We start from the raw sequence: 72,089 nt of genomic DNA, 5'->3' as shown, positions 1-72,089 counted from the left end.
GTATAATGGAAATTCCTGTCCTCAGGCGCATCTGGTGATGTATGTAAGGAAGATGTCCACTCACACTAATGATCAACGTCTGTTGATCCATTATTTCCAAGACAGTTTGACTGGAGCTGCTTCTAAGTGGTATATGGGCCTTGGTAGCACCCATATTCGCACTTTTAATGATTTAGCTGAGGCGTTTGTGAAGCAATACAAGTATAATATGGACATGGCTCCTGATCGAGATCAGCTGCGAGCTATGATGCAGAAAGAGAAGGAATCCTTCAAGGAATATGCTAAGAGATGGCGTGAGGTTGCCGCCCAAGTGATTCCTCCGATGGAAGAAAAAGAGATGACTAAGATCTTCCTGAAGACTCTTGGCCCATTTTACTAGGAAACGATGATTGCAAGCGCTCCCGTAGACTTCACTAAAATGGTGGGTATCGGTGTTAGACTTGAAGAGGCTGTGCAAGAAGGTCGTCTGGTTCAGAATGACAATCCGTCTGGTGTTGCGAATAAGTATGGTTCTTCTTTTCACAAGAAGAAAGAATCAGATGCTAATGCTGTTTCTCATGGGAGGAATAGTTGATCCAGAAATCAACCTCAACAAGTGGCGTCAGTGACTCCTGTTGTGAATTCAGTGCCTTTAGCTCCTGTTAATCAACAAACAGCGAGACAGAATCCGTATCCTCGAATTAATTTTGATCCTATCCCCATGACATATACAGAATTGTATCCTGCTCTAATTCATAAGAAGTTGGTTCAACCAAGGTCACCACCTCCTGTTCCAGAGAAACTCCCTTGGTGGTACAAAGCTGATGCCACTTGTGCTTTTTGTCATACCCCAAAATTTACCCATCATATTTCAGTCCATATGACTATCAAATGATCAAAGATCTCCAATCGCTCAAAACTACCTATCTCCTAAACAAGTGCCTCTGAACTAGGGTTTTGCTTTTCTCAAAGGAGACTCAGGTTCTGAAACCTCAAAAGGATCCCATGGCCTCTCATATTCTTCAAAGGGTCCTCTTGCCATTTTTCACGCTCTGACTCATAAGATTGCTCACTCAATGGCCCAAACGATCAATAATCGACTGGTTGACCTAAAAGTCAAACTATGGTCAAAGTACAGTCAAAACTCTTGATTTTTTCTAAACAACCTTATTTTGAAATATCATTCATCATTTGATCAAGGATTGATCATGATTCATCAAGGAAAGATCAGAAATCAACAAAACCTAAAGTTTCCAAATTAGGGTTTTCTAGAAGAAAGTCAACTGAACTTTGACCAGCCATAACTTCCACATGGAACATCAGGAATTTCCCATCCAAAGCTCATTTAGAAGGAAATTGAATTCTCTACAAATTTGTCTCTCACAAGCCAAGTCTAAAAATGCTTCATTTAAGAGATATGGTCCAAAACATTACATGTCCTTCTAGAAGCTCGCAAAAAAGCTGTTTTGTGTCAGGAGCTATATCATCAAGATAAAATCCTCAAATGGAAAATTCATGAAACAAATAAGATTCAAAGTCATATAACTCCTCCATACATTAAAAATTGAAGTAGAAATGCCTTTTCAAAGTTGGACAAATTTGGGTGAAATTCATGAAACAAATAAGATTCAAAGTGGATTTTGTTGCAAAGAGGCCCAACTTTTTATGACCTAATCTTGTTCCCCAAGTCATCAAAGATACTCAATCTCAAAGCCACGAATTTTTTATGAATATTTGATTTTATTTGAATTTTTATTCATTTAAAAGGTGATTTAAATCAAATAAATGATGAAAAATACAAGGAGATTTGATTTTCTTTGATTTCCAATCAAACTTAATCAATTAAACATCATATATTTCGTGCACAATAACCTTGGTGAGATTGGATTGAGATGGATCAAAAATAGAAAGATTATGTGCAAGATTTGAATCAAATATTTTTCTAATGAAAGCAAGATATTTCTCCATGCTATTAGACCTAATTCCCTCTTATATATATAGCCAGCACATTCAGCCATGAGGGAACGAAAAAATTGGAGAAAAGATTAGGGTTACAAGTCTCTAAAATATTGAAGAAACTAGGGCACGAGTGAAATTTGAATCAAACGACTTTCAGAGCATACCATCACTTCCATTCTACTCCTGAAGTGTTATAGAGTAAGTCCAGGTAATGTATGATCTGTAATGATATCCAAAACCTATGCATCGCAATCACCATGTTTGTTCATAGTTTCAAAATCTGTTTTTTGCGTGTCTTGAGGTTTTAATGTGATTTGTTGATATCAACAAGTTCCTGGCGCTATTTAGCGATGGTTTGAATCATTAACCCGAAGTCTTGAAGCCCGGAGCGTGTTACACCATTGTTAGGTTTTTTAAAGCCAAGCTTTCGGTTTCCTTCATTTAGGACGTTTCAATATCAAACAAGAATACCACGGTGTTCATGAAGACATGTAGACTCGATCTGGGCTATTTGTTTTTGCGTTTATGACTGTTTTTGCAAGTTTAAAGATCGTGATCTATTTGCTACGAAATATATGCAGAATTCGCAGCTAAAGTCGAAACAAAATCGTAGCAAATTCTGGGGCTGGATTGATGGAGAAGATGAATAGTTGCTTTGACTCGTGGACCCGGCGTGGGAGCTGCTGAGTGGTTGGTCAATAAGTCTTCCACTACTCTCCTAACCTCATTGGTCCGTAAGTATGCACGTGGGGCCAAGCTGAATTACTTTTGACTTTTCCCATGTAACTGAATATTCGTTATTTCATTTATTTGTTGAGATTAAATATCAGCCAATTAACGTAGCAGGGATGGAAAAGCCACATGAGTCATCATCTCATAGACCTGGGTTCGAGCCAGGCATGAGACATTAGTTTTTTTGTCTAATAAATCCATTGCAGATCCTACACACGCAACCAGCGCTAGTTCACCATACAACTTCACATCTCAGCCGTACGATCCTATCAAGGCCGGATCCAACATCCAGCAATCTTGCAAGTCCACCATGGTCCTCTTCAGCCAACCACACCGAATCAAAGATAAGCTTTTCTAATTTTTTTGCATAAATTCCCTTTAGTTTGTTTATTTATTTCTTTTAGTTTAATATTTGTTTATAATTTTTTTTATAATTGCAAAAAATGTTTTTTATAATTATTTATATTTAATCGAAAACTCGATTTTTCTCATAACCTTAAAAATAATTATTTTCTATATACAGTTGTCTTTCATATTTGCTTTTAATTAATTAATTAGAGTTAATCCCGTAAATTATTTGATTTTTTTAATTTAATCGAACTTTTGATTTTCTTAATTCTTAACAATGTTAAATTGTCTTTTTGTATATAAACTAATTATTTTAAACCCTGATTTTATTTTAACTATTTTTCATCATGACCACCAATCAATGTTCTCCCTTAACCCTAAAAATTCCATTACTGGTAGGTGTTTTCCATTAACCCTATTACTTGTTTCTTCTATTAACCCTGGTTAACTTTTGGCACATTCAGGGTTTGCCTTTTGCCTTGCCTTTTATTTGTTTGCCTAAATTATTACCATTTTAATTTTTGATCTGCCACGTTATAATTGTTGAGGTCTTTAATGCACTAACATCTTTCTTCTTCGTGGCTAATTTTCAGGATTAACCAAGATTCTTCAGCCACGCGCCATACCAATCGAAAAGCTAAGTTTCTAACTATCTTTTGTTTAAATATCATTTTAATTTTTTATTTTTTTTTTATTTTTCCCTTTTGATTAAAATAGGGTTTGTTCCAATCGCCAATGAATTTGTAATGCACTCACCCTCATTTATTTCCCTTTTAACTTTCAGGATTGATCAAGATTCGAGAAAATCAAGGCATTCAAAGATGTTTATACTAATTATTGTTCCCTCTTATTTTCTGTCTTTTATTTCCCCTTCCCCGCAGGTGTTTATTGTAATAGCGTAGGACTATAAAACTGTTTTACTTTTGTGTTGTGGTTAGTAACCCTAGGGAGTGCAACCCTGAATTGAACATAGAATCACTAATTATAAGATAAATATTCGAATTGAATCACATGATTGTGCCACACACACACCTTTAGGATAATTCCTCTTGTTGCCTTGTTGCCTTATTACCGTTGCCAGTTGCCTCTAATTATACTAAATAATAGTCAAGTCCCTCGATTCCGAGGATGCCTAAAGCAAGGTTTTCTAAAGAGATTGAAAATCATCTAGTCCCTCGAAGTTGCCTCGGTAAAATATTATTGTCCCAATTGCTAAGGTATCCTCGCATGATGCCTAAAAAGATCAATGCCTATTATATCCTTCCCTTAGACTACCTTCCCTCTTTATGGCAAGGGACAGTCTTATGGCAAACGATACTTTTCTCGATGACCCTTAACATCCAATTGAAAGACTTCCTGCCCTCTCATGGTATGGATATACCCTTTCACCCTGAAAAGCTAAAAGAACAAATTTCAAAACTTAGGGTAGTTGCTACTAATTGCTTGCTCTAAATTCAAAAGCTTTTTCCCACTCTTTTCAAAATCAAATTCAAAAAGACTACGCTTATTCACAAGTTAAAGTTCTTCTTCGAAATCTTTTCTTATTCACACACGACACTTCAAACATTTCAAACAATTTAAAAGTGAGCTGAGCAATTAAGAGCCCATGGATAACCATGGATACAAAGGGTGCCTTACACCTTCCCTTTGTATAAATTACCCCCCGAACTCAAAGTCTTTTCGAAAAAGGTTTTTTCTGTTATTTTAGCCTTTCTATAAATTGGATAAAATAAAAGTCGGTGGCGACTCTTGCTATCTGTAACATTTTCTTTAAAAGTCAGTTCACCGTATTACAGAACTGGTGACTCTAATGGGGATGCTTCCGAATAAAAGAGGGGTTACCTTAGAGCTAGGATCACTTTAAATTTGTTTGACTTGTTTGCTTTATCTTTAAAGGCTATTTTGGGTATTCATATGTGTGAAAGATCCTACACCCGGATCTAGTGTACCTTAGGTATGTGGCAAGAGACCAGGGAGGCTGTACGACATGTATCATTATGGTTGAAGTGGTGGCCACCGTTAGTGCGACGCTTTGGTTTGTCCTGATGGCCCTTGAATATGATTGAGGAGATGTTTGGCTACTGCGTGGTGTCATAAGCACTAATTCTCCCTTAGAACCTTAGTTGAATTTGACTTTGGCTTATAGGAAGTAGCGAGATAGCTGGCTTTGGATTCCTGACTAAAGTCGGTTGATACTCGATGCTACACTCATTGAGATTGGGCTCTAGGGATGCTTTTGGCTGGCCGATCGAGTGCCAGGTTGAGACAATGCCCGCAAGAAAGATCAGGGATATGAGCACCATAGAACCCGTTTACTATTCTAGGACAGGTTGAACCAACTAAACTTCAGTGGAGAGGGTACTTACCTATGGACTCCATACAAGCCTTTAAACCTAAGGACTCTTGTGTGACTTGTTTGTGTTTGCTACTAACACTTTGGTTTTCTTGCAGGTTTTCTTGTGGGACTCACTCGTCCTTACTATCTTACGCTTTACCTATTGTGTTGCATTCGCATAACATCATGACATCATAATATAGCATGTCAACTAACCCTTTCAAGGATCTTAGGGATTTAGGGCGCACAATTTCAGGTGCTCTTATCAAGGACTAAATTCCTATCAAAGGGCAGGAGGATTTATTTTCCTCTCGCCATATACTTTCAAACTCAGAAACGAGTATCCAGAATCAGAGGCAGTGACCCACTCGATATGGTGAGCTTGATCCCCGTAGAAGAACATCCAAGAATCAGAGTTCTTCGAACAAAGATGCGACCAAATCATTCTCTAATGTCGCAAACTAAATTCTTTAAAGATCCTTGAAAACATGGTATTTGCATTCATAACATTTGCATAGCAGGTTCCCGCCATAGGTCTCTCTTCCTCTCTCTCTGTTTATACATGAGGTCTCTCACCCTCTCTCGCTGTTTATACATGCACAAATGGATCTCGAGCAATTAGTCAAAAATATTCAGGCTCAGAACAACCAGTTCCAATAGATGATCCTTTACTTGGCCAAGGGGCAAGAAGAATTGAAGACACTTCTGATCAAGAAGGAGAAGAATCAACATAGGAATCAAGGTAGTCAAGATAATCGGAAATCCAAACCTAGGCGATCATTTACTACGTTGCACATGCCGCTGTCTCAAGTTCTACAACAATTGCTCAATCAGAACTTGATAACCCTATTGCCTCCATATTCGGTTCCTGCCAACCCTGCTCCTGGGTACAAGTATCATGCGAGATGTGCTTATCATCCGAATAGTCCTGGTTATGATACATAGGATTGTGGACCATTGAAGCATAAGATCCAAGACTTAATCGATGACAAGATCATTGATTTCAATTCACCTGAGGAACCTCATATGGCTAATGATGTGCACAATCAGAAGGGTCGTAATGAACGCAACCAATCTGTTGGGGCAGTTCTGATCTCTACACCAGTTCCACAACAACGACGCAAGCCAGAGACACATAAGCGTCAATTCACCAAAATTAACATGTCATTAGATCAAGCATTACGACATATGTTGAAGATCAAATTGATTACTCTGAGGGACCCTCCTAATACCCACATGGTGATCACTGCCCCCTGCCTAATCATGACAAGTCTGACTAATGTCTAGAAGGATGGATTGTTGGGTCATTAGCTTTGCTTTCATTTGCAATTTAAATCCTATTTGTTTAAACAATCGACTTATGATAGACATTATTTGTTTTAATAATCATCATCAGTGCATTGCATATGTTTGTCTTGAATAAATTATTTTGCTATCACTCATTTTAAATTGTGTCTTTACTTTGCATATGTTTTGTGTTTATTCAACTCCTGCTAAGCTGTAAGCTTTTTGAGGGAGGATGACGAAAATGATACTGCAACCTCATACAGTATGCTTTTGAACGGACTATGCTAACGATGTACAAGCATTGTTTCAATTCCTAAACAGTGGAGATATAAGGATGTTAATCCCTTGTCAACCCCTTTGAGCCTAAGGTGTAGAAGTCTTCTTTCTCATACAGATTAAAACCCTTAATCATAACCTGGGGCAGGGTAGCTGCTCAGTCAACTCAATTATACTAGCTGCTGTTTACACAAATAATGATGGTTTCCCGTAATCATTAAGTCAGGCAATCAACATCTATCAAAAGAAAAAAGCTATTAAGTCAAAACCTATGAAGGGGACTTATCAAAAATTGAAACATCCCGCTGACTGTAATCTCAAAATAAACAGTTCAGGCAAAAGTTAGGGATAACAAAGTCAAAAAGGAGGTTGCTAAAAATCCTCGACAAAAGAAAACATTACAAGAAAGATGGCTGTCTGTCCAAATAAACTGTCGGTTACTTTAACCATCATCAAAATGTTACAACTTCAAGCTTTGCTAAAGCTTAAACGCAAAAGTTAACTGAGCATAGGATCGAAGAACATCACGAAGATTGGGAAGGGTACAAATAAACTTTGAGCCTTTATCCTTTGTTTCTTAAACCATGAACCAAGCCACATTACAACCCTTGAAAGTCCTAACTGAAGCATGGTTAGTTCGAAAGCATAGTGTCACAAAAAAGGTATCCTGACTCCTTAAGGTTTACCATAAATGCTGAGTTGATATTTCGTCTTTTACAAACATCATGTTTTTACGCTTTTACATCTCCTGTTTTAATGTTTTTCAAAAAAAAAATCAAGACAGACATACGCACTGCATCTCGTGAATTCATTATTAAACATATTTTGCTACATAATTTCGAATGTTAGCATCAGGAAGAATTTGCACATGGTACAACTAATGACTAAAATTTATCCTGACAGACAAAACCACTTCAGAAGCAATGTCTCTTATGTATACAAGGGGCATGACATGGTTTACCCAATCAACCTGGGGCAGTCAGGTCAAGATTCCGAGAATCTCTCAAGATTCCAAGAATCTCTCAAGATTCCAAGAATCTCTCAAGATTCCAAACAACCAGGGGCATACACCCAAGTGGATCTGCAGCTACTTCCTAATCAGCATGGGGTATCATCCTAAGTCTATGATTACTAGGGGCATGTCACCCATAGTACACACCTCATAAAGTCCTCGCAAGGCGAATCTCTTCAAATTCCCTAATAGCAGGGGCAAAGTTATGCAAAGCCTATTTGACACTTCAACCAACACTCATTGGTGTGTCCCAATCAATACAAATCCAGGAATGACAGTTAATATAATACTGGGGGCAACGTTTAAGACGTCCATGCTTTCCCACAAAGCCGGTTTCATAGGATCATATCCCCACAGAGTAATCATTAAGAAGATATCTTCAAATGTCCTCGTCCCAACAAAGACTTAGTTCCTCAACTGAGTTTACATCTTCGACACTGCCGATTCAACGATACTTCTCTCCAAACAAGATTATCCATATCTTTTATCCCCGGCCAGGGCACATCAAAATCAGGCATTCAAACTGCTTTCATCCCCAAGCAGAAATCATAAATCCCCAGCTGAGCATCTTCAAGACAAGATCAGACATCAAAATCACATGATATAGAGATTTATTTTCTCAGTCAAGAAAATCACTCAAGATAGCATAAATCATATTCATGCACCATATATCATATACATATCCATGCATTGCATATAGCGTCTCACACAAGTCTCTCATTCATTTTGAGAGACTCATCACATAATATATGCATCATGACAATCCATAAAGACTAACTTTACCTTTTTCAGGATACAGTAACAAGTAGATGAACAATATCTCTGATCTAATTCAGTTACTGCGAACGGTACTGACACGATCAACATTCAAAAGATATAATTATATCATCACGAATGGTGTAGACACGATCATCTTCTAAGATCTAATTCAGTTGCTACGAACGGTACTGACACGGTCAACATTCAAAAGATCTAATTCTATCATCACAAACGGTATAGACACGATCATCTTTCCAAGGTCTAATTCAGTTACTACGAACGATACTGACACGATCAACATTCAAAGGAAGAGACAGACTTAATCATGACACTCAACTCAAAAAATAACGCGACAATGGAGTCACAACAATGGAGTCACGACAATGGAGTCACGATAATGGAATCACGACAACTGAATCACGATAATGGAATCACGACAACTGAGTCACGATAATGGAATCACGACAACTGAGTCTCGATAATGGAATCACGACAACTGAGTCACAACAACGAAGTCACGACAACTGAGTCACGATAATGGAATCAAGACAACTGAGTCACGATAATGGAATCACGACAACTGAGTCACAATAATGGAATCACGACAACTGAGCCACGATAATGAAGTCACGACAACTGAGTCACGATAATGGAATCACGACAATAGAGTCACGAAAATGAAGTCACGACAATTGAGTCACGATAATGGAATCACGACAACTGAGTCACGATAATGGAATCACGACAACTGAGTCACGACAATGAAGTCACGACAACTGAGTCACGATAATGGAATCACGACAACTGAGTCACGATAATGGAATCACGACAACTAAGTCACGATAATGGAATCACGACAACTGAGTCACGACAATGGAGTCACAACAATGGAGTCACGACAATTGAGTCACGACAATGGAGTCACGATAATTGAGTCACGACAGTTAAGTCACATATCTAATCCCGGTATTCAGTTCAGAAACGATCATGACAATATGGTCATGACGACGGAGTCACGACAATGGAGTCACGACAATACGACAATGGAGTCATGCCAATAGAGTCACTACAATCAATTCACTTCATACTCTTCCTGGATGGCATCTCTAAGCCCATCTCCAACAAACACTTCTCAATACCCTGAGCTCGGATATAGTCTAATAGACGAGTCATTCTGATTCTCATATTATCAAAACCAAGTGGCATCTTTAAAGCCCATTTCAGTCTCAATATCATGAAGGCGTCTTTAAGCCCATCTCCGAACAAGTCCCTTCACCATCAGCAAGGGCAAATTTCTTGGTATTCTAGTGTTCAATCCTCTTCCACCTTCGGATTTCGACAGACACACAAGCCAATCTACACCCTCAAGTGTAAGAAGATTGAACAAGGCAGCTGTCATACCCCAAAATTTGCACATCATATTTCAGTCCATATGACTATCAAATGATCAAAGATCTCCAATCGCTCAAAACTACCTATCTCCTAAACAACTGCCTCTGAACTAGGGTTTTGCTTTTCTCAAAGGAGACTCAGGTTCTGAAACCTCAAATGGATCCCATGGCCTCTCATATGCTTCAAAGGGTCCTCTTTCCATTTTTCACGCTCTGATTCATAAGATTGCTCACTCAATGGCCCAAACGATCAATAATCGACTAGTTGACCAAAAAGTCAAACTATGGTCAAAGTACAGTCAAAACTCCTGATTTTTTGTCAACAACCTTATTTTGAAGTATCATTCATCATTTGATCAAGGATTGATCATGATTCATCAAGGAAAGATCAAAAATCAATAAAACCTAAAGTTTCCAAATTAGGGTTTTCTAGAAGAAAGTCAACTGAACTTTGACCAGCCATAACTTCCACATGGAACATCAGGAATTTCCCATCCAAATCTAATTATCAAGGAAATTGAATTCTCTACAAATTTGTCTATCACAAGCCAAGTCTAAAAATGCTTCATTTAAGAGATATGGTCCAAAACATTACAGGTCCTTCTAGAAGCTCGCATAAAAGCTGTTTTGTGTCAGGAGCTATATCATCAAGATAAAATCCTCAAATGGAAAAAAACTTCCAAAGTGTCTTGTAGAGGACATCTTGAGGTTTCCAAAAAGTCCTAGAACTCCTCCATACATTAAAAATTGAAGGAGAAATGCCTTTTCAAAGTTGGACAAATTTGGGTGAAATTCATGAAACAAATAAGATTCAAAGTGGATTTTGTTGCAAAGAGGCCCAACTTTTTATGACCCAATCTTGTTCCCCAAGTCATCAATGATACTCAATCTCAAAGCCACGAATTTTTGATGAATATTTGATTTTATTTGAATTTTTATTCATTTAAAAGGTGATTTAAATCAAATAAATGATGAAAAATACAAGGAGATTTGATTTTCTTTGATTTCCAATCAAACTTAATCAATTAAACATCTTATATTTCGTGCATAATAACCTTGGTGAGATTGGATTGAGATGGAGCAAAAATAGAAAGATTATGTGCAAGATTTGAATCAAATATTTTTCTAATGAAAGCAAGATATTTCTCCATGCTATTAGACCTAATTCCCTCTTATATATATAGCCAGCACATTCAGCCATGAGGGAACGAAAAAATTGGAGAAAATATTAGGGTTACAAGTTTCTAAAATATTGAAGAAACTAGGGCACGAGTGAAATTTGACTCAAACGACTTTCAGAGCATACCATCACTTCCATTCTACTCCTGAAGTGTTATAGAGTAAGTCCAGGTAATGTATGATCTGTAATGATATCCAAAACCTATGCATCGCAATCACCATGTTTGTTCATAGTTTCAAAATCTGTTTTTTGCGTGTCTTGAGGTTTTAATGTGATTTGTTGATATCAACAAGTTCCTGGTGCTATTTAGTGATGGTTTGAATCATTAACCCAAAGTCTTGAAGCCCGGAGCGTGTTACACCATTGTTAGGGTTTTTAAAGCCAAGCTTTCGGTTTCCTTCATTGAGGACGTTTCAATATCAAACAAGAATACCATGGTGTTCATGAAGACATGTAGACTCGATCTGGGCTATTTGTTTTTGCGTTTATGACTGTTTTTGTAGGTTTGAAGATCGTGATCTATTTGCTACGAAATATATGCAGAATTCGCAGCTAAAGTCGAAACAAAATCATAGCAAATTCTGGGGCTGGATTGATGGAGAAGATGGTTAGTTGCTTTGACTCGTGGACCAGGCGTAGGAGATGCTGAGTGGTTGGTCAATAAGTCTTCCACTTCTCTCATAACCTCATTGGTCCGTAAGTATGCACGTGGGGCCAAGCTGAGTTACTTTTTACTTTTCCCATGTAACTGAATATTCGTTATTTCATTTATTTGTTGAGATTAAATATTAGCCAATTAACGTAGCAGGGATGGAAAAGCCACAGGAGTCATCATCTCATAGACCTGGGTTCGAGCCAGGCATGAGACATTAGTTTTTTTGTCTAATAAATCCATTGCAAATCCTACACACGCAACCAGCGCTAGTTCACCATACAACTTCACATCTCAGCCGTACGATCCTATCAAGGCCAGATCCAACATCCAGCAATCTTGCAAGTCCACCATGGTCCTCTTCAGCCAACCACACCGAATCAAAGCTAAGCTTTTCTAATTTTTTTGCATAAATTCCCTTTAGTTTGTTTATTTATTTCTTTTAGTTTAATATTTGTTTATAATTTTTTTTATAATTGCAAAAAATGTTTTTTATAATTATTTATATTTAATCGAAAACTCGATTTTTCTCATAACCTTAAAAATAATTATTTTATATATACAGTTGTCTTTCATATTTGCTTTTAATTAATTAATTAGAGTTAATCCCGTAAATTATTTGATTTTTTTAATTTAATCGAACTTTTGATTTTCTTAATTCTTAACAATGTTAAATTGTCTTTTTGTATATAAACTAATTGTTTTAAACCCTAATTTTATCTACTTAATATAAATGTAAAGTTGTCATGATGACAACTTTTGACAAAAACCCTAATATTTGCTTATGTGTCATGTTATCATAGCCTCGTGCTTATGTGTCATCATCACAAAATTCTACCATAAAAAATATATCAATTAAATATAATAATAATAATAAGAATTATATTTAATTTTTACATTAACTCAAATTCTTCCAAATTACTCATGTAATGATAATAACAATATTTTATTATTTAATATTTTGTAACTCTTAAATATATTTCAATTATAAAGTATAAAAATATTAAATAATTATATTTATTATTATTAATTTTATGTATCATAACTAAGTAATGAATTGTGACTAATAATAATAATAATCATAAAACTATGAATAATAATAATAATAATAATATAATAATAATAATAATAATGATAATAATAATAATCATATTTCTATTCCAATTCTAACTATAATTTAGAAAAATATAACTTATAAAAATTTGCATTCCTATACCAATTTTAATGGTATCTAATAAAATAGAAATAAAAATTATAAAATCTAAATTTAATATATAAGTTTGGGATATATTTATTTCTTATTTATAAATTTATAGTAGACTAATTTTAAGTTTTTCACAATAAAATTAATGAACTTTTAAATAATATTTTATTATTTAATATTTTGTAACTCTCAAATATATTCCAGTTATAAAGTATACAAATATTAGATAATTTTTTTATATGTATGTATTTTTAAATTTATATTTTTAATATTATTTTATTATTTAATAATTTTTAAATCTCAAGTATATTCTAATTATAAAGTATAAAAATACTAGATAAAAAAACTTTTATATTTATATATTTTTAACCTTTATTTGTAATATACCATTTTTTTTATTTTTTTCTATAATTCTAATTATATAGCATTACATTACGATTAATTTTAAATAAAAAATAAAATTAATTTAATATATATTTTATATATATTTACATAAACCACAAATAATAATAAAAAATAAAAAAGAATAAAAAATAAATAATAATAAAAAATAGTAATAAATATGTTTATTATTAATAATTTTATGTATCATAACTAAGTAATGAATTATGACTAATAATAATAATAATCATAAAACTATGAATAATAATTATAATATTAATTAAAACAACAATGATAATAATAATAATCATATTTCTATTCCAATTCTAACTTTAATTTAGAAAAATATAACTTATAAAAATATTTGCATGCCTATTCCAATTTTAACGGTATCTAATAAAATAGAAATAAAAATCATAAAATTTAAATTTAATATATAAGTTTGGGATATATTTGTTTCTTATTTATATATTTATAGTAGACTAATTTTAAGATTTTCACAATAAAATTAATGAACTTTTAAATTACATTATATAGTTACATAATTCATTTATCAACATTAATAAATTATTATTCTTTAAACGTTACTTTTTTAAAATATTTTCTCTTAATTATCTATTAAATGGTCCGTTTTAAAAAATCAATCATTATATAACTTTAATCCCCACCGTTTTTATTCTCCTTTCTTTAATTTTTACCGTTTTTTATTATAAAATTATTATTATTCTTTAAACGTTACTCTTTTTAAAGTTTTTTCTTAACAATCTATTAAATGGTCCGATTTATTAGATAACCACTCATTTATAACTTTAATTCCCAACATTTTTTATTCTATTTTCATTAATTCTCACCAATTTTTATTTTACTGTCTATAATTCTCATTTTAATGGTTATTGAAATTGTAATTAATATATAGTAATAATGGACATAAATTAAAAAATTAGTATTAAATATGTTAATAATTATTATATAAAAAAATTAAAAACAAATAGAATGAAGTAAAAGTGAAATGATTTTCTATTTTGTAGAATTTCTTAATTAATAAAATATATTTTTAGTAGAGTTTTATTTTGAGAATATATAATACTCAATTTTATTTATTCATATCTTTTATAATTATAAATTGTTCAATTTTTTAAATTTTCATTAAAAAATTATTTTTTTAATATTATTTTATAAATGGAAAATGTTAGATTATATAGCATTACATTACAATTAATTTTAAATAAAAAATAACATTTATTTAATATATATTTTATTTATATAAACAACTTTTTAAATTTCTCTCCAATTTTATATACTTTTTTTTTAAATAATCTATTTTTCAATTGAATTAAAATTTTATAATACATAATAATACTCAATTTAATTTATCATATTTTATATAGAAAATGATAGGTCATAACTATAATAACGTTACACCTAAAATACCAATAAATTTTATGTTCCTTTGCATTCTCCCACACCTATAAAATTCTACATAAACTCACATTATTATTTACTCAATATCTTTGATATACATTTTACAAATTCATAATTTTCTATGATTTTCACCATGATAACTTCAATATGTTTTTAGTTTCTTTTTCTTTCTATGGTTTTTTAGATAAGTTTATTTTATTATTAAATCTCATATTCAATTATTCGATTTTCATGTATAATATATTGTATATTTTTTGTTGATCAGATATGATTGAGTTCATAGTTGAAGTGAATCTAATTGAGAAGGTTACAATCAGGTATGTAAATATTGATATGATGTTTCGTTTAAGGAACGAAAGATGAATATTAAAGATCATCATTAGTCTATTTTTTTTCTTCAGATAACACTCTTCATCCAACAAAGTTATATTGGAGACCAAAACATGATTAAAGGAGCTTGAGATGACCTTGAATAAAGAAATTTCTATTATAATTTTATTTATTTTTAATGTTCTACATGTTTATGCTCATTGTGAGTTTTAAATATGTGACTTTAGTTTTATATTTTCACTTTTTTTTAGTACTCTTCGAGATTGTAGAATAGTTTTTCTTCTATTTCTTACTTTATACACATGTCTTATTTTTTTTAGCGACGTAAAAGACTATTAATTTATTATCTATGTCGATATAGGAAGCTCAAGTCACTATTACCTCGATCAATCAAATATTTAACCTCTATTTTTTTAATGATATTAATATGTATATTACAATTTTTAAATTGAGACATAAGATAGAATATTTTTATTTTATTTAGTTTATTTTAATGGAAGGATTTTAAGGGATCAATGCCATGGTGTAAAAAGTAGATATTTTTATGTGCAAATATATTAAAGATACATACCATATTCTTTAAAAAATATGTTATAGGTAAAGAAATTATTGATTAATGTTTTAAAACATGTTTATTGTATATATTTATCTTATTTTATTTTTCTTTTTTCTTGATTTATTTTGGGTATGGTAGTTTTTCAGTAATTAAAAAAACTTAGTTTTAAAAATACTAAATTCTAAAATTTTACACAAAAGAGGATAATTTTAATGTAAAAAATAAAAAATTATTTAAGAAGTTAAAAGACTTAAATGTTTAAGAAACACTTAAATTAATATGGTAAGATATAATATGATTTTAAAATAAAATATCTAGAAAATGTATGATTTTTTTTTTTTTTTTAGATTTGACATTGAATAAAAAATTTATTCGATTTTGTAAATTATAGAGTAAACACTAAATGAATAATTAAAATTTAGATTGATATACTCTTATATTATGAATTTAATTTAATGATTAATCATAAATAATCTAAATAAATAATTTAATATAATATTTTTTTTATAATATTGCATTGTTCACGTAAATATGATATATCTTTTAAATTTAAAAACATAACTGAAATTTTTTTTTACATATATTATTAAAGATTCTCATACCATTAAATAATATTTTTTATATTTAATATGATTAAAACATATTTAATTATATTATTATAATTTTTATACATAAATTATTTAATTAAAAATTATAATCAAACCCGTGCAACGCACGGGCCATATATCTAGTTTTAACTATTTTTCATCATGACCACCAATCACTGTTCTCCCTTAACCCTAAAAATTCCATTACTGGTAGGTGTTGTCCATTAACCCTATTACTTGTTTCTTCTATTAACCCTGGTTAACTTTTGGCACATTCAGGGTTTGCCTTTTAATTGCCTTGCCTTTTATTTGTTTGCCTAAATTATTACCATTTTAATTTTTGATCTGCCACGTTATAATTGTTGAGGTCTTTAATGCACTAACATCTTTCTTCTTCGTGGCTAATTTTCAGGAATAACCAAGATTCTTCAGCCACGCGCCATACCAATCGAAAAGCTAAGTTTCTAACTATCTTTTGTTTAAATATCATTTTAATTTTAATTTTATTTTTATTTTTTCCTTTTGATTAAAATAAGGTTAGTTCCAATCGCCAATGAATTTGTAATGCACTCACCCTCATTTATTTCCCTTTTAACTTTCAGGATTGATCAAGATTCGAGAAAATCAAGGCATTCAAAGATGTTTATACTAATTATTGTTCCCTCTTATTTTCTGTCTTTTATTTCCCCTTCCCCGCAGGTTTTTATTGTAATAGCGTAGGACTATAAAACTGTTTTACTTTTGTGCTGTGGTTAGTAACCCTAGGGAGTACAACCCTGAATTGAACATAGAATCACTAATTATAAGATAAATATTCGAATTGAATCAAATGATTGTGCCACACACACCTTTAGGGTAATTCCTCTTGTTGCCTTATTACCGTTGCCTGTTGCCTCTAATTATACTAAATAATAGTCAAGTCCCTCAATTCCGAGGATGCCTAAAGCAAGGTTACCTAAAGAGATTGAAAATCATCTAGTCCCTCGAAGTTGCCTCGGTAAAAGATGATTGTCCCAATTGCTAAGGTATCCTCCCATGATGCCTAAAAAGATTAATGACTATTATATCCTTCCCTTAGACTACCTACCCTCTTTATGGCAAGGGACAGTCTTATGGCGAACGATACTTTTCTCGATGACCCTTAACATCCAATTGAAAGACTTCCTGCCCTCTCATGGTATGGATAGACCCTTTCACCCTGAAAAGCTAAAAGAACAAATTTCAAAACTTAGGGTAGTTGCTACTAATTGCTTGCGCTAAATTCAAAAGCTTTTTCCCACTCTTTTCAAAATCAAATTCAAAAGACTACGCTTATTCACAAGCTAAAGTTCTTCTTCGAAATCTTTTCTTATTCACACACGACACTTCAAACATTTCAAACAATTTAAATGTGAGCTGAGCAATTAAGAGCCCATGGATAACCATGGATACAAAGAGTACCTTACACCTTCCCTTTGTATAAATTACCCCCCGAACTCAAAGTCTTTTCGAAAAATGTTTTTTCTGTTCTTTTAGCCTTTCTATAATTTGGATAAAATAAAAGTCGGTGGCGACTCTTGCTATCCGCAACATTTTCTTTAAAAGTCAGTTCACCGTATTACACTTTTCATCATAATGCTCCTGGGCATGACTTAGAGAATTGCTGGCCACTAAAGAATGAAGTTCAGAGATTGGTCCGTTCTGGTATGCTTTCCTTCCGTGATATTGGTCCTAATATGCAGAACAATCCATTGCCAACTCATGAAGCGTCTGTTGTGAACATGGTGCATGGATGCCCTGGAAAGTATAAGATTTTTCGTGTGGAACACATCAGAGGATCATTGGTAGAGATGCATGATACTCTTAGTGAATATAGTCATTATGAGCATAATCATGCTGCTTGTAGGATTTGTTCAGTCAATACTCGAGGATGTTATATTGTGAGGAGAGACTTACAAGAGATGATAGATCAAAGGCTCATTGAGATTCTGAGAGACAGAGATGAAGATGATGTCAATGTGATTGAGTCGTGCTTTGAAATTCCGGAATATGTAGAGATTGGTTATTATGGAAAAGCTGTTGTAGAGCCTCTTGTGATATGTTTGCCCGGATCTGTACCTTATAGCTCTGACAAAGCTGTGCCTTATAGATACAATGCCACCATGCTGGAAGCTGGAAAGGAAGTCGAGATTAAGCCTCTGTCTTTTGTTGAGAATATAGCAGATGTCAGTAGAGTGACTAGAAGTGGACGAATTTTTACTCATCCCTAAACAGTTGTGGATGTCCAGAAGAATCCTACTCAAGTGCCTGTGAATATTAATGATGCGACAAAAGTGAATGATGGGTCGTCTTCAGGAAAAGAGATGGATCAAATTTTGAAGCTTATCAAGATGAGTGATTATAAGATTGTGGATCAGTTACATCGTACTCCGTACAAGATCTATATAATGGAGTTGCTGACGAGTTCTCCTGCTCATAGGGATTCTTTGATGAAGATACTTGATCAAGCCTTTGTGGATCATGATGTAACGTTGGATCAGTTCAATGGGGTTGTGAGTAATATTATTGCATGTAACAATTTGAGCTTCAGTGATGAAGATTTGCCTGAGGAAGGAAGAAATCATAATTTGGCTTTGCACATCTCTGTCAGTTGCAAAGAAGACTCAATGTCTAATGTGTTGATCGATACTGGCTCTTCGCTGAATGTCATGCTAAAATCCACTCTTGCCAAGCTGTCTTATGGTGGTACACCAATGAGATTTAGCAATGTTATTGTGAAGGCTTTTGATGGGTCAAAGAAATCAGTGGTCGGAGAGGTTGATTTACCTATTTGTGTCGGACCATTTGTCTTCAAGATTACTTTTCAAGTGATGGATATTTTTCCTGCATACAGTTGTTTATTGGGACGCCCATGGATCCACAAAGTTGGGGCAGTTACTTCTACTCTTTACCAGAAGTTAAAATTTGTGAAAGATGGAAAGATGGTTGTCGTGAATGGAGAACAAGCTTTGTTGATTAGTCATCTCTCTTCATTCCATGCTATAGAAGTTGATGAAGTAGTCATTGGAACTGCATTCCAAGCTCTGTCTGTTAATGATGAATTCAAAAAGGATGAAGCTTCCACTGCCTCTTTCAAAGATGCTCAGCTGGTGTTTCAGAATGGACATTTAGGAGTATGGGGACAAGTGGTGAGTCTGCAAGAGAACAAGAATAGAGCTGGTTTGGGATTTTCTGCCTCAGGCAAGTCTGTGATGAAGCCAGAATCTGCTTTTCGTCCTTATCAGGAGATATTCCATAGTGTTGGGTTCCTACATCCGACTCCTCCAGAGGTGGACGCTATTATTGAAGATGAACCAGAGCCAGAGATGCCAAGCTTTGTGACCCGTGGAAAGATGATCAAGAACTAGATCACCATTGATGTTCCTGATTGTACTCATGTTTCAAAGTAATTTGCTTTTATGTTTCTCAAAATCCTTTCATTCTGCCCAAGATGAAAGTGAAATTGTTGGGGCTTTTTCCTATTTGTTTCAAACATTAAAATCATCAATAAAAGTCATTTTGTTTTTGCATATATATGTTTTTTTATCTTTTTTTCTTTTTCTGGAAAGTGGTAACACAAAAAACCTTTAAAAAAATGTTTTCATTCGCCATAATCTGCACGATTACATGTTTGCATATATCTTTCCTTTCCCTGAAATAATAATCACTTGTGCAGATTAATCAATAAAACCGTTGAAAGTAATGACCCTGCACCCTCTCCTAACTTTGAGTGTCATGTGTATGAGGCGGAAGAAGAAAGTGATGAATGTATTCCTGATGAGATTTCCCGACTGCTTGAGCACGAGGAAGATACCATTCAGCCATATAAAGAGCCGTTAGAAGTCATCAACTTGGGTTCTGAAGAGGATAAAAAGGAACTCAAGATTGGGGCACTGCTTGGTCAAGATGTTAAGAAGAGGATTGTAGAGCTTCTTAAAGAGTATGTTGACATTTTTGCGTGGTCCTACCAAGACATGCCTGGGTTGGACACAGATATTGTGGAGCATCGTTTGCCGTTGAAACCAGAATGTCCTCCTGTCAAGCAAAAGTTAAGAAGAAGTCATCCTGATATGGCGGAGAAGATTAAGAATGAGGTTTTGAAACAGATAGATGCAGGTTTCCTTGTCACTTCTGTATATCCTCAATGGATTGCCAATATTGTGCCTGTTCCGAAGAAAGACGGAAAAGTTAGCATGTGTGTTGATTATAGAGATTTGAATAAAGCCAGTCCGAAAGATGATTTTTCTCTACCTCACATTGACATGTTGGTAGATAGCACGGCAAAGTTTGAGGTTTTCTCCTTCATGGATGGTTTTTCAGGATACAACCAAATTAAGATGGCACCTGAAGACATGGAAAAGACAACCTTTATCACGCCATGGGGAACATTCTGCTACAAAGTAATGCCTTTTGGGTTGAGAATGCAGGCGCAACATATCAGAGGGCCATGACCACTCTTTTCCATGATATGATGCACAAAGAGATTGAGGTTTATGTGGATGACATGATTGCCAAGTCCCAGTCAGAGGGGGGCACATGGAGGATCTTTTAAAGTTGTTTCAGCGTTTGAGAAAGTATCGTCTCCTCCTGAATCCAAACAAATGCACTTTTGGTGTCCGTTCTAGAAAATTATTGGGTTTCGTTGTCTGTCAGAAAGGAATTGAAGTAGATCCTGATAAAGTCAAAGCAATTCAGGAAATGCCAACACCAAAGACTGAGAAACAAGTGAGAGGTTTCCTCGGACGTTTGAATTATATCTCCAAGTTCATTTCCAATATGACTGTTACCTGTGAGCCAATTTTCAAGTTGTTAAAGAAAAATCAGGGATGTGTGTGGAATGAAGATTGTCAGAAAGCTTTTGACAATATCAAAGAATATCTACTTGAACCCCCTATTTTACTTCCTCCAGCTGAAGGAAGACCTCTGATTATGTACCTCACAGTGCTTGAGAATTCAATGGGATGTGTGTTGGGTCAGCATGACGAGTCTAGTCGAAAAGAGTATGCAATATACTACCTTAGCAAAAAGTTTACCGAGTGCGAAACAAGATACTCGCTGCTTGAGAAAACTTGTTGCGCTTTGGTATGGGCTGCTCGCCGACTGAGACAGTATATGTTGAATCATACCACCTTATTGATTTCCAAAATGGATCCAATTAAGTACATATTTGAAAAACCTGCATTAACTGGAAGGATTGCTCGCTGGCAAATGTTGCTATCAGAATATGATATTGAATACCAAGCTCAAAAAGCTGTAAAAGGAAGTGTGTTGGCAGAGTACCTCGCTCACCAACCAATTGATGATCATCAATCTATCAAGATAGACTTCCCGGATGAAGATATAATGTATTTGAGAGCTCAAGATTGGGATGAGCCGTTGCCAAAAGAAGGGCCAAATCCTGCATCCAAATGGGGTTTAATTTTTTATGGAGATTCTAATGTTCATGGCCATGGTATTGGTGCCATTATTATCACTCCGCAAGGTTCACATGTTCCTTTCACTACAAGGATATGTTTTGATTGTACAAATAATATTGCTGAGTATGAAGCTTGCATCATGGGACTTGAAGAAGCCATTAATCTAAGAATTAAGATTCTTGATGTTTATGGAGATTCTGCGCTTGTGATTAATCATATTAAAGGAGAATGGGAAACGCGTCATCCTGGCTTGATCCATTACAAAGATTACGCCAGAAGACTATTGACATTCTTTAATAAAGTTGAATTCCACCACATCCCTCAAGATAAGAATCAGATGGCTGATGCTTTAGCCACATTGTCCTCCATGTATAAAGTGAATTTCCATAATGAGGAGCCTCAGATTACAATCAGGCATTTTGATAGACCTGCTCATGTATTTGCAGTTGAGGAATTAGCAGATGAGAAGCCTTGGTATTATGATATTAAGCATTTCCTTCAGACCCAAGAGTACCCACTTGGGGCATCAAATAAGGATAAGAAAACTTTGAGGAGATTGGCTGGCATTTTCTTCATCAATGCGGATGTTTTGTATAAAAGAAATTATGACATGGTTTTGCTCAGATGCGTGGATAGACACGAAGTAGACATGATGATGCATGAAATTCATGAGGGTTCTTTTGGTACTCATGCCAATGGATATTCGATGGCTAAAAAGATGCTTAGAGCAGGTTACTATTGGCTGACAATGGAATCTGATTGCTACAAGTTTGTAAAGAAGTGTCACAAGTGTCAAGTGTATACTGACAAAATTCATGTGCCTCCGACACTTCTCAATGTCATTTCCTCTCCATGGCCTTTCTCTATGTGGGGTATTGATATAATTGGCATGATTAAACCCAAGGCTTCGAATGGACATCGATTCATCCTGGTAGCAATCGATTATTTTACCAAATGGGTATAAGCTGCTTCTTATGCTAATGTAATAAAGCAAGTTGTGGTCAGATTTATCAAGAACAACATTATCTGCCGATATGGTGTACCGACCAAGATCATTACTGATAACGGCTCGAATATGAATAACAGTATGATGAGAGAACTGTGTGAAAGCTTCAAAATTAAACATCACAACTCTTCGCCTTATAGGCCAAAGATGAATGGAGCTGTGGAAGCAGCAAATAAGAATATTAAAAAGATTGTGCAAAAGATGGTTGTTACGTACAAGGACTGGCATGAGATGCTCCCTTTTGCTTTGCATGGGTACCGTACATTTGTTCGTACTTCAACTGGGGAAACTCCCTTTTCTCTGGTTTATGGCATGGAAGCAGTGCTCCCCGTCGAGGTTGAGATTCCATCATTGAGAGTTTTAATGGAAACCAAGTTATCTGAGGCTGAATGGTTTCAGAGCATGTTTGATCAATTGAATTTAATAGAAGAAAAGAGAATGACAGCTTTATGTTGTAAGTTATTAATAAAATAAACCCCTTTCTTATGCTTAAGTAAATTATCTTTAAATTGATTGTTAAATTATTCATCCAAAATTATATTATTACTTATCGATTATCCAAACTAAATATTAAGTATAGATTAGAAATAAAATCGGTTGATATTGATTAACGATTAATAAGTAAAAAAGAAATATAGTTATAGAGTACAAAGTGACATTAATAATCATTATACTTTTACTATAAATTTATTAACAAGAACAAAATAATATATTATGAAAAACTAAATAATATTAATAATAGTTATATTATTTATTTAGTAAAAAAAGAAAATTTTATTAAAAATCGAGTGGGGTGCATTTTTGTATTCACTGGTAATTTACAGAGGTGTTAATAGTTACAGGGCCAGCCCAACATGATTCAAGACCCGTTGGACATGGTGTGGAGGGTTTCACGATGCTACGGTGGATTGCAGGATTCTGATCATTGATCCAGATCCAATGGTCCACAGAATCATGATCTGGGACGTCGATCTGGAATATATTAATCAAACGGTCTGTCTGTGTTTTTTTCATCTTAATTTCGGATTTCATCCCATTGTAAATTTTGATTTGATTCTATTTAAGGTATGTTAATAATTTGTGTTAAAGAAATATTTGATTTTTTTTATTTAAAGCTTGCATTCCGATTTTGATTCACTGATAAATGGAATTAATTGTTTATGCCCATATTCGATTTGTTTCCGGATTCATTTTATTTGATTTTGGTTAAGAATTGGATTTGGGTGTGAAAATAAGAATTAGGATTTGTGGTGCTAAAGGGATGGCCGCGGCGGCCGTTTGGAGGTTGAAGAAGAAAGGGTTCAGAATACTAGTTTGACTAAGTCCAAATAATAGTAATAATTTTTTTTTATAAACATTTTAATATTTATTTAATGTACTGCTTAGACAAATGAAAGACATTTATTTTATAACTAATAGTACTACTATTAACAAGTTGTATTATACTAACTAATATATAAATAATAACAACGTTATGAGAACTAAATATTTTCATATAATTATTAAAATATAATTTTTTATATAATACTAATATTGATATTTAATAAGTTAATTTTAACAACTAATATCATTGACCATTAATAACAATAATATAATAATTAATATTATAATTGGTCAAATATAACTAAAATTGCTCAAGTCCTTTTTCTCGAGAAATATATATACAATTATTTAGATATCCTCATATTTTTAGTTTTTTACGTTGATTTATTATTATTATATAAAAAAACAACTCTATCCTAAAAAGAAGGATACCAAGCGCCACTCCCCCTTATTACTATTTTTTTGACATTTTTTCATTAATAAATATTTTTTTTAAATTGATTAAATTTAGAAAGTTTGTTTGTTTTCATTTTGAAAAGGTCAAATGCCATGATTTTTTTATATTATTTTTAAGATGTTTATGTAAAGGAATGGGCTTAACAATCAAAATGTTAAGCCCAATAGACACTTATTTTTAAATACACCCTTTTATAAATATTTTTAGGAATAAAATCATTACGGTAAATTTTGGGGTATGACAGATTGCTCCTCACCTTCAGTGGAACGTTGGTGTATCTTATTATATGATATCGTCAGTGGCACAGCGGTATATCTCTTTTCATACCTTCAGTGTAACGTTGGTGTATCTTATTATATGTTACCGTCAGTGGTACGTCGGTGCATCTCTTCTCACCTTCAGTGGAACGTTGGTGTATCTTATTATATGTTACCGTCAGTGGTACGTCGGTGCATCTTTTCTCACCTTCAGTGGAACGTTGGTGTATCTTGTTATATCTTCATCGTCAATGGCACGTCGATGTATTTTGTTCATATCATCAGTGGAACGCTGGTATATTTTATCGTCAATGGCACGGCGGTATATCTCTTTTCATACCTTCAGTGGAACGATGGTATATGTTATCGTTAGTGGTACGACGATATATCTCTTTTCTACCTCCAGTGAAACGTTGGTTGCTCACCTTCAGTGGAACGTTGGTGTATCTTGTTATATCTTCATCGTCAATGGCACGTCGATGTATTTTGTTCATATCATCAGTGGAACGATGGTATATTTTATCGTCAATGGCACGACGGTATATCTCTTTTCATACCTTCAGTGGAACGTTGGTAACTCACCTTCAGTGGAACGTTGGTGTATCTTGTTATTTTCATCGGTAATGGCACGTCGATGTATCTTTTCTACCTCCAGTGGAATGTTGGTAGCTCACCTTCAGTGGAATGTTGGTGTATATTGTTATATCTTCATCGTCAGTGGTACGTCGATGGATTTCTATTCATATCATCAGTGGAACGATGGTATGTTTGTTGTTAATGAAAGATTAGTATTCTGATTCTCCAATGAAAGGTGATATATTTTCTCATCCCCAGTGAAAGAGGATGCATATTTTCTCATCCCCAGTGAAAGAGGATGCCCCCCTTTTTTCTCTCATCCCCAGTGAAAGGTGGTGCTTTAACCTCTCTGGTGCAAAATGTTTTCCCCAGTGAAGTTTCTTTTCCCAGCAAATTTTCTCCAACAAAGTCTTGTTTCCCCCAGTGGAGTTCTTCCCACAAGACATTTGTTTTCCCCAGTGGAGTTCCGTTTCCCCCAGTGGTGTTCTGTTGCATTCATTAAACATTGCATTGCATCTTAGGTTCAAATATTGTGTGTTTTATATATTTAAGTCTCTTCAATCTCGTCAAAACGAAGATTTACAATCATCGTATCTCCGGATCGAAGAAACTTAAATAGGGGCATCTGTCATACCCCAATTTTTTACCCTAAGATCATACATTGGTTGTAGTTTAATCATCAATCAGGAGCACCATTGTGAAGTTATATCTTTGATACTGTGATTATCTCTGAGGGGAATCATCAAACACTTTAAGCTTTTTATTTATTTTATACTAACCAAAATCAAAAAAAATATGTATTTTGTCTCTTTTGTTCATATTTTACAAGTAAAAGATCGGGCAAAAATCAAAGCAGTGCAAGAAAATGGATTTTTGAAAATTTCACTATGGAAATCGATTTACCCATGAGGGAAATTGATTTCCCTGGGGCGAAATTCAAAAAAAAAAAAAGGAGGGAAGCATGACATCATTTTGGCACCAATTTTCTTTGATCATTTTTGTCATTTTACCAATTTTCCACCTCATCAAAATTAATTACCTTCATTAATCCCATTTTAACCTCATTTTACCATTTAAACACCAATTAAACACAAGTTAATTACCAAAATGCTAAAAGACCAAATTGCCACTACTCTTGCTCCCATCCTATAAATAGAGGTCTCTACTCTCTCATTTCACAAGCTTGGAAAGCCAACAAAACCCTTGCAATTTCTCTCTTCATCCCTACCAAATTCACCAAAGCTCTTATTCTTTCATAAAGTTTGTGAGTCACATCTTGAACCTCACAAACTTTGAGCTAAACCACCATCCATTTCACTCTTATTTCTTCAATTGTTGAGAGATCAAGATTTGTGGTGGTGATTCTTGAAGTAGATCTAAGTTTTGTTCAAGATTTGGTAATTTTCTTCATCCTTTTTCATCTATCATAATGTGATTCTTTTGTGCTTGTGTTTGATGCATCTTTGATGCTACATTGGTCCTATTTGATGGTGAATTGATGGAAATTTCGTGCTCCAATTGATATGTGATCATAAGGTGTTTGTATGTTTGTTTAAATCAAGTTTCATGCTTCATAATGCTGTTTTTTTGAAAACTGTGCGTAGCAAATCGATTTCCTCCATAGGGAAATCGATTTCCACTCTGTTTTTTGTGCCAGATTTGAAAACCTGCACTCAGGAAATCGATTTCCTCCATAGGTAAATCGATTTCCCCTGGGACAGAATGTTTTTTTTTTTGCTTTTTTATGCTTGTTTTGGCTTCCTTCTTCCTCCACTTCATTAATATCATTGGATCTAGGATGTTGATAGGTTTGAAATGAACAAATCTATAATATTAGATGAATGATATTAATGATAGTGTGAGTTGATTCTATTTTAGGCATTTTATTCTTCTTTTCCTTCTCTTTTTTTCTTTTGATCGATGAAAGTCTTAACACCTTGAGAATTCTATGGATTCTTGGTAAAGACTAGATCGTTACCTATTTTCTTTTTGTGCGGTATTGCTTTCGGAGAGTGATCTACATATCGCTTCTCTCGCATGCATTAGCACATAAAGTTTTGACCGGCCTCGTTGTAGGGTGATTTCTACATAAATCACTCGGCGATCTGCTTAACATAGCGCAATATTTCGTGTCCCGAATCAAAAAAAAAGATCAAACATGGAAGGGAATTTTATGCGGTTGATTTAAGACTTATGGAAGTTTATCGTGTAGTCGCTATGATTTTATCAAGCTTCTGATAAATTTCCATTGAATTTAAATCCGAGAACATCCTTCACTCACTATCGATCTTTCTTACTAACTTTGATAACATACTTGACAAGTTTCAAGATGGTTATCTTTAACATCTAACAATTGACTTTAATTTCCGCATTTTATTATATTGCTCTTTATATTTCTCGCTTTATCACTTTATTTTATCACTTCATCATGTTTATGTTTCCGCCATTTTCTCTTTGTCCATTTGGACGTTTATATTCCGTTATTTTCTCTTTGTCCATTTGGACGTATTGTTTATGTTTCCGCTATTTTATTTTTGTCCACTTGGACCATACTTTACTTTTATGCTACAACACTAATAAACAACAAAAATCTAAAAAACATAAGACTCTCTTTTGGACTACTGGTTACTATCCCGAGCATTTTGGAGATTCGGACTTATGGACTTACTACCTCTGGACCCTTATGACATTGTTACTCTGTTGTTGTTCTGTCTGTCTGGCATTGGATTGTTGTCTGTTTATGTGTGCAGGTATTTCCTTGAAAGCTCTTGATGGTTAATTCCAAGGCATTGAGATAAGAATTTCACCCGAAAACAGCCGTTACTCTGCCCGATTTTTGTCAGAATTTTAATGTGCTTAATGCAAAGTGGTGCTAAGATAATAAGTTCCTCTGGATCCCCAAGTGATGTATTGGTTTAGTATTGATATTCAACAGGATGGGAAATCTGCCTTGACTCTTAATGTCAAGTGTTGGCTTCTTATTTCGGTTAGACCGTTTCTTTCCTTAGCTTTTATTTTTATGCACTAGGTTAGCCTCTTCATCTCCTCCCCTTCTTAGATTTTCAAAATCTTCTCCCGTTTTCAAAACTCTTCTTATGTTTGTAAAACCTTTTTTACATCTTTCTTTAAAAATATCTTTTGCCCTTAGTGGCTTTTCTTTCAAAGTTTAGACACGATTAATTGTTGTAGTGAGTTGCGATACCCCCCATTTTGAAATTGATTGATATAATGAGATCTTTTCCGCATGAGAGAGCTAGTGGCATACTCGTTGATCTCTATCCGAGTTGGAGCCCTTCTTTCATTTGCGATGCAAAGAACTCATTTGTTCTCATGCTCAAGATCAATGGTTGAGTATTTCTCTCCGACGATGATAAAATGCTTATTCGTTTTTTTAAACGTTTTTCCCTTTTAAGATGAACTACATTAGCTCTGACTTCTCCATTGCATCGAGGAGGTATGTAGGCACAAAGCTTAATGCTTTGCCGAGATTATTTTAAAATAAAACAAACCCTTTTTTTTAGCACACACGACACAGATTTTCAAAAAGGTTTCGGTGGAATACCACAGATATGAGGGGTGCTTAAAACCTTCCCCTTGTATAATCAACACCCGTACCTGAGATCTCTTTCTTGTTTTAGACTTTGGGTTTTACGTTCTTTTTCCTTTTCCTTTGGAAACAATAAAGCGCGGTGGCGATTTCAAATGAAATAATGAGTCAAGTCAATCTAATGGCTTCGGTCTCAGAATTTCCCCGCTACACCTACTAATCCTGAAAATCGTCTTCCCATTCCAAGAGGATGGTTTAAGTTTATGTTAACAAATTTTTTTCCTCGAGAAATCAACAAAAAACGTTATATACTATGATGATCAGATTTTTATTTTTCTTCTGGTCAATCAGTATCGGATAAATCTACCTCAGACTATCTTCAACTTTCTGCAAGCCTCCATAAACCTAAAATCTCAACAAGTCTTACATACCTTTTGGGAGAGTTCTGTCAGAAATCTTATTTAAAGAAGGAATTGTTAATATTATTAGGGAAAATGGTCCTAAAAATGGTCTGGTCAAAAGAAAATGCGAAGTATTTGAAGGTTAATTATTTTCTTGTTCCTTTGTCCTCCTTTGTGTTGTGAGGCTAAGATGTGTCTGTATTTTTCTTTCTTGTTTTTATGTTGTTGATTATTTGTGGTTATGATTTTGTATCTTTAAATTCCTGTGATCTTCCTATAATAGTATATGTAATTTTTTTCTTTTGTTTAAGGAATATTATGTATGCTTCTTGTTATTCTGTTTGTAATCTCTTATATTATTTTGTTCTTAATGAAAATGTCTATGTGTTTGTGTTTTCTCTATCTGATCTCTTTTGCTTAGTCAAAGTTAAAATCAATTAATCATTTCTTAAACTTTTTTACTATGACAAAAACAATGAGAAAGTCATATGTCATTTTGATGAAATCCCTTAAAATCTGCTAAAAGAATTTAAAATGTAATTATCCTAAGAAGAAAGAATTTCTAATAAGCTAACTCTGAAAAATCGCTTCTACTTGCTTTAATCAGTATTCTAGTCCTTTAAAATTTAGCTAAAAAAACCCTACTTTCTTGTAAAGTCTCAAGTTTTAGATTCAGGGGGAGTTTTTCCAAACAATGCTCAGCTAACCTTTCATTCTAAACTATAAATCTTTAACTCAGGGAGAACTTTTGCTAATCAAATGTTTGTTTTCTTGTGTATTTTAAATTCGATTATGATATTACCTTATAAAATTGTTACATTAAAATGCATGGTTTTGTCATCATCAAAAAGGGGGAGATTGTTAGAACAAGATTTGTTTCTACATTTTATCTCTAAGTTTTGATGATACCAACACATATTTCATATATAAACAATTTTGTTTCTAATGTTTTCTTGAGTGTGCAAATCAGAAAGCTCTGTATGATTTAGGACTGTTGTCTAAAAGAATCATCAGAAATGTTGTCGTCAAAAATATTACTTTCTTTCATTTCTGAACATAAGTAGTTTTATGAAATGCTGATTGTCAATCAGAATGAGGATTTCCAGTATACTTTTCAACAAGTTGCTGCTTCAGAAGTATCAAGTGCCTTTAGAAGAAACAAGGTATACAAGAAGTTGTTGCTTCAGATCAGAAACAAAGTCTACATCAGATACAAGTTGTTTCTTCTAAGATCAGACGTCAAGATATGTTTGTTAGAAGAGATGTTGCTCATTATTTTGAAGACATAGTCAAGATCAGCTGACAAGGATGAAAATTAGACATACAACTTAGTTGACGACCCTTGTTCAGATTTTTAGACGTGTTCCTCAGATATGTTGTTGCACTATTATGTGAAGAAATTGTTCTATTCTGAAAGACTCAAATATTATTGCTTGTATTGCTCATGTTGTCTCAATCATAAATAAATTATCTATTCAGATACATATTTGATCTACGAAGTTATGTGTCGTACTTCAGAAAGGCTGATGTCATTATTTCTAAAAGACAAAGTTCTATTCCTATTAGTTCTGATGTTTTTATGTTATCCTAACAAAGTAGTTTCTGAACTACTCATCAGATACATCATCAGAAGAACAAAGAAAAGAAAGTGATCTCTTCCCAACTTACTACTTTAGAATCAGAAGTACATATGTTGAAGACATGATTAAGTAACTTTCTTTAGAATATTTTGTACAACAGTCTGCTAAATAACTCACAGTTATCAAGACGTTCATACTATACAAAAGCTGTCTTCCACGCCATCATGTCAAAGCTGCAAGCTACAGGCTAAGGAAGTAACATGTTCCAATATCCAACACCTACACTTCTATTTGTTGGAAAGTAACCGTTAGCTTTTAGAAAAGACTCTTCTATCCTCACTATGAATCTTTCTCTGATGATTATAAATGAAGATCAAGACTTCAGAAGAAATGCAGTTGGAAGGTGAACAGCCAAATATGTTGTTACCTAAATAGCCAAAGTTGTGGATTGCTACTACCAAAGCCAAAGATGCTGCTAGTGCAAATACCAAAGCTGAAGATGTTACCTGTCACAAACGCTAAAGCTGCAATGCTACCATAAATGCAAAGAAGCCGAAGCTCAATCAAAGCAAAGCAAAAGTTGTTGCAACATTATGAAGCTGAAGATGAAGAGGACAAAGAAAGAAGAAAAGAATATTACTATAAGATGCAACTCAACATTTTATCATTTACATCTTCGTAGAATCTTATAAAATCAATGAGTTGTTGCTCATATCTTGCTCAACACTTTTGTGTTGCTTGAACTTAAACATTTGTGAAATCTGATTTTTAGAAGGCATTCTTGTAAACACAAACTGTAAATTAATTTCTATTAATTTTTCCTTGAGTGACTAGTCTTAGACTGTATACTCAAGAAGACGGTGAAAGTTTGTCATCATGGGAAATCTTCTTTAAGGGACCAATTGGGTCAGAATTCTGAAAGGATTCGTTGATCGTTATATCTCTTAGGTGACCAGTTGGGTCAGAATTCTTAAGGGATCACTAACAGAATTAATCAACGTGCTTTAGTTGAAAATCTTCTTTAGGGGGCCAGTTGGGTCAGAATTCTTAAAGAAGTTAATGATCATTATATCTCTTAAGGGACCATTTGGGTCAGAAATCTTAAGGGATCACTAACATAATAGATCAATGTTTTGTTGTTAGTCATTGGCAGTTGGCCCGTGCAATTGTAATCATTTTTATGATAAGTGGATTAAGTCCTTTTCTAAGGCAAAATCACCTTGGCGGGTGGACAGGACTAACCTTTTCTAAGGGGAACTTGGATAAATGAATGTGTCATCTTTCTATTTATTGCATATGCTAATGTGTATCTAAACGAATTTTTTTTCTAAGAAGGGAAAAGTTTTGAAAACCCAATTCAAACCCCCCATTTCTTGTACTTTTATCTACCTTCACTGTGATCAACAAATCATCAACATATACGCAAATTATAATCACATCTTTACTTATATTCGTCTTCACATAGACACCATGCTCGGAAACATATTTATTGAACTAACATCAAATACGAAACCATCTATGCGTTTGTTCTAAGCTCTTGGGGCTTGTTTCAAACCATAAAGTGGTTTATTCAATTTTTAGTCCCGTCCCTCTTGATTTGCCACAACAAAACCAGGGGTTATTCTACATAAATTTCCTACTCAAGTGGACCATTCAAAAACGCAAATTTCACACCCATTTGACACATCGACCAATTGTTGCAATTCGCATTGCCCACAACTAGCCTCATGGTTTCTAGCCTAGCAACAGGTGCAAACACCTCATAAAATTCAATACCTTCTCTTTGTGAAAATCCCTTCACAACTAGTCGAGCCTTATGCTTGACAATTTCACCTTTGGGATTCACCTTCACTGTGTAAACCTATCTCACGCTGATTTCCTTCTTTCGTTCCGGTAGATCAACCAACTCCCAAGTATTATTCTTATCGATCGATTCCAGTTCCTCTTTCATCATACACAACCACTTTGGATCACTTAATGCCTCTTCTGTGCTAACGGGTTCGGATTCGGCCATAGTGCAAAGTGAACAAAATCTCGTACATCATTGATTTTATTGTCCTGGAATAGTTCACAATCTTGGAGTTTCTAAGATAAACCTATTTGCCTAGTTGGTCGTCTACTGTGTTCCCCAATTACGGCTTCAACAGGTTGTTGTTCAGTACCTGCAGCAGCCTGATTTTATGCATTTTCATTGCCCTAACCGGTGACATGATTCTCGTAACCGGTATGGCCTTCTGCTACACCAGTTCCAGAAGTTTATGGTAGTAGGAAATCGTGCCCGTAACTGATTACGCCATTCTGGTAACCGGTTACAGGACCTATCAAACCAGTCCCAGACCTGCTAAATTACTTCAATTTATCAACCACGACATCTCAAATGATCACAATCTTCTTGTTATCAACATCAAAAAATTTAAAACCTCCAGTAGGGTGATAACCAACAACACATCTTCCTTGTCATCCAACTTCTTTCGAAGCTGACCCGAAACGTGTCGAAATGATATCAAATTGAAAACTCTCAAATGACTCAAGCTTGGTTTAAACCCAGACCATGCCTCTTATGGAGTCACCTTATCATGATTCTTTGTAGGGCACCTATTCAACAAATAGGCGACTGTAGAAACGAATTCACCCCACAACTCCTTTGGCAAGTCTTTTCCCTTTAAAATGCTACAAACTATGTTCATTATCGAATGATTCTTCCTATCGGCAACACCATTCTGCTGTGGCGTGTAGGTTGGCACAAATTCATGCACTAACCCCTCATCATCATAATACTTTCCAAACTCATCCGAGGTACATTCACCTCCACCATCCATTTTGAGAATTTTAAGCTTGTGAGTGCTTTGCCGCTCAACCATGGACTAAAATCTTTTGAACGCATCAAATACCTCATCCATTCTCTTGGTTAGGTATACCCACAGTTTCATACTAAATTTTTTGATAAAAGTGACAAAGTACCTATTTCCACCATACGAGTTGACTTGCATTGGACCGCACACATCCGAGTGCACCACCTCAAGGTGATGCTTGGTCCTATGACTTGCATCCTTGTTGAAACTACTATTGTGCGGCTTCCCTTGCACACACTATTCACATATCTCAGCTGGAATATTGATCTTTAGCAACATGGTTACCATGCCATCCCTTTGTAACGCATCGATGTCTTGAAAATTGAGATGTCCAAGACAGTAGTGCCACAACCACTCTTCTCGACTTACCATTGTAGCAAGACACATATGCTCCATCAGCTTCAACTCTAACTTGAAAGTTCTATTGGCAGCCATAAGAGCTTTAAGGACTAAAACCTGGTTTCGGTCCAAAACGCGTAAAATCTTGTTTTCCATGCGAATCATGTAATCCTTCTCAAGCAATTGGCCACTACTCGAGAGATTTCATTTAATTATAGGAGTTTACAACATATCTTTGATCAAGGAATGACCACTATCCCTTCTCATGATCAAAACATCACCGACCCCGTCGACACTAACGTGGTATCATCTGCGAATTTCACCTTATTCTATGTGGCTTGATTGATTTTGACAAACCAATCCTTTCTACCTGTCACATGTGTTGAACAACCAGAATCCAAGTACCACACATCATTGCCTTAGACTCCATCTAGAACTGTTACCATAACGTTTTGCTGCGAACGTGTTTCTGCATCATTTTTCGAACTGTTGTAGCTATTGTCCAACAACTTGCAGTTGTTACTGCGGCTATCCAGCAGCTTATCAGTGCCATAATTCTCTTTCGTGATCATCACCAGAAGCGTGTTATCATCATCCACATCCTATCAAGCAACCTTAGCCTCATTACTATGATTTTCCCTTGGTTTCACGTTACAATCACTTGCAAAATGACCATGTCTATGATAATTGTAACATTTCACGTTACTCTTATCAATTATCTTGGTGTTGTTGCCTTGAACACTACCTTTGGAGTTGTTCTCACCTCTTTCTCCCATCGAAATCTTCGAATTTTGTGAATCTTTTCCACCAAAATTATAGAAATTTGACGTCCCTCTTGAAGCCCATTTTCCTTCCGGTCATTTACTTTTCTTGTTGAGTCGTGCTTGCAACGCAATCTCCACTTTAGCTTTGTCATTTCCCTTTTCATCCATTCATTATTCATGAGCCTCAAGAGAGCTTTGAAGCTCCTCTTTTCTCAATGTTGAAAGGTCATTTGATTCTTCGATTGCCATTACAATGTTTTTGAATCTTGACATTAAAGAACGCAAGATCTTCGACATAAAACTCCGCTCAAAATTAGTTTCTCTGCACGACTTGATTTGATTCACCAAACGCGTAATGCGCGTTACGTATTCGATGATTGTCTCCTTTTATTCCATTTGAACTAATTCAAATTGTCACTTGTGAGTTTGTAACCTCAACACCTTTGCTTTATCATCTCCTTCATAAGCTTTCTTCAAGATTTGCCAAGCTTGCTTCGCCGAATGGCAATCGCCAACCTTTTCAAAATTTTCCCCATCAACAAAAGAATGAATCAAAAAGAGTTCCTTGTAATCTTTATTCTTTTCTTCCTTTGTGTGTAGACTTCTGAGGATCCGTAGCTTCTGCCTCAAATGGAGTAACTCCATTGTTAACCACTTCAAGAACATCTTGATAGCCAAACAACACCTTCATTTGTTTGCACCATTTATCATAGTTTTTCAAATTAAGGGTCGGAAGATTAGTGAGAACTCGATCATTGAAGATGGTGTTCATCTTTGCAGCGGATTAAGGATCACTAACCAGGCTCTTGATGCTAAATATTGGAACATACACAATGTCTTTTGGTGAATCAATGGAGAAAACAAAAAATCGGAGAAGATGAAAATGAGATAATAATAGAGAGAGAGAGAGAGAGAGAGAGAGAGAGAGAGAGAGAGAGAGAGAGAGAGAGAGAGAGAGAGAGAGAGAGAGAAATTGAGATGAGGAGAAAAATTGGCATTTACAACAAATTTTTTCACTTGAGGGTACTTATACAAGCTAAAATGTAACCATAATGGGACACAACTTAAAAAAAAGCAAAATTGCCCAAAATCAGGCATGTAACCAGTTATGCTAAAAGCCGTAACCGGTTACGCCTATGCAAACAAAAACCCATAACTGAAAAATAGTTTCCGTAACCGGTTACTCCCTCAAAAATATCAGTTCCAGCCACTTCAAAAGTGCTTATTTTTTAAGCTGCTCACATCAAATTACTCCCAGAAGCCTATACAATGCGTTTGAATTATTATGCACATCCAATAATTTGATATGTTATATATATATATATATATATATATATATATATATATATATATATATATATATATATATATATATATATATAAAGTTTTTACAAGAATTTAAGTCTACTATTTTTTATAAATCGAAGAGGGCAAATGAAAATTAAATAGGTTAGACTATAGATATGTATTTACTATGTCAAATTTATTTCCATCTTAAATAGTCGTCCTTCACAATAATGTTAAGAGTACTAGTTTACATTTTAAAACCAATATTATAAATGTTATGACATTTAAAATACTTTATTAAAATAGTTTTAAAAAATTTCATAACTTTTTTTAATATATTTGATCTAGAGGGTGATCAGAACCAGAAGGTGGGCCAGAGACGTCTCTATGGTGTTGGTGATGGGGAGGAAAGGGGGTGTACCTACAAGGCACTCTGACGAGCAAGTAAGTAGGAGCAGATATACGTTTTAGTGATTCAAGGGTATGAAATTGTGTTACCTGACCCTCTCAAATGAGAGGATTTTAATATTGTCCCCCAGCGCTTGGCCATTGGTCTATGTTTTGGGATGGATCATGGATCTATGCCCAAAAGTGTGACTTCCAAGATTCTAGGAGTATGTTTAGGAATCCTTGGAGGCTGTCCAAAACTAGCTGTTGGTCGGGCAGAAAATTATCTCTAGTTGACAAAGATGTCTAGCAAGCAGGGGTCGTCTATCCTTGGCTGAGGAGCAGAGTGGTCGTCTTGCCGTAGGTGTAAGGGTAAGCTAGGTAGAGTGTAGCGAAGATGTATTATCCTCGGACCATATGGAGGCGTGTCCCCGACGACCGGGAAAGGGAGATGACGCTCTTACTGCCCTTAGGTTATTGGGCCAAGGTTATTGGGTCGTCCTGAGGAAAGATATGGGTTGGGCCACCACTACCCGTCGGGCTAGTCCAGAATAGGAGCCCCTTAAGTCATTGCTCAAAGCGTGGGAGTAATGACTTAAGAGCAAGCCCTAATTCGAGAAAGAATGTACGGGGACGATACCTGTTTTCTGAAGAGGTTATATTTTTCTGTTCATTTGAGGGAGGAAGATCGTCAAGGAGATTAATCGCTATCGAGGAGGTACCATTGGCGGGTAGGTGAATAGCTGAAGGGAAACGAAAGGGTGACGTCGCGTGCGTGCGTCGAGCCACGTGATGTCATAAATGTGTAATGATGGCTAGTTTAGACTAGGCGCGTGTTCATACACGCGTTGTGGGGGCTCTCTATAATTAGGAGGAAACACTACTCATTTTCACTTTCATTTCTCACTCTTCTCCAGATTTCTGCCCGTAGCTTACTGACGCGATCTCCGTCGTATACCACCTGTGAGAATTTCGACCACCACCAGTTTCCTTCCGACCACGTAAGTACTTTCATTTTTTCTACCTTTTTCGTTCTAGCTTAGATTTTTTGTGTAAAATGCATTTGATTAGGGTAAGAAATACGTAGATTAGGAACTTTCTCGGTGGATTGTTGGCGTTTGACAATGTTTATGCCATTTTTAGCGCCGTTGCCACCCAGAGGGCCCCTTGTAGTCCTGAGGATCACGGGTCATGTCCTCTTTCTTCTTGTCTCCTCGACGAAATGTCGAGGGGTCTTCGGATCTTGATGATTTAGCGCTCTCTTAATGCCGAGAATCACGAGCGATATTGGCCGCCTCCTTCTCCTTGTATTGGATATATGCATGTACTTTGAGGAGGAGGGTGTCTAGAGAAGCGGAAGTCTTTATGCCTACCGCCTTGGCAAAGTCGCTACACGGGCGTAGGCTGTAATTCCCCGAATAGTTATCTATTATTTTAATCGATTATTTGTGATTTATTTGATACAATTATTGGTTTGTTGGTGTTCTACGTTGTTTAGTGATGAATTAGAGTTGTCAGTGATTTATTAGAATTTAAATAATTTAGTGGGAATTACTAGTTTTAGAGATAATTATTTAAAAGAAAATATAGTAATGAGAAATAATTATTTGGAAAATTATTATTTAGAATTGAGAGAATTATTTAATTTAGCTTGTGAGAGTTAGTGAGGGTAATATGGGGTTATCATATTAAGGGTCCAAGGATTAAAGTAGTAAAGGGAAGGAAATTAGGGAGAGACAGAATTGTGAAGTGATCGTGTCTAGAGAAAGAGAGGAGCGGAGCTAGGGCAAAAGGGAACCTCCATTGATAGAGAGAACTTTGAAGAATTTTTGCCAAGGTAAGGGTGAGTTTCCAACTTTCTAATAGGAGGTATAAGGGTGGATATGTTGAGGTATAATAGGAGTTTCCAACTTTCTATTGAAGTTTAGGTTTTGGGTGTAGATTATTCATGGATTGATCCCTATAAGTAAGTGATTGCAATTGGTGAAATTGATGTGATAACATGTTTGAGATTATTATGTTTTGTGTATGTATGAATTCTATGTTTTTGACTGATTTTCTGATGATTGCAAATTGGATTTTTGAGTGAAAAGAGGGGAATTTCGTAGCAGAAAAAACTGTAGAATTTTTGGTTCTGAATGCAGGGGAATTAGTTACCCTGTTATGGTAACCAATTACCCAGTGAAAGTTTTGAAAAATTGGGCAAAATGTGAGTAGGTAATCGGTTACCCAATAAAACAGTAGCGTGTAATTCTTGAGATTTTGAAAAAGTAACTGGTTACCCAATAAAACAATAGCGTGTAATTATTGAGATTTTGAAAAAGTAACCGGTTACCCAGTTATGGTAACCGGTTATCGGATGAAACAGAGGTGTGGTTTTTGGGTTACGAGGAGTCGTAACCGGTTACCCAGCTATGGTAACCGGTAACCACTGTGCTAGGAGGAAATTTTCTAATACTTTAAAAATCCATATCTTTTGAGTCGGGTGTCCGTTTGACGCACCGTTTAGACCGTTGAAAAGCTAAAAATATTTTCTTTAACATAATCATAATTTTTGTATTTGAAAATAATGTTTTTCAATTGGAAACTTATGTCTCGAGTGTTAGTGTCATACGAAGTGTGACAATGTTATGACGATTAACGATGATGTTGCAAGAATGATGATTTTATAAATTGTAGAATATAATGCAAATGATGTTGTTGTTGTTGTTTTCCTGAAAGGGAAAAAATTTTAGTTTATGCTCTTGAATTATATAATTATGTTGTTGCATTATCGATGTTGCATGCATTTCATGGTTGAAGACTTATGTCTTGTTGTTGGCCTAGATTGGCAAGTTGTTGAGGGCTTATGCCCTGTTATTGCCCATTATCTGGCACTTTGGAGAGGGCTTATCCCCTGTTGGTACCACATGCATAGAGTCGAGTCAGTCCCATAATAGAAGGAGTATGTTTGTATGATGACTTGAGTGTGTTTGTGTATATTGCTGTGTATTTGATTTGATGATGATGGTATAACTTATTGGAGCATGAATTGTGATAACATGTATGAGATATATGTTGCATAGTTTCTGTTATATAACTTATTTTATTATTGTGATATCTCACACCTTCGACTTGAATGTTGCCTCTACGTGGGTAGCGTGCAGATGACAAGGATTAGAATTGCTTGTGGTATGGAGTTGCACCACGTCTTGTGTTGATCGAGTCGGGTCTTGCTCTGATACGTAACACCGGGGATGAACGTTTGTTTGTGTATTCAATATTAGTTGTTTTGAAAGGTTGTGAGAGCATTATATACTTTCTTTTATTTGTTTTAATGTTGTTTGATGTGAAGCAGAAGATGGCTGGAAGAATTAATGTTGCTATTGTTACTCCCTTGGAAGTGATGGCTCATGCTATGCAGAATCAGCATAATGCTGGTGCAATCGACGATTTACGCAGCTTAACAACTTTCCAAAGGGAGAAACCACCTACTTTCAAAGGCATGTATGATCCTGAGGGGGATCAAGCTTGGCTCAAGGAGATGGAACAAATTTTTCGAGTGATGGATTGCTTATAGCGCAGAAGGTGCGGTATGGTACACATGTGCTGGCTAGTGAGGCTGATGACTTGTGGCTTGAGACTCATTATAGATTGGAAGCTACAAGTGAGGTTATTACTTGGGAGGTGTTCCGTAGGGAATTTCTGAGAAAGTACTTTCTGAAAGATGTCCGTGGGATTTTTTGGTAACAGCGTATGCTGCTAGATTTGTGGAGTTGGCGAAGTTCTATCCTCATTACAATGAGGCAACAGCTGCATTTTCCAAATGTATCAAGTTTGAGAACGGGCTGCGTCCCGAAATCAAGCGAGCGATTGGATATCATAAGATCTATAAGTTTCTGAAATTGGTGGATTGCTGCAGGATATATGAGGAGGATAGTAGGGCTCGCTACAAGATCATGAATGAGAGAAGAGACAAGCAACATCATAACCATGGTAAACCTTACAGTGCTCCAACTGACAAAGGTAAACAGACAGCTGCTGAGGGTAAGAGAACCAGTGGGGGAGATATTCCTAATGGCGTGGTATGTTTCAAATGTGGAAGACATGGTCAAAAAGGTAATGTTTGCACTAGAGAGGTGAAGAGATGTTTTCGTTATGGAAAATCTGGTCACTTGATAGCTGATTGTAAGTACAGAGCGGTTGTATGTTTCAATTATGGCGAGGAAGGACACATCAGTACTCAGTTTCAGAAACCGAAGCGATCTTAGACCAGAGGGAATGTTTTTGCTTTAGTTAAGGCTCAGACACCTAGCGAGGACCGGTTGATCAAAGGTACATGCTTCATTAATAGTGCTCCCTTAATTACTACTACCTCCGTTCCTTTTTATAAGAGACAAGTCATTTTTTAGGTTCATTGAATAACTAATGTATTTGGTCTCTTTATAGACTAGATACATAGATTATTCAATAAATCTAAAAAGTGAATTTTCTCTTATAAAAAGGAATGGAGGTAGTATTATTGATACAGGTGCTACTCATTATTTTATTACAGCTAATTATGTGAAAAGTTTGGGTCTTGTTTTATCCTCTATGAATAGAGAAATGGTTATCGATACTTCAACTAATGGAATGGTGACAAATTCTCTTGTATGTCTGAAGTGTCCTCTGTCGATGTTTGATAGAGACTTTGTTATGGATCTAATTTGCTTACCGTTGAGTGGTTTATATGTGATTTTAGGTATGAACTGATTGGAATGCAACTATGTTCATATTAACTGTTATGACAAATTTGTGCGGTCTTCTAATCCTGGTGAGGAGAAGGAAACTGAGTTCTTATCTGCCAGGCAGTTAATGAGCTGATGAAAGATGAAGTTCAGGTGTTTGCTTTGATGGCCTCTTTATCCATTGAGAATCAGACTACTACTGATGAATTACCAATAGTGCGAGAATTTGCCGAAGTTTTTCCAGATGATATTCCAGATGTACTTTCAGAAAGAGAAGTAGAATTTACTATTGATCTTGTCCCTGGTACTAGACATGTTTCTATGGAACCATACAGGATGTCGGCATCTGAATTTGCAAAGTTTAAGAAGCAACTAGAAAACTACTTGAAAAGAAATTTGTGAGACCAAGTGTGTCACCTTGGGGAGCTCCAGTGTTTTTAGTAAAGAAGAATGACGGCAGTATGAGACTTTGTGTTGATTACCGACAATTGAATAAAGTTACGATTAAAAACAAGTATCCACTTTCGAGAATAGACGATTTGAAGGATCAATTAGTATGTGCACGTGTATTCAGCAAGATTGACTTGAGGTCGGGTTACCATCAAATTCGAGTAAAGGATGAAGACATTCAGAAGATGCCTTTTAGGACTAGGTATGGACATTATGAGTATTTAATAATGCCTTTTGGTGTTACTAATGCGCCGAGAGTATTTATGAAGTATATGAATCGTATCTTTCGTCCTTATTTGGATCGATTCGTAGTAGTGTTTATTAATGATATCCTAATATATTCCAAGTTAGAAGAAGAGCATGTTGAGCATTTGTGAATAGTACTCCAAATGATTCATATCTTTCGTCCTTATTTGGATCGACTCATGCCCTGTTATTGCCCATTATCTGCACTTTGGATAGGGCTTATGCCATGTTGGTACCACATGCATAAGGTCGAGTCAGTCCCATAACATGTAGGTGTGTGTTTGTATGATGACTTGAGTGGGCTTGTGTATATTGTTGTGTATTTGATTTGATGACGATGGTATAACTTATTAGAGCATGAATTTTGATAACCTGTATGAGATATCTGTTGCATAGTTACCATTATATAACTTATTATATTGTTGTGATATCTCACCTCTTCTGTTTGGATGTTGCCTCTATGTGGGTAAAGTCCAGGTGACAATGATTAGAATTACTTGAGGTATGGAGTTGCACCTCGTCTTGCATAGATTGAGTCGGGTCTTGCTCTGATACGTAACACCGGGGATGAACATTTGTTTATTTATTTAGTATTAGTTGTTTTGAAAGATTGTGAGAGCATTATAGTCTCTCTTTTATTTTTTTTAATGTTGGTTGATGAATTGTTGGAGATGATGACTATTATATTTTTTAATTTGTTTTCCATTGCATTAGTAAAGCCAAGTTGAAAATTATAAGGATTGTATTGTCGGTTCATTTGATAAGTGTGTTATGTATCCATGTATGCTTGTTTGAGCATGTTTTTAAGAGATGATGAAGTGTAAAATCCTAATTGTTGTGTTTTATTTTGAAATTAATTTACTCTGATTTATTGATTTATCATTCATGGAGACTTGGATGATTTCTTTGTTGAATCTTTCAATGAATGCCCAGAGGGATTCATCTTTTCCCTGCATGATTTCTTCCAGTGATGCTTGTGATTTGGGATGGCGTCAAGAAGCAGTGAAGTGTCGGGAGAAGGTCCTTCCCAACTGTCTCTAAGAGGTAATAGACCCGCCGGGGAGACTTTTATACCAGACAGTGGCCCCCTTTCTCAGCATGGTGAGGAATAGCCTGCATTAGATAGTGGCTCTAACGCCATGGTAATCAAGCAAAGCGTTGATGTTTTCATTGTGTTTATTAGGGTCGGTTGTGCCGTCGTATGTGCCAAGGGGAGTAGGCTTCTCCAGGCCCTGGGTAGTTGGGTGGCCAGAATGTCTACGGATAATGGGTCTCGCGGCTCATCGTCGTTGCTGGAGCTGGAGTCGGAGGAACAAGCAGGAGATCCCCGACTTCTGCGGTCTCATCGAGAAGAGGGGCTTCTTGACTAATCTTTATGAAGCGTTCGCCGGGTCTCTACCCATGGATTCTCTCTACTTTTCTTGAGAGCCAGGGACATTTGATTCTGGCGAAGAAAGTTACGATCACGCCACTTGATCATTGGGATCTCAGAATTCTGTTCTTTGAGACGGGGATATGGGCTCAGAGAGCGTCTCCACGGGGGAGATCTTTGCTGACACATTTCTTCCAATGCCCCGATCCTTTCGTTTTGCTGCATGATCAGAGAATATGTCTTGTTTATGGCCATTACCAGAATTACGAGGACGGGGTCGGCGCTAGCCGGTAAGTGAATCTGAGTGGAATCCTGCGCGCTTCCTTGGGTTTTCTTAGACCTGCTGGGCTCGGCGTTCTGGTCGCTAAGATCGTGGACATCTTCGGAGGATGGAGATACGGTGGCGCCATCCCTTTTTCGAGGGACTGCATCCTCCAGGAAGGGGTTGGCGAAGCCAAGACTGGATTTACGCTTGGGAGAGATAACAGTATTATGAACATCGTGATCGGTGTCAAGACTGGCAACAGTGTAATTTTAGAAGATTGCTTTGGTCTTTGTGTGAATGGGAGAAAATAACGGGGGATAACAAGGTTTCCCATATACGGCTCCACTGATCTGAAGGGTGATCAAAACCGGAAGGTGGGCCAGAGACGTGTGCACGGTGTTGGTGATAAGGAGGAAAAAGGGTGTACCTGCAAGGCACTCATACAAGCAAGTAAGTAGGAGCACATATACATTTTAGTGATTCAAGGGTTTGAAATTATGTTACCTGAACCTCTCAAATGAAAGGATTTTTATATTGTCTCTCAGCGTTTGGCCATTGGTCCATATTTTGGGCTGGATCGTGGATCTATACCTAAACACATGACTACTAGGATTTTAGGAATTTTGGGAGGTTGCACGAAACTAGCCGTTGGTAAAGCAGAAAGGTAGCTCTGGTCGACAGAGATGTCCAACGAGCAGGGGCCGTTTGTCCTCGTCTGAGGAGCAAAGTTGTCGTCTTACTGTAGGTGCAGGAGAAAAGTGGTCGTCTTAGCGAAGATGTGCTGTCCTCAGACCATATAGAGGTGTGTCTTCGACAACCTGGCAGAAGAGATGGCGCTCTTACTGTCCTTAGGTGATTAAGCCAATATTATTGAACCGTCCTTATGGCAGATATGGATTGGGCCACCACTAATCGTCGAGGTAGTCCAGAACAATATTTATATAAGTTCTTCAAATTAGTAATTAAATAACTTATATGCAAAAAGCATTTTTTACAAACACTTATCTTAGCTAATCAGTTGTGTATTTAAACATTAGTTTGAAAAATAAAGTTAACAAAGTATTGTATAATGCTGACAAAAGACTAAACCAATATAAAAATGTAACTAATATGATCCTAGTATAGTCTAGAGTTTTTCTTTAGTATATTTTATTTTAGATGGTAAGAGTTTAAGAAAAATAGGATTTAAGGGTAACTCAAAATACAAACTTAAAAGAGTTCAAAGGTTAAACAAATAATCAAACATTTTAAGCCAAGATTATTGAACCGTCCTTAAAGCAGATATGGATTGGGCCACCACTAATCGTCGAGGTAGTCCAAAACAATATTTTTATAAGTTCTTCAAATTAGTAATTAAAATAACTTATATGCAAAAATCGTTTTTTATAAACACTTGTCTTAGCTAATCAGTTGTGTATTTAAACATTAGTTTGAAAAATAAAGTTAACAAAGTATTGTATAATGTTGACAAAAGACTAAACCAATATAAAAATGTAACTAATATGATCTTAGTATAGTCTAGAGTTTTTCTTTAGTATAGTTTATTTTAGATGGTAAGAGTTTAAGAAAAATAGGATTTAACGGTAACTCAAAATGCAAACTTATAAGAGTTCAAAGGTTAAACAAATAATCAAACATTTTAAGCCAAGATTATTGAACCGTCCTTAGAGCAGATATGGATTGGGCCACCACTAATCGTCGAGGTAGTCCAAAACAATATTTTTATAAGTTCTTCAAATTAGTAATTAAAATAACTTATATGCAAAAAGCGTTTTTTATAAACACTTGTCTTAGCTAATCAGTTGTGTATTTAAACATTAGTTTGAAAAATAAACTTAACAACATATTGTATAATGTTGACAAAAGACTAAACCAATATAAAAATGTAATTAATATGATCCTAGTATAGTCTAGAGTTTTTCTTTAGTATAGTTTATTTTAAATGGTAAGAGTTTAAGAAAAATAGGATTTAACGGTAACTCAAAATGCAAACTTATAAGACTTCAAAGGTTAAACAAATAATCAAACATTTTAATCTCTTATTAATTGTCATTGTGTAAAAAACCATCCTACCCCATTTGATAAATATGTTCAAATTAACCTTTCAATGGCTTAATAAGTGAGATACCGTATTATTCTCTTTTTATTCATATTTTAATATAGTAATTAATTATCACTATAAATAATTGCTTAATGTATTCATATCTCACTACAATATATTCCTAATTGATCAAGGATGAAAACCAAATTTTTTTTCTTTGTCTTCTTTGTCTGTGCACTCATTATTATCTCTGTTGTATCAATTGAATCATCTAAAGATGAGAAACAAAGTATACATATATTTAAACTAAGCATGCAGTTTCATTTTTCTTTTATTACAATTAACAATTTTTTTGTTGTTTTGCAGTTGATACAACAACAGAATTAAAATCGAAAATTGGGATACATGTATATGTATATGATCCATGGAAAAATTGGAAAAGAAATAAAAAAGGTGGAAAGAAAGGCAAAACTGGTGGACAAGGCTCAAGTGTACCGAACTTAGAAGCTAATGAAAACGAAGGAGGTGTACAAAGTGGAGGTGAACAAAATGAAGGTGAAGAAGGATAAAGATGGAAAATGATGAAAAAATGAAGGTGAAGAAGAATAAAGATGGAAAATGATGAAATAAAAGGTAAGATAGGTTATGGAGATTTAAGTTTTATGGAGATAGAAAAGGTGGTGTGGTGTAGGTAGAAAAATGGGGTATATGAGGAACTTTCATGAAAACAAGAAATAAGAAATTTAAATTTTTTCTCTATATTTATTTGGTATTTTTTATGTATAAGACAAACTATTTACCGGACCTAAAATTTATGTTAAATTGTAGTTAAATAGAAATTAATAATAAATTTTTTCCACTGTTAAATCATAGTTACATAGAACTTCTATTTATTTTATCATGGGTAAGTTATGCTAACCGACATAAATCTCTAAAAACTTGACTTGAGACGACGACTATGTATTTAATCGATAATAAGATGAATATTTTATTATTCTTTTCATTGACATTATTATCAAAAGTAAATGGATAGGGGAAAATAATTGAAAATGAGTGAAAATGATTCAGGAGAGTCAAATGGAATAGGTGTTTTCGTTGCGGTTTGTGTAATTTTGACGCTAAAAGTCATCAGAATTGTAAAAAATAGTGCGTTTTAGTTTGGTTCGGTTGGCTTTTAGAATTAAAATAGAACTAAACCAAACCAAATTAATACGCTTTGGATTGATTCAGTTTTATGCAAGATTTTTATTGGGTTATACATCCTCAATTGCATCCTCATGAGTAGGCTCTAGATAATGTGGAGCTTGTGGATCATGCATCCTCAATTGCAATGTGTTCATGGATTCATTAATAGAAAGCATGCCCTGGTAATATGTATTAGTGACATTCTAACTATAAGTGAAGCAAGCTCTCAAATTTTGATCCATGTTATCAAATTTGTCATACCAATTATTGCTCAGCTTGTGCAATAGGAGATTCTGGTGGTGGTTGTGGTGCTCTTCTTCTTCTTCACCCAGAGCAATAGAAAGAGGCAAAGATACTATCTAGTTTTGACATCAATAAAAAATGATTATGGTTGGGAATGTCCACATTCAATTGTTTGCATAATCCTATGATTAAGTATGTAAATCTTAGGGCATGTTTTATGGAGAACCAATGATTTCCCACATCTTGTTAAATATTACTCTGGATATGTCTATTCACTTTCCTTTCATGATGTACCGTATGAGTTATCCCATGTATAAAGTGACAGAGGAAGTATAGCTATTAGGAGTAATGTTATGAAGAAGGAATGTCATCCATATATGGGCCAGGCTGGTTAAATCAAATCTCTTGAAACTGATAGGTCTTGCATCTCATCTCACCCCATACATTTTTCTAAATTCGCATATATCAGCTGATGCGATCATAAGTCTAGTTACTTTTAGCCAATTGGATAAAAAAACATATCTAATTTTCTTGGATTGGCCACATAATTATCTTTAATATAAGCATGGATGGTTTCTTTGTCAAAAGAAACCATTTGACATCGAACTCAAGATAATCTTTTCAGAGGTGTATTTTTCATGTGCTTGGCATTTGCATAGAATTTCTTGATGATGTATAGGTTAATTTTCTTTGGAGGATGTGCTAGAATGCCCAAACCTCTAGCATTGATCTCTAGTACAATATACGAATAACCACATAGGTCCTCTAACTCCACTGTTCATTCTTGTAACATGTTGCGGCTTTCAAATTCAATGTAAAATTTTTCATGAAGGGGGCTCATAAACCTGTGGTTATGATAGGGTGTACCAGATGATCTTATATCAGAGGCTAGTCCTTTTCTTTCGGAATTTGATTTTCTTGGAGCCGTAGACAACATTTGATCAACAACATACATGAATTGAAAATATGTTAGGCAAAAATGATCACATACATAGAGTTGCAACCTTCCTTTTTTTTCAACATGTGTGTTGTTTCAACAAAGATGATGAAATTCTAGGTCTAGCATGTTCTTGACTATGTTTTTCATGGCATTTAATCATTTCAACTTATAGTCAAACTTAAAGGGATATTATCTAAAGTAATCTAGAATTGAAGTATAAAGCAAAGGGTAAAATGATATACCTGAGCAATTCTGAATTGAATAAAAAAGACTGAATTTGGTGTTTTTCTTCTTTGAAGCATTTCTATTAGTTTTCTTTAGGATTTTTCATGTGTAAGTGTTGTGAGGAGAATGTGAGAAAGTGTTTGAAGTGGGTGAATTAAAGTCTGACTCTGTTTCCCAATGTTCTAAAACGAGTCTCTTGCTAAGGGACTTCCACGTAGATGAGCGAGATAATGTAATTTTTAAAATTTATGAAATATGGTTCTTCGCTAGTTGAGCAAAATTTTGATAAGCGAAAGGTGACTTAGTGATTTTGCATTGAGTGCGCTAAACGAGCATTGCAAGTGCCAATGTATGCTTAGCAAGATGCTCTACATTCTTTGGTACATCTTGCTTCTCTAATTATGATTTTTTGAGAAAATTTAAAATACTAACTAAAAAGACTGTAAAAAGGGTTGGGTTGTCTTCCAACAAGTGCGTGCTTATTTAACGTTATTAGCTTGATGGTTGCTAGTGTTACCTAATGTCAATTATCTTAAAATATATCTCATGGTTTTTGATTCTTAGCTTCACTTGTCCCATGTCAATATCCACTAGCATTCTAGCGATTTTCATAAATGATATTCCTAAAATGAGAGGTTTCTTTGGGCTTTTCTTGACATTTAGCACCATAAAACCTAAAGAAAATAAGAACTTGTCAATTATAATTACGACATCTTTGATTGTTCCCATTGGCTTCCTACATGCATTAGCTGCCATTTACAATATTGTCACAGTTGGCTCTATTTGAAAATCATCAATTTTCTTTACCACTGACCTTGATATTACATTTACACATGCACCGAAGTTGATGAGTACCAAGTTCATTTCCAACTTCCAAATTACTTATGGATATAGATACAATGATTATAGTAGGATCAGCTTTAAAAAGAAACAATAATTATTTATCATGGTTTCAGTTATTTAAAAGAGGTTTATAACCCCCGCAATCTAACGTATTTTTTATAATGAAATATGATCTAGACCTTAAGTGACGTTACACGCCATGTCAATTTCTGTTAAAAAAAATAGGACGACATAATCAATATTATGGACGAAAAATTTTAAAAAATTCTTTATTAATTTTTTTTATAAAAATTAAAATTAAATTATAATCTATTTATATTTTATAAAAACGAAAAATATATTTAACACATAAATTTAATTGAAATCCAATTAAATTAAAACAAATTTTACAAAATAATATAAAATTGAAAATTAGAAGAAGGAATATAAAGAGACAAAATCAACTATCAAGCGATCCAAATCAGACACGAAAATTTTCACCCCTTCCCGGGTAAGAACAACAATCCTATTCCTATCTCTCTCTCGCAACCTTATTTTCGAATTCAAATTTCATTTTCACTGATTTCTATTCCTCTCCCTCTCAAAATCTCTAAACCAATTCATCAATTGTAGATTGCAGAACTTTCAATTTCGTTTCTCCTGAACCACAGCAAATGGTATGCGTTTCGCTCTTTTCTGTGATGTTTCTTGAATTCGCTGTTATCTGTTTTTGTTAATCGATTTGTGTTTGTTTAGATTGAATTGAATGGATCGGGATTAAGGAAATTGTAATTGAAAACTGTGATTATGATTATGGAGTGTGTGGATGTTGATAGGTTTAAGCTTGCATTGTGTTAGTGAATACTAGGGTTTTTGATGGAGAATGATGGTGAGATTTGGTAATGAATTGTTGTTTGAAATTGAAACTTATAATTTAGTTACTCTGTTTTAGTTTATGAAGCATGGACACCGGAAACACGAGACCGATATTGATACGTTGACACCGGTACTAATTTTAAAAAATGAATAAATTAATCGTAATAACAAGTGTCAGTGTTGATAAATCAGATAGAGAAGATCCATAAGTTATCAAATGGCGGCTTTAGGTGATTTAGGGAGATGTTTCATACACTGTTGTCAAATAGTGGCACTAAAACATAGTGGAGTTTGAATAAACTGCTATTGTTCTACTATATACGGTTTAGTACAAGTGTTGTCAAATAGAGGTGCTATAGTGAGGGGATATTTTGACAAATCGCTATTTTATGCGATTTGGGATTGGCAACACTGGTTTCATAGTTTGTTTGTGTTCTGGTTTAGTACAAGTGTTGTCAAATAGAGGTGCTATAGTGAGGGGATATTTTGAAAAATCGCTGTTTTATGCGATTTGGGATTGGCAACACTGGTTTCATAGTTTGTTTGTGTTCTGGTTTAGTACAAGTGCTGTCAAATAGAGGTGCTATAGTGAGGGGATATTTTGACAAATCGCTATTTTATGTGATTTGTGATTGGCAACACTGAGTTCAAGGAATCCAAATGATGAGGAAACTCTGAAACCTCTGCTATTATTGTTCCTACCGTCAATATCTAATTATTTGTATGTGTTGATTGCATATTCCACAACTAATCATCTCTTAAACTAAGGTATATGTTTCCCTTTAAGTAACGAAGGAATCCCATCTATAGAAAAGGAAAACAATACTGCTGCTCTGACTTATTCTTTCTCTTTTGAAGTATATGACTTGACAAACTATCGTTTCTCATATCTTTCTTTTCCTTCCCCTCGCACCCATTCTAACATATTGGTCTTTACCTGTTCAAGTGTTGCTTCCTTTTGCCTTTTGTTTTTGCGAATCTCATTAGAAACCAAGGAAATTTATGAGTTTAACTATAAAAAAGGTTTTAGATTTAAATGTGTTGTTATTAGTCGTCATTTATTTTAGGGCATTATAGCATTGTTTGATTTGATCCATGCTACCTGCCTTACCTAATGTGAAAATACATTTGACATTGTTTGCCACTATTGTGGTGTTTAGAATCTCTCCTTTGTTGTTATTTGCCACCACCAGAAACATTTCCAGTGAGTTCTTTGGTGAAACCGCCTTCATTGAATGCCCTTTCACCGATCGACCTTCCTAAGCCCAAAACTTCAAAGTCTTTTTTGTGTTTAGTCTTTTTTGTGTTATCAAATGATAATCATTAATCATATGAAAATATTGATAATTCAAAGTCTTAATTCTTTCCATTCCCTTTTATCTAAGCACAAGATCCTGTAAGTTCAACAAATACAGACACATTAAATTTATTAATTTTTAGAGGCTTACTTTGTATCCAAAAAATGTAACTGCCTGTTCTCTTTTAAATTTATCAATTTCTAGAGGCATCTGCTGCTGTGATTAACATGTTTAACGATATAACATACTCTTTGAACTATGGTCAATCTTCTATTTTTTTAAGAGGCTGTGGTCAATGTTTTATACTATGTAAATGCTAATTTTACCTATAATACAGTTGGGGTTTGTAGCCCTGTTTTAATTGAAATCCTTCCTTGCAGCTCTAATTTAGTTTTATGTATCTGTTCTGCATTCTGTGAAATTTGGGATGGTCTTTAATCTTAACTATCATTTCCTGACAGGATATGTACATTCGCGTTAAGCGTGGCAAGACAACGTATTTCATCCGGTGCAAGCCATCTGATAAAGTTCTTGACATAAAGCAGAAGTTACAAGAACTCATCGATCAACCAGCTAATGATCAACGATTAAGTCTTCCTGATACAGGGGAAATATTAGAGGATTCTAAGACTCTGGCTGATCAAAAGGTACACTGCTATATAATTCTTCATGTCTTGTACTATGTGTATATTCTTTTTATAGTGCTAGCATTCTAACTAGCCTTAAATAATTCTGCTTGCTTCTCGCATGACTATGACCTAGATGCTAACAATTTCTCTTTTTTTAACCTTTCAGATTGAAACTGATGCTGTTGTTGCATTGACCTTGAGGAAAGGTAAAATGTATATCATTAACTTAATACCACCATAATCCTTTTCCTTTCCGCCTATCCGGTTTCTCTTCTTCCTACATTGATTGTGTGAAGATTTCCTATTCCCAATGCTCTTTGAAAAATCCTGCAAATTTGACAGTAGAGATAGACTATTCAGGTCATCCTGGTTTCATGTTGGACAAATTTTCATTCCTGTATTGCAATCATTTGGGACTGTTTCAGAAAGATTTAAAACTATATTCCTCGAATTTTTTGCACAGCTTCAAGTAATCTTGAGGTGCCTTAGAAATTTCTGAAAATATTTTAGGGATATAAAACAAACTCTAACTTTCTTTTGGAAAATATGTGTGTATTCACATTGGGGGTCATTAGTAACTTAATCTTTCAGTTTTTTTTCCTACTTATTTGTAAATTGCAAAGCAGCTAATTATTTGACCCGGTTTATCATTTAAACTGCCGACCCCACTTAGTGGAATAAGACTGGTTGTTGTCGCTGTTTATCATTTAAACTAGAAGTCCCTACCACTGTTCACCTGAACAAAAAAGTGCTTCCTTGTTCATTTTCATATCATCTGAGCATGTTTATCTTTTTTTCTTAACCATTTTTAGCCTTTAGGTTGTACTCCATTTTCTTCAAGGATGATGTACATCCTATCCTTATGCAACAATTGTATATTTGTTTAATATTGTGGATTGCGACATAACGGTCCTTTTTCTTCCAGATGATAATGAGTTTGAGGAGGTCAACATTGTTCGACCAAATGATTTCTATCAGTCAAATGCAGAGGGTGCCAGTTGGTAATTGCTAAATCCATACTCGACCAAAGACTCTGTCACAACTCGTTTCTTGACAAGTGCTAATCCTGTTAATTTTTCAGGTGACTTGGTGAATTCCATAATGACTAGAAACGACATTTTCAAATGATTGATAATTTGTAGAGATAAATGATGAACTTGTTTACATTACACCGAAACTTTGCCTTAGGTAAATATGGCACTCTCTTACTGCAAGGGTTCTATAATGGTGAATCAAATTTGTGGTTAAACCTATGTGATGCAATAGGACTTATAATAGGCTCAGTTCATCTAGAAGACACAAGCCATTTACATAGTATAGAGGGAGTTAAAGTTTGAGTTTTCTTAAAAAATTCAATACATGGTTTTTTTACTCTGGTTATTTTATTGAGCTTTCTACATTATTGTTTGCATGTTTATCTCAATGCGCTTCATCTAAATTGGTAGTAAGAAGTTCTAAATTTATATTTTCATTATTATAAAGATTGACCCAAATAAAATGCATACATAACCCAGAACCTTCACACAAAAAAATCTTAATTATGAATACGGTGTTTTAACATTGTGAATATTCTGAATAATTTTCTTTGTTTTAATATTGTGAATATTCTAAATAAGTTTCTTTGTGAATATTCTGGATGGTCACAAATTATTTCCAGACACAATCAATGTTATAAATAAGTTTATTTGTGTAAAACATCTAGCAAATTAATCTTCTCTCAAATGTGTGTCATGGGATGCAATGTGAGGTGTTGTGAGTTTCTTTTTGTTTTTTTTTTTTTAAATTGTTGGTCATACACATTGGCTAATGGTCAAGAATATTAAGTTAAAAAAAATTGTTTTTGGTTTCTCTATTTTAATTTTAATTTTAATTTCTAAAATTGAATTTATGATAATATTTTTATAAATTTTAGATTTTGTTGATTTTTCACTATTTTTTATTTTAGGAAAATAGTATGACACAGTCTAGGCAGAGATTTAAAATTGAAACTCTAATGCTTTTGCAAAACTTAGTATCTTTTTATGTGTGCATCTAGTATGAATTCAATCTAAAGACGAACTTTAATATTTTTAGTAAAGAAAACAATTTATATAGAGTAAAATTAGAAAGTAAAAGCCACATTAAAAGCTCTATTTCCTTTTATATATTTCATATATACTAATAAGTACAATTATTTGTAACTATTTTTTTTTTTAAATTTAAAATTATTGATTTATAAATATTAACAATTTATTTATCTTAATATATAAATATAAATAAATTCATTTAACTTAAATACCAGTTCTAACTACTTAGATCATAAGATACATGCATACATGTATGTAAGGAAAACATACTATATAGCTCACCAACTAACCACCACAAAATGTTAGTAAAAATTGGTTGAACAACCACAAACAAACATGCCAATTCAGCTCAACTTCCATTTAACCAGCAACAATTTTCCTTCCTATTCAAAACCTTCCTTCATTTCTAAAACCTATATTTAAACATATTATATCATGCTTATTTATATCCCTATAGTTTTTATTTCTCTTGATACATAATTTTTTTTTTTGCAATGGCTAGCAACAGCAAAATGGTGGTAAACGAGCGTTTCGGGGCCGAGATAGTCCACGGTTCCGAAAACTGCTTCAACCACTCCATCCAACTCTTGGAAGAGCTTGGATTTCCAAAGGGTGTTCTTCCCTTAAAGGATCTTATTGAATGTGGAAGAGTTAGAGAAACCGGCTTTGTTTGGATGAAACAAAAGGCACCAAGTGAGCATTACTTTGAAGGGACAAAGACTCTTGTGAGCTATGGAATTGAAGTAACTGCCTATGTGGAGAAATTCAAGATGAAGAAAATGAGTGGAATCAAGAGTAAGCAAATGTTTGTTTGGGTGCCTATAAGTGAAATGAGTGTTGATGGTTTTGATGGGAAGAAGATGTATTTCAAGACTCCTTTGGGGATTGGTAAGTCTTTTCATGTTACTTCTTTTATGAGTGTTGAGGAGAAGGAAAGGTATAAGAAGTTGCAATTGAAGGATAAGGAGGGGGAGATTATAGAAAATTAATTTCATTACATTTTGTGTTTGTTTTTGGATTTATATGTATGTTATTTGACTATTTGGTTATTATGAAACTATAGATGAGCATAGTGAAATCTTTTTATAGTTGAAATTTATCAACTATAAATTATGATGTATTACTATATTTATGTTTTTTCTTAAAAAACTATATAATGTAATTTATCAACTATTATAAGTTATGATGTATTACTACTATATTTATGTTATCTTCTTAAAAATTATATAATGTTTTCTCAAAATTTGATGTACTTTTAGCAACTGTAACAATTGTATCATCAAGTAATTATGTTTCTAAGTTTGTATCCGCAAGGATTGTTTCAAATTCTACTTAACAATTTTTATTTTACTTAACAATAACAAAATGATGGATACAAAGCATATAATTTGGAAAAGATCAAATTAAAATTATTGACTTAGTGACTTCAAATATAAGATGGGGATGAATTTTGATAAAAAAAATATTTTTAAAACTTTAAAGAAAAAAATTGATATTACTTGATTGATTTTAAGAAAAGAGATGTAGTAGAGATTAAGTCCAAAAGATTAAATAACATAAATATATAAAAAAAAGGGAAATAAAAATACACACCATAAATTATTTTAGTTCAATCTCAAAGAGTTTTTCTTGAGATCGATTTCCACTAACAACAACTTGACATTTAACACGAGTTTAACTCAACAACCTTAAACAATAAATTGAGATTTTACACAGGTTTATCACAAAAATCTTATACCCAACTTTTTACAGGTATAGCTTGCAACCTTCAAATCTATTACAAGATCACAAGAGAAATAAGTTCTTGAAAAACAAATTCAAGACAACAGAAAAATACAACTCTCAGATAAAACTTTTTCACTCTCTGAGCATTAAGGCAATTTCTAGTGAATAAAATAAAATAAGGATAAGGATTTAAATAAGATATTTGATTATTAAAAAAAAATCATGTGTTTAGAAGTGAGTAAAACTCTCCTTTATATAGTAAAAAATTTGTCCAAAAAAGGCAACAATCTATGGGCTTGGTCATTTCATAATCGATTAGAACACCAACCGAATCGATTAGGTTAAGCCGTAAAAGAAAATCATAATTTGCAACATCATTTAATGGATTAACAAGGCTACCTAATAAATTAGGAGGTGTTACTCTTGATCTAATCGATTAGATGAAAGGCCTAACCAATTAGACAATTCAATTTTACTTTCCTAATTGATTAGAAAGCTTCCTAATTGATTAATTACTTGTCAAAATTAGTTTTTAAGACGTTTTAAGAAAATGGTGAAGAGTTTGAAATACTTTAGGTATGTATATGTGTGTGCGCGCGCGCATCATCTTACTATTGCAAAACTTACTCTTTTTTCATTTAAATTCAACTGATCAAACTAAATGATAAAATACTAAGCGCGAAATCAAACAAACTTTGACAACTTCACTACTTCAAATCCTTTCAATTACTTGATTTAACTTTATGAATCTTTTTCAACTGAAACTTTAAATACTTTGACTCGCGCTTGCATCTTAACAGATGGTGTTTGTGATTTATTCTTCCTTGGTCAGTTGTCATTATCAAAACCTTTATAAGACAGTTACTTACATAACACATAGGAGCATATTCTCCCATTTTTTTGATGATGACACTATATTTCTCAAGGAGGCGGTAAAACAGAAAAAATATAGATATTCAAATTGGAGTTGTTAAGCTCCCCTCACATATAAATAGTGCATACTCTAATCTCCTTAAGAGTATACTTATCCCCCTTTATCTTTATCAAAAATATGGGAAGACAGAGAGATAATGAATAAACATCACATGAAACAAATATCACATACTCTCATTTAAGTGAAAAAGAAACTGAATATCATATATGAAAAAAGCATTAGATTGCATTAGATCGCATTAGAACATATATATCACATTAAATAAATGGGAAAGCAACATTCATTGAAGCACTTCATCATCCTCTTCTGACACGTGTAGTGGCGTGACCAACTAGGACATGGTGCAATTTCAATGCACTTGAGTGCACTCTAGTTTGTGTGTATCCATGGGTGGAAATCTAGCCGTTGATCTTATGACTTCTTTTCTGGTTGTTCTTAACCCTTCAGTTGTTGTTGCTTATAAATAGGATGAATTGAATATTTGGAATTTTTTGCAACCTTTTATTTTCAAACTTATAGTTAGTTTCTTAGAAAACATTTTTGTTCCCTCTTCCTAGAGAATATATCTAGAAGTGATTCTAGTACTTGGTTTAAATCTTTTGTCTTTCTTCCTCTTCTACTGCTTCATCATTTCCACATAACCAGATATCATTCTAACTCAAGTTTTTATCTTCAGCATTTTCTGTTTTCTAGTCAAGATGAGTGATAGTATGTTTGACCTAGTGAGCAATTTGGAATTTTAAACTTCATATGCCTCTATAATAGGGACATCCCCTAATTCTCATATCCCTCCTTTTAATAGCAATCACCTAGAACCAAAAATCATTTCCCTATTTGACAATTTTGACTTATAAAAGGTCTATGGGAACTCCTTAGAGACAGAAACTTCTTCGTCTGACTCATTAGATGCCCTTATATCAAATTTAGTAAAGTAATTGATCATGTTAAGGTCCCTATGCCCTCCCGTGTCTTAATAGAAGATAAAAAACAGGCCAATTTGCAAAGGAGAGAATTATATAAGGATTAGATTCAACTTTGCATGAAGACAGATGGTTGTGAATCCAACGATGCTGATGTGACAGCCTACTTGGATCTTCGAGACCAATAGAATGTGATGGAGTATGACTAGGTGGAAACAAAAATAGCGGGAACTTCATCGGCTATTAGCATTAAGGCTACTATAGATGCAGTTGGCATTATGGTCGGCGATTCTTTAGAATGGTTAACTCTTCTACTGGAGCCGAATAAGAGGATATGTAGTTCTTTTGACGAATATTTAATCCTGTTCTATGAGTGTTTGTCTACAAGAAAAATGTTGCTGGTGCCTTTATCAGAATTTGAGGTGGCCGCCCTAAAATATTTAAAATATTCTCCTTCCCAACTTCATATGGGGTCTTGGGCGTACATGAAGGAATTTCAGTTGTATGCTAAGCGCAACTTTTGGAAGCCTTCCATTGAATTATTCTTTTAAATTTTCCATCTAAGACACACTTCTCAGGATAACTTCTGTAATTAGAGACTCAATTGCTTCCATCACATCAATCCTTGGCTCGACCCCTTTGCTCGATATTGGGGTTGTAACATCCTATTATTTTGGTTAAATTATTTGGAAAAAATTAATAACTTTTATTATTTATTATTTGAATTATTATTATATATAATATATTTAATGAAGCCATAGCACCCTTAATATTTCTAAATTATTATAGTTTAAGGTGCAACTATTTTATTAGAAGATTTAATCTTTTAGCTCTTAACTGATTTAAAAAGAATACTTTTTACCTGTTATTTATTAATCAATTTGACGTGATTATAATAGTTCAATATTATTTACATAATTGAAATCCAGGTACGCAGATACCAGATATCGAATTAGATGTTACGACTTTGATATCAGATCAGTCATAACAACAATAATTATTATATAGATAGAATAAGTTGCTGAAAGTAAATAACATAGGTAATTATTAATCCAGTTCGGTACAACATCACATTCTCTGGAGGCATCCAAGCCAGGGAGGAAATCTACTAAAATAGTATTAGTTTGAAGCTGAAGTAAACAACCACTGGTTTACAATATTCTCACCTAATCACTACCCGTGCTATTTCTATCTAAGACATTTATAGATATGAGACTCCTCTCACTTCCCTTCAATCATACAACAACGATAAACAACAAAGACAATCAAATAAAGACACACTTCCAAGACACACAATCTACTCTTGTTTAAAGATTATGAGCGATTGACAAATAATAACTCAAACACAGTCCAATTCAAGCATCTAAGAGATACATGAATGGCTCACAATAAACATAGTCCAACTCTACTATAGAGTGGATCACAAAGAAAAAAAAATGAACAAACTAAAACCCTAAAACAAAGACTTCAATCGCACGACTTAGTTACTCCATTAGGTTTAGGTTGTTCTTTTGAATAGATTTCCATAAGGATGGGCTTCGAGCTCTTCATTCAAATATCCAAAATAGATGCTGCAAATCTTCTACTAATCTTCTCCTTAAAATAAGGAACAAACATCACATGTTTACTAAAATGTCCCAACATTCTATTTTATGAAACAAATGTACATCTGGAAAGAAACGGCGTTCCAAATTAAATCCTTCTTGTACTGAAAAAATATGAGAAATAAAGTAGCAAAGAATCTCTCATTAAATAAATCAAATCTTCCAAGAAGTAAAACCTAAACTTGCACTGATGTCTTGTACAACATGTCATAACATCATGCTAAAATATTTGTTTGCAATGATTTCTGACCAACATGTCAGGACATCTTGTACAACATCCTGCTGTGATACATGTTTTACCAAAATTTCCGCCAACCATAAAATCATAGAAGTAACAATCTCCTCTTTTGGAAATCTTTTACTAAAAGAACCTTTGCATAATGAAGCTGGAGATAAGGTTTAAAAACAACAAGAAACAACTACAAAACACAAGATACATAGATCACATGCATACTTGGTATATTAGCACAAACATATTATAACATTATGTATGACATCACATTAACAACAACCACATCACAACAACAACAACAATACAGTCACACATTAAAGAGAAAAATAAACTCTCAACACACCAGCACCATGCTCCCCCTGAATACAATTCCCTCTGTCACACATGGTCAAAATTCCCCCTCAAGAACAAGTCCATAAACACACATCAAAACACATCAAACCAAACACACCATTTCTCCCCCTTTTAGCCATAATTTAGACAACAACTAGTGATACCTCAACAGTAGCATCCCCTTCTTCCTATTCTCCTTATGTAATATCAACAAAATATTGTTCCTCAAGAATGTAGATCCCTAGTTCACTCCTTAATTTTTCAAATTGGTTTGCATCCAATGCTTTGGTGAAAATATCATCCAATTGCTTCTCAGTGGCCACATGCTCCAGAGTAACAATTTTGTCTTCAACTGGATCCTTGATAAAATGATGACAGATGTCAATGTACTTAGTTCTGCTATGCTGAATGGGAATTTTGGAAATGTTGATAGCATTCAAATTGTCACAAAATAATGTCATAACATCCTACTTTAAATTATACTCTTTTAACATCTGCTTCATCCAAACCATCCTCAGTAGCTGCTTTCTACTGTAATATACTCAGCCTCAGCAGTGGATAAGAGCACACAATTTTTTATTCTTGTTGAACCAAGATATACAATTATTTCCTAAGAAGAAATAACCTCCTGAAGTGCTCTTCCTATCATCAGTACTACGAGCCCAATATACATCACAATATCCTACAATCATGGAATCAGAGTGTAATACGGTGAACTGACTTTTTATCGATCGAAATGTCGCGGTAAGCAAGAGTCACCACCGACTTTTATTTTATCCAAACAAATTCGGAAAGGCAAAAAGAAGCAGAAAAAAACCTTTTTAAAGAAATCTAAGTTCGGGGGGTAATTTATGCAAAGGGAAGGTGTAAGGCACCCTTTGCATCCATGGTTTTCCATGGGCTCTTAATTGCTTTGCTTGCTCGTTTGTTTTTTAGAAGAAGTAGATGAAAGAAAAAAGTGGACTTTAGCTCGTAAATGAGCGTAGCCAGTTTTCGAAGGATTGTGAGAAAGAATATTAAAGATGAGCATTGCAAGACAATTAGGGGCAATTACCTTAAACTCAGATGATAGGTCTCTTTTTTGCCTTTCAGAATGAAAGGGTCTATCCTTGCCATAAGAGGGCAGGAAGCCTTTCGTTTGGAGGTTGAAGGGTCGTCGAAGCATCCTTTGCCATAAGACTGTCCCATGCCATAGAAGGGCAGGTAATCTAAGGCAAGGATCAGAATAAGCCATTTCGTTAGGCAACCAGAAGATACCTCAGCCTTTTTCCGTAGGCAACTTCCGAGGGTCGAGGTCATTTGTGTATCGAAGGCAGCATCATTTAGGGTCGTGACCTTTTTATCGAGGCAACATGGCTGAGGTATCCTCGTATTCGAGGGACTTGGCTTATTCTGCAAAAAAAAACACAAGGCAACAGGCAACAAGGCAACAGGCAACAAAGCAACAGAGAGGTTACCCAAAAGCGTGCGTGTGTGCACCAATCACGTGATTATATTCAATATATTATCTTGTAAATTTAGTGATTCTATGTTCAATTCAAAGGTTGCACTCCCTAGGATTACTAACCACGCATTTAAATAATATAATCAAAACAGATATGGGGGAGGGGAAGTGTAACCAGCGGATCCCTCAATAGGGTTTGACATAAGTAATAATAGAACAGAAAAATAAAGGGTAAAGTTTAGGGTTACCAAACTCGTGGCCTTGGCAATCAACAAACCCTGGAAATGCAAACCAACAAACAAATGGTGAGTGTATGGCTAATTCAAAGGTAAACCGGATTGACCCTAAAAGAATAAATAAATATATTAAAAAATAATTAAATAAGTAAAGGTACTTAGCTCGGATTTGATCTGATATGGTTGATAGGGCGCCTTCAAGGTTAACCCTGAAAAGGCAAAGGTAGAAAAGATGAAGGCAAAACAAACCCTAATTTTAAAAGGAAACAAAATAGATTTTTAAAAAGTAGGGCACTTAGCTTTGAGTTTTGATCTGATAGGGTTGGCGGAAAGCCTCGGGGGTAACCCTGAAAAAGGCAAAGGCAGAAATAGTGAAGGCAAGACAAACCCCTGATTTTAAAAGAAAATAAAATATGCTTTAAATATAAGATACTTAGCTCTGGTTTTTTGATCAGGCGCGTTGTCGGAGTGAACCATGTCGATAACCCTGAAAAGACATAAACGGAAAAGAAAATTTTTCAGTGTATAGCTAATTCTCGCAAATCTTGATTAAGGCACAAGTTAACCATGGTTAATAAATAAAAATCGAATTAATTAATTATTGGTTTTCAACCTAATTAATTAAATCGGTGAACATAAGGTTTCGATTAAACATCCTAACTCCAATGTTTATTTTATCGATTAAAATCACTTATAATTAATCAAGCAATTAACAATTAAGGTAATTTATCCTTTTAATCAAAATAAATATTAACCATTAGAATAAATATTTAAACAATCAAAATAAATGTTTTTACTATTATTTAACAAAAGAAATTTTTTAGAACAACTCTTATTTGAAAAGAATTTAAATAAGTTTATTTTTTATAAAATAACAATAGATTGCACAATTAAAAGTAAAAAAAATCAAAATTTCTTAGCTTCTAATCAGGTGTGGGATGGCTGAGGGACCGTGATGATCACTCATCTCAAGGGGCGTTGGATCTTTCTTGGAACGGATCTGAAGGCTCTTATCCGAAGGCGCACCATGAGGTTTCTTGAACCAGCGTGCACCTAATCTGTAAACTTGGGTTAACATGAAAAAATAAAATAACACTTGCTGGGGGCCGGAATCGAACCTCCTCCCTTGCACTTGCAAGAACCAAAGGCATGCTTCTCTCCGCTGGGACATTGTTGTTACGCTGTTAAGTGTGTAACGATAACCATAATATAAGAAAGACAGTCGCTAATTAAAATTAAAAAAAAAATAAAATCGCGCTCAGGCTTCTTCATCTCTTCCGTTCGGTTTCTGCAGAACGTATTACCCTTTAGCCACCATAGCCCTGTATACATCAAAACCATAAAACACTGCAAATAAACTCAAAACAAAATCATGGATCAACTCGAAATCGATCCCTGAATTCATAGGTGACATCGGTTTTATCCAATTTCCCCTAAATCAGAAAATCCCCAATTTGAGCTCGCGAGCCCTAACAATGGCGTCATGGTGTTCCTGCGCTCAAAATCAAATTAAACTATCCAGGCACGTTTCAAACATCATTATTAACACGAATCCGTAATCAAAACCTGTTTATGGTGCACTAATGATCAAAATCGAATGAAAATAAAACGAGGCAAACAGTGATATAGCGACGGTGATTCACGAAGCTGTAACGCTCGGGAATGGTTGGGAGAGCTTCAGAGACGTCCCAGGAAGGTCGTTTGATCCTCTAAACTTCTTGAATTGGCCTGGAATTCCAAACCGAATTGCTCTTTCTCTCTTGAATTTTTGAAGTTGATACGTGCTATTCTTTGCTTGCAACCCTTGTCCAGTCCCCCAAAAGTCCCCTTGGTCTGATCAATTTTGTGCTTTTATATTGCTTGAATTAGGTTAGCATCATGAGATAAAATCTTTGCAAATCAAGACTTTGATATAAGAATATTGAATCTTTCCCTTTTGGTTTTCCATCAAACTTGTACGATTCTGTCTTTCCAAAAAAATCAGATTTTTATGACCTCTTCTTTATTAACCATGATTTTCCTTTATTTAAATTGAATTTAGATAAATCAATAAAAAAAATAATAATAAAGATATATCATGAAAATAAATGGGACCTAGCTTATGGACCTCAATAACTTATTCTTTGGGCCTTAATTTTGATCAAACCCAAGGCCATGTCAATTAATTCAATTACTTTGTATTTTATTTAATTTATTTAATTTTTAATTGAATAAAAATCCAAATAAATATAAATAATGGTTAAAGATAAATGAATTGATTTTAAGGGTCTAGATCAGGAGAGTGCGTTTTGGAGCTTTGTGTATTAATTTGAACTTGAATAGAAGAAATAGTATTGGGCAAATTTTGGGGTATGACAGCTGCCCCTGTTCAATTATCTTAAACCTGAAGATGTAGAGTGGTTTGTGTGCCAGTCGGTATCTGAAGGTGGAAGATGATTGAACACTAGAATACCAAGAAATTTTCCCTATTTGCAGTAGGGACTTTTTGTCGGAGATGGGCTTGTAGATGCCATCTGGTAGTTGTTGGAGTATGGATTGTTGCGAAATTTCTGCTTTTGCCGTCTTCTCTTTTTTGTTTGAATGTTGAGGAACCGTCAAAGGTGTCGACTCAAGTCTGTGTTGGGTTATTTAAGGAACCGTCAAAGGTATCGACTTAAATTCGAAGCATATTGTTGAGGCACCGTCAAAGGTATCGACTCATATATGCAGACAGATTGTATAAGGAACCGTCAGAGGTGTCGACTTATATCTGAAATGTGTTGTTAAGGAACCGTCAAAGGTGTCGACTTAACTCTTGATGTGGGTTGTTAAGGAACCGTTAAAGGTATCGACTTAACTCTAAAGCATATCATTGAGGCACCGTCAAAGGTATCGACTCAGATATGTAGATAGATTGTATAAGGAACCGTCAAAGGTGTCGACTTATATCTGAAGTGTCTCGTTAAGGAACCGTCAAAGGTGTCGACTTAACTCTGGAGATAGATCATTAAGGAACCGTCAAAGGTATCGACTTAATTCTGGAAGGTTGTTAAGGAACCGTCAAAGGTGTCGACTTAACTCTGGAGATAGATCATTAAGGAACCGTCAAAGGTATCGACTTAATTCTTGAAAGTAGAGACAGTAATATCCTGAAAAGTAAAGGTTAGTTTTCTTATGTCATGACGCATGTGTTATGTAATGAGTCTCTCAAAATAAATGAGAAATTTTGTATGTCATGCATGAATTTATTATGAAGTTATGTATGCAATGCATGAATATGTTTGTGTCATATGGTATGTGATTATGATCCATGTTGTTTTAGTCGAAAAAATAAATCTCCATGTCTTCGTGATTTTGATGTCTGATTTCGTCTTGAAGATGCTCAGCTGGGGATTTATAATTTCTGCTTGGGGATGATCAGTAACTTGATGTACCCTGATTTAGGGATATTAATAAATCATGTTGGAGAAGAGCAAAGTGTCGGAGAACAGGTGGTATTGAAGATGTAAATTCTGTTGGGGAGCCATGTCTTTGTCGGGCCGAGTATGTTTGAAGATATCTTCTAGAGGATTGCTCTGTGGGGATATGATTTTGTGAAATCGGAATTGCGGGAAGGCATGGATGCCTTGCATATTTCCCCCAGTATTATAGTGACTACCATTCCTGGATTTGATTAGGACATGCCACTGAGTATTTGATAAAGATGTAAAACTAGACTTGCATAGATTTGCCCCTGCTAGTAGGAACTTTGGAAAGATTCGCCTCGCGAGGGCTTTATGAGATGTACACTATGGGCGATATGCCCCCAGTAATCATAGGCTCAAGACAGTGTCCCATGTTGATTGGGGACTAGCTTTAGATATACTTGGATGTATGCCCCTGATTGTTCGAGCATCCATGAGAGATTCTCGGAATCTTGACTTGATTGCCCCAGATTGATCGGGAAATAGTTTGAAGTCCACTTGGGATGAATGCCTTTGACTTTTGGCATTTTGAGAGATTCTTCGAATCTTGACTTGATTGCCCCAGATTGATTGGGCAAAACATGTCATGCCCCTTGTATACGTAAGAGACATGGCTTCTTGGAGTGATTTTGTTTGTCGGGATAACTTTCAGTCATTAGCCATACCCTGTGCAAATTCTCTCTGTTGCTAACATTTGAAATTATGTAGCAAAATTTGTTTAATAATGAATTCATGAGATGCAGTGCATACGTTTGTCTTGAGTTTTTGAAAAACATTAAAGCATGAGATGTAAAAACATGACATTTGTAAGAACATGATATTTATAACAACATGCCGTTTGTAAAAACGTGACATCAACTTGGCATTTATGGTAAACCTTAAGGAGTCAGGATACCTTTTTGGTAACAGTATGCTTTCGAACTAACCATGTTTCAATTAGGACTTTCAAAGGTTGTAACGTGGCTTGGTTCACGGTTTAATAAACAAAGGATAAAGGCTCGAAGTTTATTTGTACCCACCCCTCTTCGTGATGATCTTCAGTCCTAAGCTCAGCTAAATCAAACTTATGCATTCAGGTTCCAAGAGACTTTTGGATTTGCACCTTTGATAATGATGATGGTTCACAAGCAAAGATAACTTTTGAGATGGCAGTCACTTCTTCCTTTTGGTAGTTACAATATTGTGTTGTTCAGGAACTTATTGACTTCTCTCTTTTTTTTTTCTTCATCTTTTTGATATCCCTAACTTTTGCCTGAACTGTCTATTTTGAGCTTACAGTCAGCGGGATGCCTTGATTTTTTTTTCCTAAGTCACCTTTTTGATTTTTGACTTAGCAGGCTTTTCTTTGTATATATGTTTTTTCATTTTTTTCTTTTTGAAAGATATTGACTGCGTTGCTTAATGATTGATGGACCATCATTGACGTCTCCAACACTTCTTTGATGTGTATGGTTGAACCTTTGTTGAAAGGTGTACTGAATGATTCTCTTAAAATAGAATGCACAGCCAAATTAACTGAGAACTACCCTGCCCTAGGTTATGATCAAGGGTTTTAATTAGTACAAGAAAAAAAACTTCTACTTCTTAGGCTCAAAGGGGTTAACGAGGGATTAACATCCTTATATCTCCACTGTTTAGGAATTGAAACAATGCCTGTACATCGTCAACATAGTCCGTTCAAAAGCATACTGTATGAGGTTGCGGTATCGTTTTCGTCATCCTCCCTCAAAAGGATTACAGCTTAGCAGGAGTTGAGTATCACAAAACATATGCAAAGTAAAGATGCAGTTTAAATGAGTGATAGCGAAATAATTTATTCAAGACAAACATATGCAATGCGCTGATGATGATTATAAAAACAGATTATGTCTATCATGAGTCAAATGTTTAAACAAACAGAAAAGAAAATTGCAAATGAAAGTAGATCTAATGATCCAAAAGTCCGTCCGTCTAGACGTCAATTAGTCTTGTTGTGACTAGGCATATGAGTGGTGATCACCACAGGAGTTTCAAGAGGGTTGAATTTGATTTCTCCGTCATTGATCAGATCTTGAATCTTATTCTTCAATGTCCAGCAATTGTTTGTGTACTGTCCAGGAATGTTGGGATGGTACGCGCACCTCGCATTGAGTTTATAGACAGAGGTGTTAGAATTCTCAGGAGCATCCCTCAGAGTAATCAATCTGATCTTCAACAGATGTTGTAATGTTTGAGCCGACGACATATTGATTTTGGTGAATTGACTCTTAGGTGCATCTGGCTTGCGTCGTTGTTGTGGAACTGGTGTAGAGATTCAGATTATCCGTGGTCCGAGCTTCCGGAATGTGTATCTGATAAGGATGTTTCAGAATGTCCGGGGTTCGAGCTTCCGGAATGTATATCTAATTGGAATGTTTCAGAAGTCTGGGGGTCAAGCTTCCAGAATGTTCATCTGATTGGAACTTTCAGAATGTCCAGGGTTCGAGCTTCCGGAATGTATATCTGATTGGAATGTTTCAGAAGTCTGGGGGTCAAGCTTCCAGAATGTTCATCTGATTGGAACTTTCAGAAGTCTGGGGGTCAAGCTTCCAGAATGTTCATCTGATTAGGATTGTTTCAGAAGTCTGGGGGTCAAGCTTCCAGAATGTTCATCTGATTAGGATTGTTTCAGAAGTCTGGGGGTCAAGCTTCCAGAATGTTCATCTGATTAGGATTGTTTCAGAAGTCTGGGGGTCAAGCTTCCAGAATGTTCATCTGATTGGAATGTTTCAGAAGTCTGGGGGTCAAGCTTCCAGAATGTTCATCTGATTGGATTGATTTGTTGACGATATTTTTCTGACCAGTTGGTCGACCTGAAAGGAAAAGTTAGTTTTATGTGATGTTATGAATGCAAATGCAATCTTTTCAAGGATCTTTAGGAATTTAGTTAGCAACATTAAAAAAAATTTTGGTCGCGTCTTTGTCTGAAGGATTCTGAATTTTGTCTTTGAACGTCTTTCTTTGAGAATCAAGCTCACCATATCGAGTGGGTCATCGCCTCTTGATTCGGGATACTTCTGAATTTGAAAGTACACGGCTAGAGGAAAATAAATCCTCTTGCCCCTTGATAGGTACTGAGTCTCTGAATTGGAAGGTATGTGGCCAGAGGAAAGTAAATCCTCTTACCCCTTGATAGGAATTCAGTCTTTGATAAGAGCACCTGAAATTGCGCGCCCTAAATTCCTAAGATCCTTGAAAGGGTTAGTTAAATCATGTTATGCTTATGATGTCATAATGTCATGAATGTTATGCGGATGCAATTCATTAGGCATAGTGTGAGATAGTAAGGGCAAACACGTCCTTTTAACAAAACCTGCAAAGAACGAAGGTTAGTAGCAAACACAAACAAATTACACAAGTCACACAAGTCACACAATTTTTTGGCTTAAGGCTTGCATGGAGTTTGATCAGGTGTCCTTCCCAAGGGTATTTCTATGGATAAGGAGATTCCAGCAACGGGTTCTAAAGTTATCCAGAATTGTCAGCCCTTCTAAAGCACCCTCGGACATGATGCATTTGCACCATGCAATGATACTTTGAGAAAGAACCTATCTGAATTGTAGCATCGGGTAGCGACTAGTTCTTAACATTTGTCAAGAGTAGTCCCCCCACTACGTTCCTAAAGGCCAGGATGGGTTATGGGTAACTAAAGGTCCTTGAGCTCCGGCGCACCCACAGACACATACATAGACCTCCCTCATTTGAGAAAGGTGTGCATATGCTATGGAGTCCTAACTCAAGCGTGAACTTCATATTGACTCATCTCCCACATATGTGAAAGAGGTCGCCATGACTATGCCACTCCTAATCTTAAGTGTTCTTGAATCCGGGAATAGGATTCGTCCTTCAATTTTCCCAAAACGCCCCTGAAAAATAAAGCAAGCAAAGCAGACAATAGAAAACAATTAAGTGAATCCTAAACTTTTAAGGTAACCCCTCTTTTAATCGAATATCCCCAGCAGAGTCGCCAGTTCTGTAATACGGTGAACTGACTTTTTATCGATCGAAATGTCGCGGTAAGCAAGAGTCACCACCGACTTTTATTTTATCCAAACAAATTCGGAAAGGCAAAAAGAAGCAGAAAAAAACCTTTTTAAAGAAATCTAAGTTCGGGGGGTAATTTATGCAAAGGGAAGGTGTAAGGCACCCTTTGCATCCATGGTTTTCCATGGGCTCTTAATTGCTTTGCTTGCTCGTTTGTTTTTTAGAAGAAGTAGATGAAAGAAAAAAGTGGACTTTAGCTCGTAAATGAGCGTAGCCAGTTTTCGAAGGATTGTGAGAAAGAATATTAAAGATGAGCATTGCAAGACAATTAGGGGCAATTACCTTAAACTCAGATGATAGGTCTCTTTTTTGCCTTTCAGAATGAAAGGGTCTATCCTTGCCATAAGAGGGCAGGAAGCCTTTCGTTTGGAGGTTGAAGGGTCGTCGAAGCATCCTTTGCCATAAGACTGTCCCATGCCATAGAAGGGCAGGTAATCTAAGGCAAGGATCAGAATAAGCCATTTCGTTAGGCAACCAGAAGATACCTCAGCCTTTTTCCGTAGGCAACTTCCGAGGGTCGAGGTCATTTGTGTATCGAAGGCAGCATCATTTAGGGTCGTGACCTTTTTATCGAGGCAACATGGCTGAGGTATCCTCGTATTCGAGGGACTTGGCTTATTCTGCAAAAAAAAACACAAGGCAACAGGCAACAAGGCAACAGGCAACAAAGCAACAGAGAGGTTACCCAAAAGCGTGCGTGTGTGCACCAATCACGTGATTATATTCAATATATTATCTTGTAAATTTAGTGATTCTATGTTCAATTCAAAGGTTGCACTCCCTAGGATTACTAACCACGCATTTAAATAATATAATCAAAACAGATATGGGGGAGGGGAAGTGTAACCAGCGGATCCCTCAATAGGGTTTGACATAAGTAATAATAGAACAGAAAAATAAAGGGTAAAGTTTAGGGTTACCAAACTCGTGGCCTTGGCAATCAACAAACCCTGGAAATGCAAACCAACAAACAAATGGTGAGTGTATGGCTAATTCAAAGGTAAACCGGATTGACCCTAAAAGAATAAATAAATATATTAAAAAATAATTAAATAAGTAAAGGTACTTAGCTCGGATTTGATCTGATATGGTTGATAGGGCGCCTTCAAGGTTAACCCTGAAAAGGCAAAGGTAGAAAAGATGAAGGCAAAACAAACCCTAATTTTAAAAGGAAACAAAATAGATTTTTAAAAAGTAGGGCACTTAGCTTTGAGTTTTGATCTGATAGGGTTGGCGGAAAGCCTCGGGGGTAACCCTGAAAAAGGCAAAGGCAGAAATAGTGAAGGCAAGACAAACCCCTGATTTTAAAAGAAAATAAAATATGCTTTAAATATAAGATACTTAGCTCTGGTTTTTTGATCAGGCGCGTTGTCGGAGTGAACCATGTCGATAACCCTGAAAAGACATAAACGGAAAAGAAAATTTTTCAGTGTATAGCTAATTCTCGCAAATCTTGATTAAGGCACAAGTTAACCATGGTTAATAAATAAAAATCGAATTAATTAATTATTGGTTTTCAACCTAATTAATTAAATCGGTGAACATAAGGTTTCGATTAAACATCCTAACTCCAATGTTTATTTTATCGATTAAAATCACTTATAATTAATCAAGCAATTAACAATTAAGGTAATTTATCCTTTTAATCAAAATAAATATTAACCATTAGAATAAATATTTAAACAATCAAAATAAATGTTTTTACTATTATTTAACAAAAGAAATTTTTTAGAACAACTCTTATTTGAAAAGAATTTAAATAAGTTTATTTTTTATAAAATAACAATAGATTGCACAATTAAAAGTAAAAAAAATCAAAATTTCTTAGCTTCTAATCAGGTGTGGGATGGCTGAGGGACCGTGATGATCACTCATCTCAAGGGGCGTTGGATCTTTCTTGGAACGGATCTGAAGGCTCTTATCCGAAGGCGCACCATGAGGTTTCTTGAACCAGCGTGCACCTAATCTGTAAACTTGGGTTAACATGAAAAAATAAAATAACACTTGCTGGGGGCCGGAATCGAACCTCCTCCCTTGCACTTGCAAGAACCAAAGGCATGCTTCTCTCCGCTGGGACATTGTTGTTACGCTGTTAAGTGTGTAACGATAACCATAATATAAGAAAGACAGTCGCTAATTAAAATTAAAAAAAAAATAAAATCGCGCTCAGGCTTCTTCATCTCTTCCGTTCGGTTTCTGCAGAACGTATTACCCTTTAGCCACCATAGCCCTGTATACATCAAAACCATAAAACACTGCAAATAAACTCAAAACAAAATCATGGATCAACTCGAAATCGATCCCTGAATTCATAGGTGACATCGGTTTTATCCAATTTCCCCTAAATCAGAAAATCCCCAATTTGAGCTCGCGAGCCCTAACAATGGCGTCATGGTGTTCCTGCGCTCAAAATCAAATTAAACTATCCAGGCACGTTTCAAACATCATTATTAACACGAATCCGTAATCAAAACCTGTTTATGGTGCACTAATGATCAAAATCGAATGAAAATAAAACGAGGCAAACAGTGATATAGCGACGGTGATTCACGAAGCTGTAACGCTCGGGAATGGTTGGGAGAGCTTCAGAGACGTCCCAGGAAGGTCGTTTGATCCTCTAAACTTCTTGAATTGGCCTGGAATTCCAAACCGAATTGCTCTTTCTCTCTTGAATTTTTGAAGTTGATACGTGCTATTCTTTGCTTGCAACCCTTGTCCAGTCCCCCAAAAGTCCCCTTGGTCTGATCAATTTTGTGCTTTTATATTGCTTGAATTAGGTTAGCATCATGAGATAAAATCTTTGCAAATCAAGACTTTGATATAAGAATATTGAATCTTTCCCTTTTGGTTTTCCATCAAACTTGTACGATTCTGTCTTTCCAAAAAAATCAGATTTTTATGACCTCTTCTTTATTAACCATGATTTTCCTTTATTTAAATTGAATTTAGATAAATCAATAAAAAAAATAATAATAAAGATATATCATGAAAATAAATGGGACCTAGCTTATGGACCTCAATAACTTATTCTTTGGGCCTTAATTTTGATCAAACCCAAGGCCATGTCAATTAATTCAATTACTTTGTATTTTATTTAATTTATTTAATTTTTAATTGAATAAAAATCCAAATAAATATAAATAATGGTTAAAGATAAATGAATTGATTTTAAGGGTCTAGATCAGGAGAGT

At 34.8% G+C, this 72,089-nt stretch overlaps 3 protein-coding genes and 1 long non-coding RNA gene across 6 annotated transcripts; all 4 read left to right on the top strand.

The window, feature by feature from the left end:
* The first annotated feature begins 36,601 nt into the window (after nt 1-36,601).
* LOC131636439 (uncharacterized) lies at nt 36,602-41,709 on the top strand. The gene is made up of 7 exons (XM_058907050.1): nt 36,602-36,658; nt 37,519-37,602; nt 39,939-40,083; nt 40,161-40,247; nt 40,334-40,768; nt 41,136-41,230; nt 41,428-41,709. Exons 1-7 carry the CDS (start codon nt 36,602-36,604, stop codon nt 41,707-41,709), a joined length of 1,185 nt encoding a protein of 394 aa, XP_058763033.1.
* Nucleotides 41,710-45,843: 4,134 nt separating this feature from the next.
* On the top strand, nt 45,844-46,548 carry LOC131636441 (uncharacterized). The gene is made up of 2 exons (XR_009294089.1): nt 45,844-45,970; nt 46,048-46,548. It is a non-coding gene; the product is annotated as an uncharacterized LOC131636441 (long non-coding RNA).
* A 2,989-nt stretch (nt 46,549-49,537) lies between these two features.
* LOC131636436 (uncharacterized) lies at nt 49,538-53,279 on the top strand. 3 transcript variants are annotated; one of them, XM_058907047.1, is made up of 6 exons: nt 49,538-49,607; nt 49,730-49,773; nt 51,732-51,917; nt 52,066-52,105; nt 52,825-52,900; nt 52,981-53,279. In XM_058907047.1, the coding sequence occupies exons 2-6, from the start codon at nt 49,771-49,773 to the stop codon at nt 52,982-52,984; spliced, it is 309 nt and encodes a 102-aa protein (XP_058763030.1). In that variant the 5' UTR covers nt 49,538-49,607; nt 49,730-49,770; the 3' UTR covers nt 52,985-53,279. The 3 variants fall into 3 exon arrangements, with proteins under 3 accessions (XP_058763030.1, XP_058763029.1, XP_058763028.1); XM_058907046.1 differs by lacking the exon at nt 49,538-49,607 and having other exon boundaries at nt 49,614-49,773; XM_058907045.1 differs by lacking the exon at nt 49,538-49,607 and having other exon boundaries at nt 49,614-49,773; nt 52,825-52,907.
* An 892-nt stretch (nt 53,280-54,171) lies between these two features.
* Nucleotides 54,172-55,052, top strand: LOC131636435 (uncharacterized). Its single transcript, XM_058907044.1, has one exon. The coding sequence runs from the start codon at nt 54,460-54,462 to the stop codon at nt 54,952-54,954; it is 495 nt and encodes a 164-aa protein (XP_058763027.1). The 5' UTR covers nt 54,172-54,459; the 3' UTR covers nt 54,955-55,052.
* The last annotated feature ends 17,037 nt before the right edge of the window (nt 55,053-72,089 follow it).

Source organism: Vicia villosa, unplaced genomic scaffold (assembly GCF_029867415.1).
Source record: "Vicia villosa cultivar HV-30 ecotype Madison, WI unplaced genomic scaffold, Vvil1.0 ctg.001733F_1_1, whole genome shotgun sequence".
In the NCBI taxonomy this organism is placed as follows: Eukaryota; Viridiplantae; Streptophyta; class Magnoliopsida; order Fabales; family Fabaceae; genus Vicia; species Vicia villosa.
The sequence above is the reverse complement of the archived record's forward strand: the minus strand, read 5'-3'. Positions and strand labels throughout refer to the sequence as shown.

Excerpts from the sequence above, each read along its gene's own strand:
- LOC131636439 (XM_058907050.1), top strand. The coding sequence starts at position 36,602 with ATGGTGTTGGTGATGGGGAGGAAAGGGGGTGTACCTACAAGGCACTCT. Across the intron at positions 37,603-39,938 it reads ACCAGTTTCCTTCCGACCAC|AAGATGGCTGGAAGAATTAA; the intron begins GTAAGTACTTTC and ends GATGTGAAGCAG. Across the intron at positions 40,769-41,135 it reads TGGTCACTTGATAGCTGATT|CTAATTATGTGAAAAGTTTG; the intron begins GTAAGTACAGAG and ends ATTTTATTACAG.
- LOC131636435 (XM_058907044.1), top strand. The coding sequence starts at position 54,460 with ATGGCTAGCAACAGCAAAATGGTGGTAAACGAGCGTTTCGGGGCCGAG.
- LOC131636436 (XM_058907047.1), top strand. Across the intron at positions 51,918-52,065 it reads AGACTCTGGCTGATCAAAAG|ATTGAAACTGATGCTGTTGT; the intron begins GTACACTGCTAT and ends TTAACCTTTCAG. Across the intron at positions 52,106-52,824 it reads TGCATTGACCTTGAGGAAAG|ATGATAATGAGTTTGAGGAG; the intron begins GTAAAATGTATA and ends TTTTTCTTCCAG.